The sequence below is a fragment of the Sus scrofa genome, unplaced genomic scaffold, assembly GCF_000003025.6.
Source record: "Sus scrofa isolate TJ Tabasco breed Duroc unplaced genomic scaffold, Sscrofa11.1 Contig2026, whole genome shotgun sequence".
Classification (NCBI taxonomy): Eukaryota; Metazoa; Chordata; class Mammalia; order Artiodactyla; family Suidae; genus Sus; species Sus scrofa.
The window spans coordinates 65,727-137,815 of record NW_018085004.1 but is presented as its reverse complement, the minus strand read 5'-3'; the positions used below and the strand labels follow the sequence as shown (position 1 = coordinate 137,815).

The window sequence follows — 72,089 nt, the reverse complement described above, 5'->3', positions numbered from 1 at the left end:
GGACACTGTCAATAATGTGAAAGCTGGAGAACACTGCTGATGAAAATGTAAGATGATGTTTAAGTTTTGAGTACGCAGTTGGTTTTCTACAAAATTTAAATATAGAGTTGTCAAAGAACCCAGAAATTCCCCTTATTGATAAATACCAAAAAGATCTGTAAACAGGTATTCACATAAATGTGTACAATTGTTTACAGCAGCACTATTCATGGCCACAATATAAGTCAAATGATTGATGAGTGAATAATGAGTTTGTGGTATATCCACAAAATAGACTATTAATTCACCTTAAAAATAATGACATAATAATGCATGCTACAATATAAATAAACTTTGAAAACATCCTAAGACAGAGAATATAGAAGACCATACATTATTTGGTTCTATGCATAGCAAATGCCCAGAATAAGAATGACCACAACAGAGAGAGACAAGATGGCAGAAGAGTAGGGGGATATGCTTGCCCTCTCCCACAAACACACAAAAAAAACCCACATCTACAGGATAAATGACTCACACAGAACAGTAACGAATCCCTGGCAGAAGAACCTAAACTCCAATAATGGCAAGAATTTTGTGACATTAATAGGCAAAACAAGAGAAAAGAGGAGAGTGAGAGAGGGGAATCTGAGCTGGAGTGGCGGTCCCGAAAGGAAACTGCAGAGGAGAAAGGCATCCCGCACCCTGGAAAGTCACCGACTAGAGGGAAAGATCAAATGAACTGGAGGAATCTCCAGATGCAGAGAAGAGTGTAGCAGAAAGTCGGAGTTCTGAAAAGCAGAGCAAGAACTGAACAGATCATTTGAACTATGGGCACAGTCACCAAAAAATTGAGACACCTGGGTGGGGGCTGGGCACTGAGACCTCGGCTCTGAGGGTTAGTCCCTGGGAATGGAATGGGGGGGCAGGGTAGAGGGGAGACAGCTTGGGAGGTCTAGAATCCAGTCTGTCAAGTTTGATGGGACAGGGACTACCTGGGAGACTAGAAAGCAGAGTGTTGCAGGGGGAGGGAGCAATACGCTAAGGGTGGGGATGTGGAAAGCCACATCAGAGGGAACCTGGGAGAAGAGCCAGGTCTGCACCAGTGTTGGGGAGGGGAGAGAAGAAGGGGTGGGCCCCCATAGAATACTCCCCATGCCACAGCAAGCTTACCAGCCCTCTAGCTATCAGAAAATTGTGCTTCCCAGTGCATACCAACCTGCCACTCATTATGTACATGTCAGACCTAGGGCTGCCTGCCATCTGGGAGGGCTGGCCTCAATAATTGCTGGAAGCCTACCACTGCAGGGGCTGTCCCTGCCCTGGCATGCTTGCCCTTTGGAGGGGCTACACTCATGTGGAGCAGCACCAAACACTGCCAGCCCCTGGGAAAAGTCCTGCAGCCCAGAAAAGCTAGAATAAGCTTGGCCAGGCCATGAAAAGATCTGCCTAATTCTTAAAAAGTCCTTGCAAGTTGGGCTGCCTTGGGGAATAGCCTCTTGGTTTTGCAGGAGCCCAGCTAGCCACTCTAGCTCTCAGGGGATGGCAGGGGAGAGCCACACCCCTGCAGAACAACTGCATAGGACTGCCAGCTCCTGGAAGGACCCCCCACAGCCCAGAAAAGCTACAAGCCTGGTAGGGCCACGAAAACATCTGCCTAATTATTGGAGAGTTCTTCTGAGTTGAGCTGCCCTGGAGAAAAGCCTCTTGGGTTAACAGCAGCCCAGCTAGCTGCTGCAGCCATCAGGGGGTGCCACACTCTGGCAGAACAGCTGCACAGGACTGCCAGCTCCCTGCAGGAGTCCCTGCAGCCCAGAAAAGCTACAACAAGCCTGGCTTGGATGTGAAAAGATCTGCCTAATTCTTGTACAATCCTTCGGAGTTGGGCTGCCCGGGGGAAGAGCCTCTTGGGTTCGCAGCAGCACAGATAGCCACTCCAGCTCTCAGGGGGGAGAGCCACACTCCCATGGAACAACTGCAGAGGACAGCCAGCTCCCTGCAGGACCCCCCACAGCCCAGAAAAGCTACAACAACCCTGGAAGGGCCATGAAAAGATCTGCCTAATTCTTGGACAGTCCTTTGGAGTTGGGCTGCCTTGGGGAAGAGCCTCATTTGTTTGCAGAAGCCCAGCTAGCTACTCCAGCTCTTGGGTGCTGCACTCCCGTGGAACAACTGCACAGGACAGCCAGATCCCTACAGGAGCCCCTGCACCACAGAAAATCTACAAGAAGCCAGCCGGGATGTGAAAAGATCTGCCTAATTCTCGGACAGTCCTTCTGGATCAGGCTGCCCCAGGGAAGAGCGTTTTGGGTTCTCAGTGACCCAGATAGCTGCTCCAGAATGTGGAGGGGGGTGCTGCACTCCTGTGCACTGTCAACCCCCTGCAAGAACCCAACAGCACAAAAACACAAAAGCAAGCTCTGCCCGGCTGAGTGAAAACTGCTCCCATCGTGGTGTGGATCTCCCAGTCCTGTCTGCCCTCAGGAAGTCATCTTTTGCATCAAAGAGACCCTGTTAGCCCATCAACACTCTAGAAAAGCCACACTGCCTCAAAAAAGACTGACCAACAACACCAGCTCTCAGGAAACATTCCATGGCAGTGACAAGACAAACACTGCCTGGCCACGGAGGGTACAACTCCACCAAGAAAATGAAATCAGCAAGCAAGATGAAGAAGCTGAGAAACCACCACCAGTCAAACCAACAGGAGAACTCACGTAAAGCAGTCAACAATGAAACAGATCTCTGCAGTCTGACAGACCTGGAGTTCAAAAGAGAAATAGTGAAAATACTGAAGGAATTAAGAGAAGATATGAACAGTAATGCAGACACCCTCAGAAAGGAACTACAAAATATAAGGAGGAGCCAAGACAATCTAGAAAATTCATTTGCAGAGATGCAAACTGAACTAAGGGCAGAAAAAAAAAAAAACAGAATGAATAATGCAGAAGAACGAATCAGTGATGTGGAAGTTAGAATAATGGAAATCACCCAATCAGGTCAGCAGACAGAAAACCAAATCAAAAAACAGGAAAGCAATATAAGAGACTCATGGGATAATATAAAGTGCTGCAATGAACATAGAGGAGCATGTGTCTCTTTTAAGCAGAGTTTTGTCTGGATATAGGCCCAAGAGTGGGACTGTGGGGTCGTATGGAAGTTCTATGTATAGATTTCTAAGGTATCTCCAAACTCTTCTCAATAGTGGCTGTTCCAGTTTACATTCCCACCAACAGTGCAGGAGGGTTCCCTTTTCTCCACTCCCCCTCCAGCACGTGTTATCTGTGGACTTCTTAATGATGGTCATTCTGACTGGTATGAGGTGGTATCTCATGGTAGTTTTTATTTGCATTTCTCTTATAATCAGTGATGTTGAGCATTTCTTCATGTGTTTGTTGGCCATCTTTATATCTTCCTTGGAGAAAAGTCTATTAAAATCTTTTGCCCATTTTTCCTTTGGGTGAGTGGTTTTTTTGCTGTTGAGTTGTATAAGTTGCTTATATATCCTAGAGATTAAGCCCTTGTCGGTTGCATCATTTGAAACTATTTTCTCCCATTCTGTAAGTTGTCTTTTTGTTTTCTTTTTGGTTTCCTTTGCTGTGCAAAATCTTATCAGTTTGATTAGGTCCCATGGGTTTATTTTTGCTCTTATTTCTATTGTTTTGGGTGACTGACCTGAGAAAATATTCATGATGTTGATGTCAGAGAGTGTTTTGCCTATGTTTTCTTCTAGGAGTTTGATGGTGTCCTGTCATATATTTAAGTCTTTCAGCCATTTTGAGTTTATTTTTTGTGCATTGTGTGAGGGTGTGTTCTAATTTCATTGCTTTGCATTCAGCTGTTCAGGTTTCCCAGCCATTCTGGCTGAATAAATTTTCTTTTCCCCACTTTATATTCTTGTCTCCAAAGATTAATTGAAGAGAGTTTTCTGGATTTACTTCTGGGTTCTCTATTCTGTTCCATTGGTCTGTCTGTCTGTTTTGATACCAGTATCACACGGTTTTGATGACTGTGGCTTTGTAATATTGCTTGAAGTCTGGAAGAGTTATGTCCCCTGCTTGGTTTTTGTTTCTCAGGAATGCTTTGGTGATTCTAGGTTTTTGTGGTTCCATATAAATTTTTGGATTGTTTGTTGTAGTTCTGTGAAAAATGTCATGGGTAATTTGATAGGGATTGCATTGAATCTGTAGATTGCTTTGGGTAGCATGGCCATTTTTACAACATGGAATATCTTTCCATTTCTTTACATATTCTTTGATTTCTTTGATTAAAGTTTTATTGTTCTTGGTAAATAAGTCCTTTACATCCTTGATCAGGTGTATTCCAAGGTATTTGATTTTGTGAGGTGCACTTTTAAAAGGTATCATATTTTTGTATTCCTTTTCTACTATTTCATTACTGGTATACAGAAATGTGACTTACTTTTGAATGTTAATCTTCTAGCCTGCTACTTTGCTGAATTTATTAATCAATTCAAGTAGTTTTGGGGTTGAGTCCTTAGGGTTTTCTATGTATAGTATCATGTCACCTGAACACAGTGACAGTTTTATCTCTTCTCTTCCTATATGGATGCCTTTTATTTCATTTCTTTGCCTGCTGGCTGTGGTTAGAACTTCCAAAACTATGTTGAGGAGCAGTGGTGAGAGTGGGCATCCCTGTCTTGTTCCAGATTTGAGTGAGAAGGCTTTCAGTTTTTCCCCATTGAGTATTATATTTGCTGTGGGTTTCTCATCAATGGCTTTGATTATGTACAGGAATGATCCCTCTATACCCACTTTGGTGAGAGTCTTCATCATGAATGGATGTTGGACTTTGTCTAATGCTATTTCTGCATCTATTGAGGTGATCATATGGTTTTTGACTTTCCTTTTTTTAATGCGGTGGATGACGTTGATTGATTTGCGTATGTTGAACCATCCTTGTGAAACTGGGATGAACCCTACCTGGTCGTGGTGTATGATCTTTTTGATATCTTATTAGATTCAGTTGGCTATGATTTTGTTGAGAATTTTTGCATCTCTACTCATCAACGATGTTGGCCTATAGTTTTCTTTTTTTGGTGTTATCTATGTCTGGTTTTGGAATTAGGGTGATGGTGGCATCATAGAATGTATTTGGGAGTATTCCTTCTTCTTCAACCTTTTGAAAGAGTTTAAGGAGGATGGGCACCAGTTCCTCTTTATATGTTTGGTAGAATTTGTCTGTGAAGCCATCTGGTCCTGGACTTTTATTTGTAGGGAGTGTTTTGATGACCTCTTCAATTTCATTTCTAGTGACTGGTCTGTTCAGTTGGTCTGTTTCTTCTTGATTCAGTTTTGGCATGCTGTAAGAGTCTAGAAAACTGTCATTTCTTCAAGATTGTCAAATTTGTTGGCATATAGTTGCTCATAGTATTCTCTTATGGTTTTTTTGTATATCTGCGGTATCCATTGTGATTTCTCCTTTTTCATTTATAATTTTGTTTATTTGGATTCTTTCTCTCCTCTTTTTAGTAAGTCTGGCCAGAGGTTTGTCAATTTTGTTTACGTTTTCAATGAAGCAGCTCTTGGTTTTTATTAATTTTCTCTGTTGTTTTTTGTCTCTATTTTATTGATTTCTTCTTTGATCTTTATAATTTCCTTCCTTCTGCTGACTTTAGGTCTTTTTTGTTCTTCTTTTTCTAATTTGTTTAGGTGGAGGGTTAAGTTGTCAATTTGGGATCTTTCTTCTTTTTTGAGGAAGGCCTGTATTGCTATAAATTTCCCTCTGAGCACTGCTTTCGCAGCATCCCTTAGATTTTGAGAGGTTGTGTCTTCATTATCATTTGTTTCAAGGTATTTTTTAATTTCCTTCTTGATTTCCTCATTGACCCATTGGTTTTTTAGTATCATGTTGTTTAGTCTCCGTGTAGTAGGTTTTTTCTCTTTCCTTTTCCCATGGTTGATTTCTAATTTCATGGCATTGTGGTCAGAGAAGATACTTGAGATAATTTCTATGCTCCTAAATTTATAGAGGTTAGCTTTGTGTCCCAATATGTGGCCGATTCTTGAGAATGTTCAATGTGCATTTGAGAAGAATGTGTATTCTGCTTTTTTTCGATGTAGTGTCCTGAAGATATATCAATTCAGTCTAACTTTTCTATTGTTTCCTTTAGGATGTCTGTTGCTTTATTGGTTTTCTGTCTAGAGGATCTGTCCATTGATGTGAGGGGGGTATTAAGGTCTACTACTATGATTGTATTCCCATCAATATCTCCCTTTATGTCTGTTAATATTTGTTGTATGTATCTGGGTGCTCCTGGATTTGGGGCATATATGTTGATGATAGTAACATCCTTTCCTTGGATGGATCCCTTAATCATTAAATAGTGTCCTTCTTTGTCTTTTTTTATGTCTTTTGTTTTAAAGTCTATTTTGTCTGATATGAGTGTTGCAACTCCTGCTTTCCTGTCATGTCTATTGGCATGAAATTTTTTTTTCCCACCCTTTCACTTTCAATCTATATGTATCCTTTGTCCTAAGGTGAGTTTCTTGGAGGCAGCATATTGAAGGTTTTTGCCTTTTTATCCACTCAGCCACTCTGTGTCTTTTGATTGGAGCATTCAGTCCATTGACATTTAAGGTGATAATTGATAGATGATTATTTATTGCCATTTGAACCTCGTGTTCCAGTTGATTCTATGGTTCTCCATTCTTCCTTTTTTTTTGTGGTTGAATGGTCTTTGGTTATTATCTGTTTTAGTGGGTTTTTTCCCATTTTTTTTTGCAAATGCAATGTTTGGTTTTCGCTTGTGGTTGCCCTGATTTTAAGTATGCTAACCTCTTCCTATAATTGTGTCTTTTAGCTTGATGGTCCTGTGTGTTCAAACAAGTCATTACTATATTAAAATTAAGAGAAACAAACAAACAAACAAACAAACAAAAAGGGCCTATTTATTTCCCAACATCCCTTGCTCACATTTTATGATTTTGATGACTCTTTCTTTTTCTTCTTAATTTTATTTTGTTTTGAAACATGTTCATGATTATATCTGTATGCTGGCTTATTTGAGGGACTGCTCTCTGATTGTGGTTTCCTCAGTCCTAGTTCTTCCTCTTTGTTTTTTTTTTTTTTTTTTTCCTTTTTCCTCCCTTTCATTCCTTCCTTTCTTTTTGGTTTAGAGAATTGCTTTCAGTATTTCTTTTAGCCTTGGTTTTGTATTGCTGTATCCATTTAACTTCTGCTTGTTGGAAAATCTTTTTATTTCTCCTATTTTAAATAAATTTTTTGCTGGATAGAGTATTCTAGGTTTCATATTTTTTCCTTTTAGCACTTTAAATAGCTCTTGCCATTCCCTCCTGGCCTGTAGAGTTTCTGTAGCAAAATCAGATGATAATCTTATGGGAGTTCCCTTGTAGGTAACATCCTGCTTTTCTCTTGCTGCCTTTAGGATCCTCTCTTTATCACTAACTTTTGCCATTTTTATTATAATGTGTCTTGGTGTGGGTCTATTTGGGTTCAACTTTTTTGGGGCTCACTGGGCTTCCTGTATCTTGAACTCAGTATCCTTTAGATTTGGAAGGTTTCCAGTGATAATTTCTTCAACTATATTTTCCACTCCCTTATCTTTTTCTACTCCTTCTGGAATTCCTATTATGCATAGATTGGCCCACTTTATATTATCCCATAGGTCTCTTATATTGCTTTCCAGTTTTTTGATTTGGTTTTCTGTCTGCTGACCTGATTGGGTGATTTCCATTATTCTAACTTCCACATCACTGATTCGTTCTTCTGCATTATTCATTCTGTTTTTTTTTTTTCTGCCCTTAGTTCAGTTTGCATCTCTGCAAATGAATTTTCTAGATTGTCTTGGCTCCTCCTTATATTTTGTAGTTCCTTTCTGAGGGTGTCTGCATTACTGTTCATATCTTCTCTTAATTCCTTCAGTATTTTCACTATTTCTCTTTTGAACTCCAGGTCTGTCAGACTGCAGAGATCTGTTTCATTGTTGACTGCTTTACGTGAGTTCTCCTGTTGGTTTGACTGGTGGTGGTTTCTCAGCTTCTTCATCTTGCTTGCTGATTTCATTTTCTTGGTGGAGTTGTCCTCGTGATGGCTGGGCAGTGTTTGTCTTGTCACTGCCATGGAATGTTTCCTGAGAGCTGGTGTTGTTGGTCAGTCTTTTTTGAGGCAGTGTAGCTTTTTGGAGTGTTGGCGGGGTTAACAGGGTCTCTCTGATGCAACGGAAGACTTCCTGAGGGCAGACAGGACTGGGAGATCCACACCACGATGGGAGAAAATTTCACTTGGATGGGCAGAGATTGCTCTGGTGTTTTTGTGCTGTGGGGCTCTTGCAGGGGGCTGGTGGTGCTGGGTAGCTGTTCTGCAGGAATGCAGCACCCCCCAGGTTTGATGCAGCTCTCTGGGTCACTGAGAACACAAGAGGCTCTTCCCCAGAGCAGCCTGACTCAGAATGACTGTCTGAGAGTTTAGGCAGCTCTTTACATGGCCTGGCCAAGCTTGTTGTAGTTTTCTGGGCTCCTTGGGCTCTTCTAGTGAGCTGGCTGTGCTGAGCAGCTCTTCCATAGGAGTGAAGTACCCCCCGAGGCCTGGAGAAGTTAGCTGGGCTGCTGAAAACCCAAGAGACTCTTCCCCAGGGCAGCCCAACTCAGAAGGACTGTCCGAGAATTAGGCAGATCCTATCACAGCCTGGCCAAGCTTCTTCTAGCTTTTCTAGGGTGTGGGGTTTCCTGCAGGAGCTGGCAGTCCTGAGGAGCTGTTCTGTAGGAATGTGGTACCCCACAAGTGATGGAGCAGCTAGCTGGGCTGCTGCGAATCCAAGAGGCTCTTCCCCAGGGCAGCCCAACTTGGAAGGACTGTCCGAGAATTAGGCAGACCTTTTCTGAGCCTGGCCAAGCTTGTTCTAGCTTTTCTGGGCTGCAGGCCTTTTCCCAGGGGCTGGCGGTGTTTGGTGCTGCTCCACAGGGGTGTAGTCCCTCCAAAGGGCAAGCATGCCAGGGCATGGACAGCCCCTGTGGTGGTAGGCTTCCAGCAATTATTGAGGCCAGCCCTCCCAGATGGCAGGCAGCCCCAGGTCCATCGTGTATGTAGGGGTGGTGGGGGGTGGGGGGATGCACTGGGAAGCACAACTTTCTGATAGCTAGTGGGCCAGTAAGCTTGCTGTGGCATGGGGAGTGTTCCTTGGGGCCCACCCCTTCTTCTCTCCCTTCCCCAACATTGACACAGACCCAGCTCTTCTCCCAGGTTCCCTCTGATGTGGCTTTCCACTTCTCCGCCCTTAGCATATTGCTCCCTCCCCCTGTGACACTCTGCTTTCTAGTCTCCCAGGCAGTCTCTGCCCTGTAAAACTTGATGGACTGGTTTCTAGACCTCCCAAGCAGTCTCTGCTCCACCCTGCCCCACCCAGCCCTTTCCCAGGGACTAACCTGAGGAGCTGAGGTCTCGGTGCCCAGCCCCCACCCAGGCGTCTCAATTTTTGGTCACTGTGCCCATAGATCAGATGATCTGTTTGGTTCTAGCTCTGCTTTTCAGAACTCCAACTTACTGCTACACTCCTCTGCATCTGGAGATTCCTCTGGTTTGGTTGATCTTTCCATTGAGTAGATGACTTTCCAGGGTACAGGATCCCTTTCTCCTCTGCAGTTCCCTTTTGGGAGCACCTGTCCAGCTCACATTCCCCTTCTCTCACTCTCTTTTCTCTTGTTTTACCTAGTAATGTCACAAAATTCTTGCCATTATTGGAGTTTAGGTTCTTCTGCCAGCAATTGGTTTCTGTTCTGTGTGAGTCGTTTATCCTGTAGATGTGTTTTTTTGGTTTGTGTTTGTGGAAGAGGTCCAGCGTGTCCCCCTATTCTTCTGCCATCTTGCCTCCTCCCCAAGTTTTAAATTAGAATCACTCACCCTGTGTCTGGCCTCACCGAGATTCAGGTTCTTCATGTCTCTGCAAAGAAGGAATTCGGTGAGAGACAAAGTGATATGCAAGAAATAGATTTATGAAGATAGGATGCTCATGAGAGATGCAAGTGGGCAGGTGCAGAAGCTCTGCTCTGAGGATCCAGTGGGCTACAGATTTTATCATTCAAGGAGAGTGGGGGTTGGAAAAGCCCACCTTTTCCTTTCTGGGAGTAGTAGCTCCTCCTTAATATCTGGCAAGGTGTATTCAAATCCACAGAAGGGTGGGCCTCATACTCTTGCCCTAGTTCTGAATATGAATGCAGGCCTAATCCCATCCCTCACCCAGTGACTTGAGGCAATTTGTAAGGCTCCACTAATGAAGCAAACTTGCCTTGTTCTGACGGCTTTTTTGAGCAATTTATTTACTTACAGAGATCTCTCAGTGAATGTCCCCTAAGTTTCCCTCTTTCAATATGGTCCTTTATCAGGACTTCTAAAACTACCTGTGTCTACTCCATCCCTAATCAAGAAGAGCCAAAAAAAAAAGCATATTATTAAACTTTTCTAAGCAAAACCCAGTATCAATAGATGTTTAGAGTCTAAATATCATGGCTATTAGACAAAAAAGTCATAATAATTTTAAATGTCATTCATATATAATATGGGGATATTTAAAACAAACTATTTAGAGGAAGATAACACATATTTAAAATATTTGAATAAGTTAATTGACAGTTTTAAATTAGGTAAGATTTTTAAGCATTTAACTCTTAAAAGGGAATTCATACTTTTGCACTTTATTTTAAATATTTAGGAGTTACCTTCATGGCTCAGTGGAAATGAATCTGACTAGTATCCATGAGGATGCAGGTTTGATCCCTGGCCTCTCTCAGTAGGTTAAGGATCTGGCTTTGCCATGAGCTGTGATGTAGGACACAGAGATAGGTTGGATCCTATGTTGCTGTGGCTGTGGCTGTAGCCAGCATCTGTAGCTCTGATTTGATTTCTAGCCTAGGAACCTCCATATGCTACAGGCATGGACCTAAAAAGACAAAAAAAAAAAAAATTAAATGTCTTTTTGGAAAATAATCAAATACAATTTTGCAAAGAAAACTGCAAATTTCAAAAAATAAAAAAATTATAATTATTGCTTGAAAAAAAAAAAAAAACTAGTTACAGGGAGTTCCAGTCATGACGCTGCAGAAACAAATCCAACTAGTAACCAGGAGGATGTGGGTTTGATCCGTGGCCTTGATCAGTGGGTTAAGGATACAACATTGCTCATGAGCTGTGGTGTAGGTCACAGAAGTAGCTAGGATCTGGCATTGCTGTGGCTCTGGTATAGGCCAGCAACAACAGCTCTGATTATACCATTAGCCTGGAAACCTCCATATGCTATGGGTGCAGCCCTAAAAAAGACAAAAGAAAAAAGAAAAAAAAAGTTACAAAAGTTTAAGACATACCAAAATAGTGGGGAAAAGGAAACATATGTTCTTATATAGCATGTAAATAGCAGAGTAAATAGAAAGTGCAATTTTAGACTATGTAGAAGAAAATATTTAGGGAGTTTCCTTGGATACAGTGAGTTAAGGATGCAGCCTTGTCACTGTAAAGGCTCAGGTGGCTGCTGTGGCACAAGTTTGATCCCAGGCCCAGGAGCTTCCACATGGCTCAAGCATGGCAAAATGAATGAATGAATGAATGAAGAAATAAATAAATAAAATAAAGGAAATTTTAGTACCCAATCTGACTAAAATGTATGAGTTGCTGCAAAATCTGAATTCATTGTAAATTTGTAGCTTTATAATTTGTCTCTGTTAAAAAAAAAAGTAGGACAAGTAAGTCAAGCATTTAATTCAACCATTTATTTTAATGGTTATAAAAGCCTATAGAATGCAACAGACAGGCTATGATTTTTTTAAAATACACAAATTTTTAACAAAGGAGCACTTTACTGAATCTTGTTGACACATCACAGAAAAGTAAGGAGGCCACCAAGGAGATAGAACTGCATGCAAATTTTTAACTTGATGAATTTACAAACATTTCAGGTCCAAAGCATTTCAAAATGAGTCATGAGGTTTTCCCATGTACCAAGAACACATTCACCTTAGGTTTAATTAACAAAAGAATAAAAAAATATTAAATTTATAAGTTTATATGGAAAGCTATAAAAAAGTACATATGAAATGACAAAAACATTGCTTATGTATATAATATGTATGCATTTACAAATAACTATTAATCTAGAACACATACAAAGCTGTTAATTATCATTAGGGCCTTTCTACTAACTTAAATATTTCAATGTTTTCCAAATTTTCTCCAATGTTAATATATAGCACTCCAACTCTAAAACTATGAAGTGCTGACTTGTTCCTTAGCTGCTTGTGTGCTTCCCTTTTAATTCAATCAAAAGTAATTTATAAGAAAAAAGTGAATATTCTTTAAGAAAAAGTCATGGAACATTAAAAATAATGTAGTAATGTGAATGTTCTAATGATAATGTCCAGTCTTTATTAGTACTACGTTAAATGCCCAAAAGTCATTATCTGATTTTATTTTATAAGTCTATGGACCTTGAATTATTATTTCTTTCTTGCAGTTGAAGAATCCTGAGGCTAAAATTTTCAGTGAGTTATCAAGGGTTATACAGCTAAAAGGGTACAAGATCTAGACTATAAATTCTGGAATGTTTAGTTCCAAAGCAAATTTTCATAATCACTCACTATATTGCTTCTCCATAAAATAAATGAAATAATTCCTATCATTACTCCTCAAATGGAGTTCTTTGCCATAATAAAATTCTCTGAAATTCAAGGATACATGGGAATTTGTATGCTATAGCTTTAAAAATGACAATCATATTTTTTGATTTTCAAATCAGTTATCCTCAAAAACATGTAAGTTTTGACCATAGCATTAATATATTTCATAGTTTCCAATATATTATCAATTTCTGCAGTCAAATGCTCAACCACTGAGCTATACCCCCTACATGGATTTCTAAAGGCATCTTCCTGGAAATGAAAAGACCATATTTGGCCAAACAGAAAACAAATACATAAAGGATTCCAGCATTTCTGGAAAAAGACCAAGGGAATACACTATAGGGAAGAGGGAAAAAAATCTATTCAGTTTAGCTTCACTCTCACTTTAATTGCCAGGTACCCACGGTTTTCTGTAAGACTTTAATGAAAGCATTTTTTACTTCTTTGTTTCTAAGACTGTGAATGAGTGGATTCAGTGTGGGGATGACAATAGTATAAAAAACAGAACCACTTGATTTCTTTCCCAAGGAGGACTTACTTGGTTTTAAATAAGTAAAAACCATAGTGTCGTAAATGATGGTGACTCCCAGGATGTGGGAGGCACAAGTACAGAAGGCTATTTCTTTCCTGTGGTAGAAGTAATTTTCAGGATAGTAGAAAGGATAGACACATAGGACACAAGTATTGTGATAAGAGATGCCATTAGAGTGAGCCAGCTACAAAGAATACCATTATTTCCATGTCTTATATGTCAGTACAAGACAAGGCTAAAATTAGGTATGTGTCACATAAAAAGTGATGGATTATATTGGAGTTGCAAAAATCCAGTATGCTCATGAAAAGCACATTGACAAAGGAGTCCATGAAACCAATCAAATAAGATCCAAAAACTAAGGAGCAGCAGCATCATGTGTACACAACAACGTGATACTGCAGAGGAGTGCAAGTAGCTACACAGCAGTCAAATGCTGTGGAGGAGAGAAGAACATTCAGTGACCCCCAAGAAGACAAAGAAATACAACTGGGTGAAGCCATTCATGTATGGAATGTACTTGGTGGGAATCAGTAAGTTCTCTAAAGTTTTAGGTGTGATGACTTTTGAGTAACTGAGATCAAGTAATGACAAGTGGCTGAGGAAAAAAAATACTTGGGGATATGAAGCTGGAGACTCAGGTGGATTATCCATATCATTCCTGCATTGCCCAGCACAGTAACCAGGTATATCAGGAGAAATAGCATAAATAGCATCCTCTGGATTGCTTCAGAATCTGTCGGTCCCATAAGGATGAAGTCATTCACATGTGTGTTATGTTTTCCACCCATAGTATTCAAATGCTCTAAACTGTTGAGAAATTGAAGTTGATGTTTAGCAGGCATGGCTTCAGAAAGTTGTGTTTAAATGAAAGACAGGACATATTTTTACTACTTTAGTTTTTCTGTAATGTGATATTAAGAAAGGTTTACAGAGTATATTTGATTGCCAAATATAGAAATAGGTATAAATTAGCATTTGGATATAATGTAAGCTAATATATTGGATATTTAAAATATGCATGACACTGTTCTGAATGCTTCCCTTTATTAGAGCATTATGTTTCCATGGATTATTACACCATACGTAATACTACTAGCCACATATTTTAGAGGAGAAAAATGGCACAGAGAATTTTGGTAACTTATCCAAAATCAGTACTATTATATGTTGGGTCTGCAATTTTCCCAAAATAGATTGACAGCAGACAGCAGACTTATGATGCTCTATTCCCATTTATAAACTTCAGCAAACCTCAGGAAGAAAATGCTATATATATAATAAACAATGACAGAATAATAGTTTTAATCCACCATGTGCTCTTTTAACTTCCAATATTATTTAATATAAATGATAAATATATTTAACCTAGTGGATATTAGTAGGGTGCATTAAAATGATAGACCACAGGTTCATATTAGCTTCCAAAAGTTATGATGAATAATTTCCTAATTTGACCATTCAAAATCAAAATTCTTCCAAAATTATATTTCTAAAATATGCATGTTTCTTGTAGTCCCTGATTATGTCATCTCTGTATTTCTAGTTCCACATGCCCTGGCATTACTTAGGGTGTTGTCAAAGTACTATCTACATGTATATTCTTCTGATAATGTCAACGCTTTATCTGAGCCTAAGGAAAACCTTCTAATTTTCAAAATAATACTTCCCAGGAGTCAAATTTGATGTAAAACCACTGTCTTCCTGTATTATCTTTTTAGCCATATGTCAACCTCAAAATTTATTCACAAATAAGACATGAAGACTATTTAAGTAGAAAATTTCTGTAATATATTTGTTTTCTAAGAGATATGTTCTCTTTAAATCTTAGTGCATTCACTTCCCAGAGGGAAAAAAAATAAACCTAGAAATTGTGGTCAGCTCCTGATCAAAGGTAAAATTTTCCAGAAAGCTATGTTTAAAACAAATAGGTATATAAACAGAGAAACCTAGGTCTTGCCACTCATCCTGTTAATTCTAGGTTACCTCATATACTGTGGATTGGTGATAATGAAAAATTTGGTCATCCCTGTGGGCCAATTTACATGGGATTTTACTCAAAATGCTTCCAAAGACAAAAGTTCAAGGACTCCATGCAGCTCTGCCAAGTTTTGAAATGCTACTTATCTTTTCCCTTACTACCCACACAATGAAGAGCCTAATGGTTTGGTTTTCTTTTGTGATGTCCAAATTGATGCCTGGAGTGGTAGAGAAGCACTTTCTAGGGAAATACTTAATTACTCTAGGTCTGAAACCATCAGGGACAGAAGGATACATTTTCCTCAATGATACTTTTATATTTAAGTGTGTGATACTATATGAGTAATATGTTCATTAGAAACCAAATACAAAGAACAGTCTGAAAACAATTCAAAACTGTTGAAATGTTTTGATAATTTTTCTCAATTATTTTTTTCATAAAATGATTATTTATATGCCTCTAGATTTGCATAATTTTTGTGGTACCATATATTCAATATTCATCCTCAATTCACCTAAAATTTCATAATATACTATAAACAGTGTTACATTAGACTTTCATAAAACCCATAATTTGTAGGTTTTTTCATTAATTCATGATAATTAGATCAATGGTTGTATAGATTTAAAAGGGAATCTTACAGAAAAGTCCACTCATACATCATGGTTTTAGGAAGTAATATATTGTTGTAGCCAAGGGAGCACATTTTATTTGTACTATATCTTTGATGAAGGGCAGTTCTATTTATTAGAAGTCAGTGCTGCTGAAACAGGCTTATTTGGAGGTTAAAAAGTGAATATAAATCTATTTGACAGTAGATAACTGAGAGTTAAATCAAATGAGAGACATGGTAATTTTCTATGTAAATGCTACCTCCAAAGCCCTGTTGTTTGCAAAATTACTGGGAGCAAGTGCTTCTTCCTCAATATTTTCCCTACATATGTCATGTTTAGTGATGCTTATGACTTTAAGCTATTCTCCCTTTTTTTTTTTTTTTTTTTTTGGCCATGCCCACAGCATGCAAATTTCCAGGGACAGTGATGATTGAACCTGCTCCAGAGCTGGGACCCAAACCACACCAGTGAAAACCCCAAATCCTTAATTCACTGAGCCAAATGGAAAAAAACAAAGTCTGATCAGAGATTTTAAATATCTTTTGATTTAATGATGATATACACTAGCTCACTACAGTTTTAACTATTCATTCATGCAGTTAAATGTTTCTTCATTCAATGGTTTTTCTTTTATTTTATTCTAGTTACTATTTCTTTCTTTAAATCTTACAAGACTGTTGTTGTTTTTTTTCAGATAGATGCTATTTTTTTGCTTTCAAATCCATTAATTGTTATCTAGATTTTATCATTCTTCCCCTACTTTACTAGGATTATGAAGAAAAACAAACAATTTTTCCTATATTCTCATTTTTTGAATAAGACCCACCCACTGTAATGAAGGACAGAATAATAGGAGAAAAATAAGCAGAAATTTAATGATATTTATATCCTGTATACATGGGTGATACCAGGAAAACTGAGTGACTCCTTCAAACGGCCCAAGCCTCCCCCTTAAACATCATGTCAAGCTAAACACAAAGGATAATGGGGGGAGGGAGGATGGGAGGCAGGAATAAGAATATAGTAAACAATGGTATGTTTGTCAGTGCAGGTTCAAGTCCAAGCCTTCTTCATTGATAAGTTTCTAGATATTTAGTTTTCTTCCTCTTCTTGGTACAGAGAGAGAGAGACATCCTTGTACATGAAGATTTCCATTTTAAATGTAAATGCCTCTTACAAAAGGTAACATCTATTCAGTTTTCGGAATATATCCTGTGTCTGCTCTTTCTTAAAAATAACCAGCTTGGAGTTCCTGTCATGGCACAGTGGAAACAAATCAGACTAGGAACCATGAGGTTGCAGGTTCAATCCCTGGCCTTTCTCAGTAGATTAATGATCCAGCTTTGCCATGAGCTGTGGTGTAGATCACACACTTGGCTTGGATCTGATGTTGCTGTGGCTCTGGCATAGACCAGCAGCTACAGCTCTGATTAGACACCTAGCCTGGGAACCTCCATATGTGTGGGTACGGCCCTAAAATGACAAAAGACAAAAAAATAAAAATAAAAATAACCAGCTCAAGGTAATCCTTATGCCAAAGAAGCATACTGTGGCATAGAAATGCTTTTCCCCATTAGGTTCAATTCATTTTTTTTTCTATATTACCTAGTAATAGCTGTTTATTTACTTTTTGTAATCTGTTTGATAATATATGAATTTAATATATGCATTACTCATCTGAGTGTTGCTTTAAATTTGACCTGTATATAGTGGTAATAATTACTTTTATTGTGGCATAGTAAATAGATAATCTAAAGTTAAAATTTTAAATTTCCTATTGTTTAAGAATAATTCAAGATTTAAAAAAAATAGGTCAAGCTAAAAGAATATATATTTATTTACTTTTTTGTCTTTTTAGAGCCAAACCCACAGCATATGTGAGTTCCCAGGCTAGGGGTCAAATTATAGCTTTAGCCACCAGCCTTTGCCACAGCCACAGCAATAGCAGATCTTAGACATGACTGTGAACTACATTGCAGCTCAAAGCAACACTGGATCTTTAACCCACTGGGAGACGCCAGGGAGCCAACCCACATCCTCATGGATACTTGTAGGGTTTGTTACTTATAAGCCAGTACAGGAACTCTCCACTTTTTTTCCTTTAGGTATCAATTTTATATTATACTACATTGCAGACAGAAAATGAATGTGACTCTTTAATTTAAATGTGGTAAATTTATTGAAATTTATGGATTAATCAATTTATCAATTACTTTATGGACTAATAAATTTAAAGTCACGGATTTCAATTTATGATTACTCAACTAGTATAATTAACTCAGATTCTGGGAAAGAAAGAGTCAAATGTTGATATGCATGTCTGGTCTTATCAATTATAGTATTAAAGATTATAAATTCACAGCTGGGGTAAATAGGAAAAAATACATAAAAAGTAATATAACGTGTTAGAAGGTGAAAACTGCTATAAAAATAAAAAGTGAAACAGCTCAGAGGAGGGAGTTCTGGAATAGGGGCATGAGGAAGCAATCAGAAATTGTGTGGTCAAGGTAAGCTTAATACGATGTTGGATTGTGAGCAAATATTTGAAGGAGGGAAGTGTTAGTCATGCAGGTACATGGGAGGGGAGTGGTTCAGAAAGGGGAACGTCAGTGCAGAGGTCCATGCAGTGGATAGGTCATGCACCCTGAGGGGCAGAGAGTAATATGTAGTAAGAGTGTTATTTTATGTTGGGAGAGAGGAGAAGGAGAAGCAATAATGAAGAATCTGTGTGTCTATGGTGGTAAGTGCTTTGGAGAAAAACTAAGAGTAGGGACTGCATGGAGACAATTGGACCTCTTCTATTAAAAACAAATTTTAGGGTTCCTACTGTGTTGCAGTGCATTAAGAAACCAAGGGCAGTGTGCAGTGGCTCTGGTCACTGCAGAAGTGCAAGTTGGATTCCTGGCACAGTGCATTGGGTTAAGGGTCCAGCATTACTGTGTTTGTGGCTCCTATTCAAATTCCATATGCTATGAGGGTAGCCATAGTATTTTAAAATTTTTTTTCTCAAGGAAATTTCTTCAGAGTCTTCAGTGATATGGTCACACTGAAAGAAGAGAAGTATAAAATATTAAATATATATATATATATATATATGGAAGAGGTGAGAATCAGGCAAATGGCATAGTAAAAATGGTGTTCTATAAAAATAGTTATTCTATTATAATATTTTGCATCACTATTTTGTTAAAAAATGTGTGAAAAATACAATATACTGTATTTAGACTCACTTTGATAATCATTGTCTTTTTAGAAGAATTTGTTATACTGAATAAATATAAAATTACTTTTTTTTCCAATATGTTCATGTTTTGTAACACCAATTGTTCTATATTTTTTCTAAAATGTATTTTTACTCTTTCATTTCTTTAGCTATTTTTAGATTCTCAGACCATTTCCCTTTCCCATATTTTGAAAGCAAATATCCTATGTAAAAATCTTACATAAAAATCTTAACTTACTTTACAGTACTTTTTCCAATTCAGACAATATCTGGAATTCATTTCTGAACTGATCTCTAATCTTTGTGTAGGGGCAAGAGAGTGAGTCTGACTCTGCCTGCTATCAAAAAGTCACTTTCATTGAGTAATTTAGTTCCTCAGGAATTTCTAGTCTTTCTTGAAGTAAAAGAAATTAAGGAGGTCTCCTGTGGTGCAGCTGGTTAAGGATTCAGCATTGTCACTGCAGTGACTTGGGTTGCTGCTGGGTGTGAGTCTGAACCCTGGACCCCTAGCCTGGGACCTTCTGCATGCTGTGAGCACAACCAAAAAAAAAAAAAAAGGAAATGTGAAACATAATTTTATTTTTTCTTTACATTGATAGAAAAGATGTTTTAAAGCTGTGAAATAGAACACAAACTAGAGAAACACAAATGTTAACAGGTGTATTTTAAGGGCACTGCAGTATAAATACATGGAAAAAATACTCAGTATTTTTATTTTGAAGCCTGATGAGGTAAACATTTTAAACAGATTGTCTTTTATTCCAGCCTAATGAAAAAAAGAAAAAAAATATCTGGGTCATTTTACAAACTGTGATCACTGTGGGGACATTGTTCTAAACATTATTAAGTTGATCATCTGGCCTGGTCAAGTGCTAGAGTCTGGAGAGAAGGAAAGACTAGAGAAAATGCAAAGATATATAAGGCTCATTCTGGACATGTGTATCACAGATTCTAGAGGGAAGGAATATAAAGAGCATCGAGAAGAGAGAAAGATGGAAGTTTTACACATAAATAAATATGAAGAGAATATTGAAACTATATAAGGAAATTTAATCATAACTTTGGTCAAATAAATTATATTTTTGCTTGTGATTAGTGAGAAAAATATGGCACTTTTTTCTCTTAGAAACAAGCAAGGAAACATAAAAGCATAAAAATAACAATTAGGTACATAATTTTATTGATACCAAAATGATAAAATCTTAGAATTATCTACATATGATTAATACATATGCAAAAACAAGTGAAAATTGATACATACAATTAGACCAAGGGTAAATATAAATACAGTTCAGCAGTCTTGATGTTACAGATATTTACAAAAAATTGAGCAATGTGGTTATAATTCATGAGAGAAAATCTTTGAAATGAAAGGAAAATATACTGAGGTTAATAGGTCTCCATGATGATGATGAAAAAATATTGAGAGCAACCAATCTGAATTACACTCTGCTTCAGAGGAAAAAGAAATTCATGTAGACTTGACAAAAGAAATGACTGATAAGACAGAAGCCTCAATATATCCCTAGAGTAATGCATAGTATGTTTCAAGTTGTCACTTATAATGGTTCATAGCATAGTATTTTACATTATAAAATGAACCTTGCAGGAGTCAGAAGACATTTGTAGATCAGAGAAGAAAATTAAAATTTTAAAACCAAGTAAATATGTGTGCACAAACAGAGCCTTTCACATGAATTATCTTTAGCTACTTATTTCCAAGACTGAGGCTGATTTTTTATAGGAGATTTGTCTGTGGTACAGGATATGTGAGAAGGCTTAACCAGAGATTTATACATTTCTATATGATTGTAAATCCTATAAATCTCTGTATACTCATTTCTATATCTTAACCATAAGGAAAAATCAGGTGAAAAGAAATATGTTAATTACTATGCCATTTTATCATATAAATAAGATGTTTTTGCAGGAATTATAGAAATAGAAGTTTCAACTAAATTAATGTGTTTTTGAATGCCAAAATGCACACATTCCAAATACCAAAGAAAGAGATCAACATGACTAAGGTAGAATCCCTGCCCTTGATGCATGAATCCCTATGCTTCCACAAGCAAATAAAATGCAAAGAAAGTATTTAATTACATATTGTGTATGTGATACATTAGCAATGTGTTGTGGATAGGAAAAATATAACATAGCAAACTCTTCTGTCAGAGAGCTTGCATACTTGGAAAGAAAAATATCATAAACACACATTTTATTTTTAAAGCACCTCATCAAATTCCTTTTAAAATATATTTTAAATGTGATGTCCCAAATCCTTTAGTTACTACTCAATGATTCATGCTCAGTAAAGGTGGTAATGAGGGTTACATCTTCTCCAGTGATCATTTTGTAACAGTGCCTGGGAGAGTTCATTAATTGAGGTTTACCTTAAATCTCCTTTCAAGGAAAATAATAAGGAAACAGTTTCCCCTTTTAATACTACATACTTAGTGAAGGTTTTTCTGCCTGCTTTAGAGAAATGAGAATCTCTACAGATTCCTTCTAAAATGCCTAGGGAATTATGCTACTGCTAGTACTTCATTCATCTACACAAACACTCACATAGACACATTCACATTTAAATGTTTATCAAATCTTTGAACTTAGGGAGGAAGATCAAGGTGATGAAGAAATTAAACTGCTCTTTTTGATGGAGAATGAACTCCACTTCATAAATGCATTGCTTTTGAAATAAATGATCAAAATTATAATTGTTATAGTGAAATGAATCTACATGGCCAAGAGATGTCTCTGTATTACCCTGTGTCTCTTGTTCTCATTGATCACCACTGGAATAACTTCAAAAACCCACCCCTTCAACCCTGGACTTACATTTGTTAATGCTGCACATTTTTTTTTTTTTTTTTTTTTTTTGCTCTGTGGCTCTCAGCCATAATTGGAGTCATTATCTCTTCATTTTCTAGTTTACTATTACTCTCAATTTGTTGATGATTGAGAAAACAATATCAAACAATATGAAAAGTCAATAGAATAATTGTCTAACATGTTTTACTGTGATAATATGCTCACTCAAGGATAGTCAGGGAAAGATTCAGTTACTGGTCAGTTGCTTTCTTATTTGTGCATGTGTGTGTCTGAATAGTGTAATGAAATGAACTCAAAATGATTATTTGGTATCCCATACATATTAAATAATAATTTGTCTCTCACATTTTAAGATTCTATTATCAGTTATTTTGTGTTATGCTTTTTTGAGTTATTCTAGTAGTTTCCTAATTGTTGGAGCAATGGAGTGCTTGAAACCAGACAGGTGTGCTTTTCTTGCAGCACGAAGAGATTTGTCATGCAAAATGTTTTCTTTGTATGACTCTCAGGAGAGGACCTTTTTCATCTTTATTCTTCAAACTATAGATGAGTGGATTCAGCATTGGAATGACAGTGGTATAGAATACAGATGCCACCTGTGCTTGGGTCAAGGATGGTGTGTTATCAGGCTGCAAATATGTGAAAATCAGGGACCCATAGAAGATAGTCACACCCATGATGTGGGACACACAGGTAGAAAAGGCTTTTTTTCTGCCTGATGCAGACTTGGTCCTCAGGACGGCTGAGATAATGACAATATAGGTGATAATGATTATAAGAGAGAATTAAGAATGGTGAGCCCAGCCAAAACAAAGATCTCCATTTCTGTGCTGAATGCATGCACACAGTACAGGGGCAAAAGAGCTATGGTGTCACAGAAAATGTGATTGATGCTGGAATCACAGAATGCCAAACTGCTGATCACACAGATGGATATCAGAGAATTGGTAAAGCCTACTGTATGTAGCATTGTTCCCAGCCAGTTACACCCTTTCTGAGACATAATCACTGAATACAGTAAGGGATTTCAGGTTGTGACATAGTGGTCATAGGCCACTGATCCTAGAAGAAAACACTCACTACTAACCAAATCCAAAAAAAAAAAAAATACATTTGAACAAAGCAGCCAATGAAGGAGATGGTTTTCTGTTTTGACTGGGAATTCCCCATGCCTTGGGTGTTATAGTAGAGGAATAAAATATGTCAATGAATGGTAAATTGCTAAGAAAAAGGACATAGGTGTGTGAAGCTGAGAGTCAATTCTGCTTAACATAATCAGTCCAAGTTTCCCCAAAACAGTGAACAGATAAAAAGAAACACCAAGAAAAGGCTGACCCATAGCTCAGGGTGATTTGCAAATCCAGAGAGGATAAAGAAAGTCACCTTGGTGAAATTTTTCCCAGTTGTGTCTATCAGCTCAGGCCTTTGGCTTACCTGCCAAATAACAATAATGGAAGTTAGAGAAGGATGCAAATCTGAAGACTTGCTTATCATGATATATTTAACCTCCCACAATGGGATAGTGACCAATGAGATATGAATGTTAATGACATCAAGTTAATTGATAACATATGTATTATTTTTACTCTTTAAAGAGCTGATACAAGATTAAAAATTTTCAAAATCATACTTGTGTGGAATTGGTTGCACTCAAAAATAAATTTATCTGGAATGATTTTTGAAGATTTTCCTTCTAAGATTTAACAGCCTCTAACCTAGTATCACCGGTCACACACTTTGAAATTTACCTGCTGGAATAAATTATACTGTATTAGAAAATGTAAATGTTATTTAGGAAAGTAGGATCTGTAATTTGTGAATGTAATAATACTTTTGTGTGGCAGTCTTAAAATTTCAGCATTTAACAGCTACTTTAAAGGATTGATTTTGGAATGGATAAGCAAAGAGTTCCTGCTGTTTAGCACAGAGAACTGTACATAGTTACTTATGATGGAGCATGATAATATGAGAAAAAAAGTGTATATATTTATGTGTGACTGGGTCACCTTGCTGTATAGTAGAAAATTGACAGAACACTATAAACCAGCTACAATGGAAAAAATTAAAATCCTTATTAGTAAATAAATAAATACATAAATAAAGGATTGCTTTAAGAGCTTAATAAGATCTTAGATGGGCACATTTAATAGTTACTTGGAATCAATAAAATTTGCAAAATTTTGTAAAATATGTATATATACACATATTTATGTATTATATTAATATATAATATACACTATAAATTTATAAATTATATAAAACATATATAAAAATGAAGTAAGAAACACTGTATTTATTTTCCATGTTAATGCTAAAATTCCCTAGTTTTTTTCTATCACCTACCCTTTCTTCCAATTGGTGAGATATGACCAAATGAGGAACTTAATCTATATCATAGCCAAATAGTTTTGTATTTGTGCTTAGTAACCATGTGTGTTTCCAACATGAAATGCATGATTATCTATGATCTCAGGGGATAACTAATTCATTGCAATATGGTACTTTCCAAGTCAATGATAAAACACCTACAAACAGTGAAATAAATACAACTTGTTATATTTAAAACCAAAAATAATATGTAAGCTGATTACACTAGAAATTAGAGAACTCGCTTAGTTATACTGATATAAGTGGGTGATAAATAGTCAGAACTGAAACTAGAACTGCTTTTTTTTTTCTCTCTCAGGTTAAGGCAATTTAACCTCTGGCATTTTGCTAGAAATAGGTAACTGTTGCCTCTGCATCCCCACAACCACTTTCCCCCAACCCCCAGATCAGCTGGGGGTGATCCAAGGCCTTCATTGGCAACTCAGCACCCAGATCTCTCCCTTCCCAGGACAGGAGCCCAGGGCCTTGGATTGGTGTTGCCTGGATGGGTTGGGGGACTTTGGCTGCCTCCAGCAACCAACAGGCAGAGCCACACAGGGCCCCCCCCAGCCTGTCTTTCCTGCCAGGCCCCTCACCTCAGCTTCACCTTGCAGGGAAGCCAGGTAGTGATGCCTCTGGGGAGTGACCCTGGCCCCTGGACCCCAGCAGAGTAGTGCCCCCCATCCTGCCCATATTCTTAGCCATCCTGCCAGTGTGCACCTCCAAGTTAGCAATCCTTGGCCCTGGACTGCACAATGCTGACAAGGCCAAGGCCAGTCCTTCAGGTCTCCATAGAGGAGTGGTGAGCACGGGTGCTGGGGGCCCTGGTGGAGTGTACTGCCCAGGGAGCATCTGACTACTGGAGTTTAAGTGCACAGTGCAGCCCAGCTTTCTACTGGTATGCACTGCACACTGGTAGAGCATGCACAGGACCCACCCAGAGCCAGCCAGAGCCCCTGCCACTGTAAGTTGATGTGAGCATTTGGGAGCAGCCCCTGGTGATGCAGATGCAGGATAATGCATAGCCCAGCAGGGTGCCTAGACTGTGCTCCACCAGGCTCAAGGTCTGGGATCCTCAGGCATCACTCACCATGCTGTTGAAATGCAAGCTTATTTCAGACATTTAGCACTCTACTGTAGTAACCCAAAAGGACTTGATGTAATATTAAATATATTTAATCACTTAGTATCTCTCATGTTCACAGTGTTCCTCTTTGTCCATTATTTCCTTTAACTAGTATTTAGTCAATGGCAGCATTTTTGCCTTGCCTGTCATTAAAGGCACTTTTCTGAAAACTTACTGGAATATACAGGCTTTTGTAAAAAGAAAAAGTTTCTCAATATTAGAAACATACATGCACACACACAATAATGAAGAGGATGTTAAAATTAGACTTACCTGGGATTTAGTCTACAAAAGGAAATTTCTTTCCCTTTCAGACCTCTGCCAGCTATTTTCAGGGATATGTTCAGATTACAAGAAGCAAAAACATTGTGTAATATTTGTGAAATTCACCATATATTTTTGGCCTTAACTATATTGGCCTCAACAATTCTGAATCCTGTGAATTCCCAATAGAATAGCTTGAATCTGATATTATTTCTGTTGCTATTGTAAAAACAGAACTCTATCTTTTATATAATGGACACCTGAAGATATTAGGAATTTGATGGAAAAATCATTGGTGGTTTTGATGACAGTTCTGGATAATACCTATACTACATTCCATTGATAGAATAAAATTAAAAGCCAAATTAACAAAGTATTTATTTTGTGTGCCTTCTCAAAATTAAAATATATTTTTTAGCTCAAATTTATATTTATATTCAGGATTACTTTTTTTTTGTAGTGTATTTCTAAAACAGTCCCATAACAAAGGATTCTTTTCTGAAATTAGAGTTAAGCAATCTTTGCATACAAGCATCTCTTTTAAACTCATAAAATTAAATCATAAAGGAATTGGTCAATTAGCATCTTTGATCTCTTGAGATTTGTATTTTAATTGCACCCCAAGGTTTAATTTTAATTTGCCCGGGATACATCTACAATAGAAATGTTTGGAAATAAATATTATTTACTTTTTTGTACTTCAGTGTAAATGTCCATAGATATAGTAAAAACTGCAGTTAACATACTTTTAGAAATTTATATTTATTTTGATATTTCATATGTTATACACCAATACACACATATATAACACATTTTCTAAAATGTTATGAAATGTAAATGAGATACATGGTATTAGAAGATATCAGATAACCACTGCCTCTGCCTAGCTGCCAAGATAAACTCTCCCAGCAAAGAGAAGTGAGCTTTCCTATATGATTTAATGGTATTAATATACATTGAAGTTATATTACCACCTATGTCAATAAATCATATATGTATTTAATTTTAATGCAGGTGTTGAATTTTTATTTGACTGTGCCTAATGTTACACACAAAAAAATGATTGGCTGAAGAAAAGTATACCATCTATGAAAATAAAAAATCTTAAGTGCAATTGTCCTATTTGTAGCTCATGACAAACACCTCAATCAAAATTCTCTGTCATGTGATTCCCCAAAATCACTCAGGTAGATGCAAATATACAGCATGATCCCAAATTTATTTGAAAGTCTGGCTCACCCTTGAGAGGTTCTCTATGGTGTCCTTGACTTATATTTTTAATGAGAAAAATACAATTTTCTTGAAGACTCTACTGGAAAATACTTTGGAAGAAGTTTTGATACCCTAATATTATAGGCTATGACAATTTATTTTAATCAAAGTTGTGTTTTGGAAATAATTTTCAAGAATCTTATTTAAATCAAAGAAGACCTCAGTCAATAAATCTAAAAAGAATAACTATGTTCTTGTGAGTTGTTCAACTAAGTGTAATACTTTTATTCTGATATGGGAAACTATGAAATACTTTTGGAGAGAGACACCTTTGCAAATCCAGTAGCAGTACAATAGTGTACATTTAATTCAGTTAAGAAGAAGGAATTACTCAAATCTATTTCTTACATTTTAAAAATTGTTGGAATGCATTTGTCTTTTAATGTTCCTTCTGTAATTTACTTGATGAATATTCAAGTAATATTACCTGTTCTCAATTTCAAAATATATTTTAGGAAAATAGTAAGAAGAAACCCATAAAACTGTAGGGAAATATACCAGAATTTGCATTAGAATTTTGAGTTTAAAACCAGTTAGGTGGAAGCAAGTTTGAGCAGTAATATAACTTCATTTTATGGATTAATCACCAACATTGTCTGGAAGAGTTTTGCCAGGAATTTGATATTAAAAAATTGTGATGCTTAAAATCTGATGGAGTAGAGGACAAGGTGGTCAATGTGATGAAGACATGATGTTATAAAAATGTGTTTTATGCAAAAATGATCAAAATTACTGCTGTGAGTTAAACAAAAGGAGTATCAGTTAAAGAGTCTGGGTGATATAGTGACATTAGGGATTATAGAAATTCAGAAAGAAGGGTTAAGATTTTGAGTAATTTGTAAGGAGGTAATTTTGAAAATGTCTACAAATCTAAATCCAAGCACAAATCTAAAATAAAATTTAATGAAAGATAGTCCTGAAGTGTGGTCATATAGGCAGGCTAAATAAAGATGATTGTTACCTAGGTAAGTAGATGGTGGTAGCTAGGGATAAAGATGGGAGCACTTTTTGAAGAATACTTTCACTTAGTCCTAACTGCCTTTCTCAAAACCTGAAATTGAGAAGAAAAGCAAATCATAGAAATCAAGAAAAAGGGAAGAGAATTGGAGAAAAGAAAGCTTATGCATGGATGGTTTGAGATGATAGTAGAGATGTGTATCCAAGAAGAAAGAATTAAAATGAACTAGGAAAGACAGCTATTTCCTCTATGTCTCTGCAGTATTTTTCTATGTCATATTCTCTATTTGTGCCACTTCATATCTCTAAAGTTATAACTGGTACTGCATTCTAAGGTATTTTATAGTCATATATTTGAAATTCAAAATATACCTATTTAAAAACAGAATTAGAAGCACAGGAAGAGAATAAATTAAATTTGAGGTGACATTTACTACATGTGCAATTAATCTTAGATGTTTACAAAATAGCTATCTTAAATTATGATATATAAAATTGTACAATAAAAATAAAAATAAATGCTTACACTATTATCATTTCTCTATAGATAAGGGAATATGTTACAGAAAGATTAAACAACTTGTCAGGGACACATATCAATAGGTGGCTGAGGCCAAATTTGAACCCAGGTTGACCATATTACAAAGCCCAAGATCTTTACAAGATGTCATTCTTATTCTCTAGAAGATGCAAATGACCTATTAACAAGGTTAAGTCAGTTGATGAAATCATTACAAGGATGTTAAACTAGGGCTTGTCTGATGGCTGGAGAGGAAAAGTGACAAGAAAAACAGAAAAGTGAGGAAAAGTGAGAGCAATGTGAAGAAATCTTGGCCAATTGAAATGGCCAGAGCAAACATAGGAATTTGTATCCATAGTCAAAAATTTTAACTAAATGGGTCTATTTAAAGAAACATTTATGTGAAGGGAAATGGGAAAGAGCTAAGATGAGCAATTTCAAAGAGATCCATTCCCTGAGCCACCCCTGATGCTCAGATCATTCTAGTCCATGCTAGACCTCACCCTCCATCAGGACACAAACTTACTCCCTCACAAACACCCGGAGACACACCATGCAGGCTTCAGGCTCCACTAGATTTGTAACATTTGGTTGCTCAGGAAGGACTCTCTGATTTTCTCCGGCAGGAACCATAGTGATGGAAAAGGGAAATCAGAGTGTTGGAATCACCTTCATTCTCCTGGACTTCTCTGAATAACCACACCTCCAGGTGCCCCTCTTCTTGGTCTTCTTGGCCATTTATGCAGTCTCCGTAGTGGGGAATGTGGGTATGATTGTGATCATCACAATGAATCCCAAGCTCCACACCCCCATGTACTTTTTTCTCAGCCATCTCTCCTTTCTTGATTTTTGCTAATATTCTGTAACTATACCCAAACTCTTAGAGATCTTGTTTGTGGACATAAGGACTATCTCTTACATGGGTTGCATGATGCAGTTTTCCTTTGGCTGCACATTCATGATTATGGAAATATTCATGTTAGCCTTGATGGCTTATGACCAGTTTGTGGCTATTTGTAACCCCCTTCTCTACATGGTTTCTATGTCTCCTAAGCTCTATACCCTCCTGATAGCCTCAACTTGCTCATGGGGTGGGTTATGTTCCTTGACACTCACATATTCTCTTTTGGAACTCTCTTCCTGTGGTTCTAACATTATAAACCATGTTTGCTGTGAGTATTCTGCCATCATCTCTGCCTCCTGCTCTGACACGTATTTCAACCTGATGCTGAGTTTTATCATTTCCACAGTCAATGAGGCTTGTAGCCTTCCAATTAACCTCTATTCGTTTCTTTTCATCATTGTCACAATTATCAAGATGTCATTTACTGGTGGGCTCTGAAAAGCCTTCTCCAACTGTGCCTCCTACCTGACTGTCATCACCATCTTACATGGGAACTTCCTTCTTTTTAATGTGTGACCAGCTCCAAAAGATCATTTCTGTTCATGAGAATAGCCACTGTGTTTTACACAGTGGTGATCCACATGCTAAACCCCATGATGTATAGCCTTAGAAATAATGATATGTAAGTATTGATCAGAAAGTTAATCAATGCCGAACAACTGTTTTCTCACTAAATGTAATTTTGATGAGAGAGGACTTATTTTCTTAAATGTTTTTATACATTTTAATTTTTATTAAATTTTTTCTTCTAGTAATGGTATCATAATTTATTGAGTAAATAACGTAATATATGTATATATATATGATCATTAAATCTTACTGTGCTTTAAAAAATCATCTTCAGTTCATAAGAAAAAAAAGAAAATTCTATTTATGTATCACTCCCAGAATATGAGGCTTAAAAACATTCCTCTAAAGACATCCACATTCTAATTTCAAGAAGCATGTAAATTATTACCCTTCCCTGTTTTCTTCCCTTATTTTCTGCTGCCTTGCCTTTTCTCTTCCTCTCTCTCTTACATTAGGAAATATGAAAAACAAGCAGAAAACATTCTGAATAAAAATTCTGTAGGTTACTTTCTCCAAGAAATTAAAGATAAAACACTGTCAGCACTTTGCAACATTTCCATACACATTCTCTAGTTATGGTGCCTAACACCACCAGGAGCAAACTGCTTCAAGGACTGTGTCATATTTAGAACTTTTCCTTTTCAGTTACAACCCCTGATAATAGGTTATGAGAGTCTCAAAGTTACCTTTTTGTCTCCTTTTGAAATGCATATAAAATTTTAGTGTGTATATGCCCTCATATCTGGCATTGCTGCAAGCTGCTTTGTTGGATGCATATGTAGCTGGGATCTGGCATTCCTATGGCTGTGTTGTCAGTTGAAAGCTGCAGCTCTGATCAGACCCCTAGCCCGGGAACTTCCAATGCTGTGGGTACAGCCTGATAAAAAAAAAAAAATTATTACAAGACCATAGCTATAATTCCCATGCTATACAATATACCCTTGTTTCTTAGCTACCGCATACGGAGTATTTTGTGTATTTTAATTCAATATCCCTAAATTGCCCCATCTCCATTCCTTCTACAAAGTCTACAAAATACCAGTGTTGGAGAGAATGTGGAGAAAAGAGAACCCTTGTACACCATTGGTGAGAATGTAAATTGGTGCAGGAAATTACATACCATATGGAAAATATCATGGAGGTATTTATCCCAAAATTTAAAATTGAACTACTATATGATCCAGCAATTTCTCTCCTGGATATTTCCTTTTCCGCATTTAATGGAAATGTTGCTATGAACATTTTTAACACAAAGATGCACTACATTGCACATAAGCTGTCATTCTGTGAGTAAAGTCCTCTGTTGAATGTTCTGGATCAAAGGGAATTTGTTTCTTTTCTTTTACTAGACACCATCATACAACTTCCCAAGTAGTTGTATTAGTTTGCACTCTACACATCTTGCAGCTGAATTCTAATTATTGCCCATTCTTGCCAACATTAAATATTGCCATGGGATATTTCTTATTTTCAAGTTGGTAGGTGAGTAGTAATACCTTATTTTAGTTTATAGTTTCATCTCCTCATTATTGATGAAGCCATTACAAAAATACCCTAAAATTGCTATGTTTGGAGTATGTCCTAAGGCTGCTGTGATTTTGTAGTTTCTCTTTCATGAAGAGGATGTTATTCACTTTTTATGGCTGTATCCATGGCATATAGAAGTTCCCAGGCTAGGAGTTGAATCAGAGCTGCAGCTACTGGGCTGCACCATAGCCACAGCAACACCAGATTTGAGCTACATCTGTGACCTACACTGCAGCTCACAGAAATGCTGAATCCTTAACTCACTTAGCAAGGCCAGAGATCAAATCTGCATCCTCATGAATACTAGTCAGGTTCTTAGCCCACTGAGCCACAACAGAAACTTCTGCATCACTACCTTTTAATATCAAGTTCCTGGCAAAACAAAAACAAAAACAAAAAACAAACTTCCAGAAAACACTGGTGATTAATCCAGAACTCAAAGATACTTTACGGCTCCAACTTTCTTCCACTACGGTTTTAAACTAAAATTTTCCTTCAAGGTCTGGCATATCTCTACAGTTCTACAGGTTTCTTTTTAACAGCCATGACAGGAACTCCGAGGATGATATATGAAGCCAGATTTCTTCACATACCAATTCTGTGGTCTAGGGAATTAGAATTATTGTGTCTTGTTTGTGAAATGTGTGTATTATCAGGAAATAATATGTAAGTTTGGATTCACTAAATTAGTTCTTATTTAGTTATAGGAGTGCAAAAATATTACTTACTATCCCCAAACCTCCACCCTTCAACTTAGTCCCAACACACTCACAGCCGAAGACATTAAACACAAAATCTGACAAGGGGGGTAGCAAAGTTATTCAAAGTTGGGGGGAAGTGGAGGCTGAGAAGTTGCTAATTATGATTACACTATTTCAGTTCAGAGGGAATGGTGTGTTGGCCTAAAGTAGAACTGGTTGTGTTATTAGAGATGCAAATAAAATGGGACTATTAAATGATAGATTTTTAGTAATAAATTTTACAATTTTTAATAATTTTTGATTTACAAAATAAGGTTCAAGGATATTTCAGAGAGTTTTCATCACACTTTACATTGTTAGTATTAAAGAAGATGTTGTAACTGCTGTGGAAAACAGTATGGAGGTACTTTACAAATTAAAAATTGAGTTAAACATGATCCAGTTATACTATTTCTGGATACTTATAAAAAATTCTAATCAAGTTTTCAAGGAGATATTAGGCTTGCCATGTTCATTGTAGAACCATTCACAACAGCCAAGATTTGGAGACAACCTAAATATCTGTGGACATTTTGATTTAAAAAAAAATGTATTATGTATAAACAATAGAATGCAATTTGGCTTTAAAAAGGATGGAAATTCTGTAACATGTGACCACATGGATGAACACTGAAAACATTTTGCTCAGTGCCAGAGAAAGAAAAATACTATATGATTCCATTTACAGGACATATGTAATGTAATAAAATTCATAAACTTAAAGAGGGGAATATTAGTTGCCAGAGGCTAGTGGAGGGGAAAATGGGAAGTTTCAAATCAATGGGCACAAAGCTTAAGTAAAATAAGATTAAGATCTAGAGATGTGTTGTACAAAATTATATCTGTAGTCAACAATGCTGTGATGTACTCTACACTTGAATATATCTTAAGGAATTCCTGCTATGACACAATGGGATCTTCAGCATCTCTGCAGTGCCAGCACACAGGTTTGATCCCCAGCCCTGTCAACTGAGTTAAAGAAGCTGTGTTGCCACAGTAGGTGGCAACTGTGGCTTAGATCTAATATCTGGTCTGGGAAATCCATAAAAAGAAAAAGACAAAAATACCTTAGAGTAGATATCATGTTAAGTGTTTTACCCAGTGTAAAATAAAATTTTTTAAAAAAGAAATAATATTACATTATGTTGTCTAAAATATAAATTTTATTGGGATTCTATCAGTTTTTTCCATTATTGTCCTTTTTCTGGAGTTTCCATCATGGTGCAGTGGTTAACGAATCTGACTAGGAGCCATGGGGTTGTGGGTTCAATCCCTGGCCTTGCTCAGTGGGTTAAGGGTCCAGTGTTGCTGTGAGCTGTGGTGTATGTTGTAGACCCAGCTTGGATCCCACATTTCTGTGGCTCTGGAATAGGTCAGTTGCTACAGCTCCAATTAGATCCCTAGTGTGGGAACCTCCATATGCCGTGAGAGCAACCATAGAAAAGGCAAAAAAAGACAAAATTAATGTCCTTTTTTTCTTTTCTGGGATCCAGTCCAGGAGACCACATTGCATTAAGTTGGCATGTCTCCCAAATCACCTCTGTCTGTGATGGGTTTTCACTCTTTCCTTGTTTTTCTCAGCTTTGAGGATTCTAAGGAGTACTGCTGGGATATCCTGTAGGATTCTTCCAAATATGGGTTTGTCTAATGATTTATCTCATATTAAACTGGGACTATGGGTTTGGGGAAAGAATATTACAGAGGTATATCTTCTGTTCTCACATCACATCAGGGGTAAATCATAAGCACATATTCCCATTGGTAAAGGTCAAATCCATCCTTTGCTTCAGGTCATGTTGGCCAATTTTCTCTACTATACTTCTGAATATAGGATTTGAAATTCAGTTGAATTTGTAACAATTACATCTAGATTGTTCTTTTTTCCTTATTTAAAATCCTACAGTTAATGTTTACTTCTTTGACTATGTATTATTTCAATAATTCAAAATCTAAAAGTAAGTAATGATGTCTTGTCTTACATTTAAGTCTTTAAGCCATTTTGAGTTTATTTTGGTGCATGGTGGGAGGGTGTGTTCTAGTTTCATGGATTTACATGCAGCTGACCAGGTTTCCCAGCAATACTTGTGGAAAAGACTGTCTTTTTGCCATTTCATGTTTTTGCCTCCTTTGTCAAAAATTAATGGACCAAAGGTGTCTGGGTTTATTTCTGGGTTCTCTATACTATTCCATTGGTCAGGATGTCTGTTTTGGTACCAGTACCACATTCTCTTCATGACTGTGGCTTACTGCCTGAAGTCTGGGAGAGTTATGCATTCTGTATGGTTTTTGTTCCTTTGGATTGCTTTGGCAACTCTGGGTATTTTGTGGTTCCATATGATTTTTTGGATTGTTTGTTCTACTTCTGTGAAAAATATCATGGGTAATTTAATAGGGATTGCATTGAATCTGTAGATTGCTTTGGATAGTATGGGCATTTTTGCAATATTAATTTTTCCAAACCAGGAGCATGGAATATCTTTCCATTTTTTACATCTTCTTTAATTTATTTGATCAATGTTTTATAGTTCTTGGCATATAAGTACTTTACATCCTTGGTCAGGTGTTTTCCCAGGTACTTGATATTTGGGGGTGCAATTTTAAAAGGTATTGTATTTTTGTATTCATTTTCTAATATTTAATTGTAAGTATACATAAATGTGACTGATTTCTGAATGTTAATCATATCCTGCTACTTTGCACTATTTGTTGATCAGTTCAAGTAGTTTTGTGTTGAGTCTTTGGGGTTTTCTATACAGAGATCATGTCATCTGCATATAGTGACAGTTTTACCTCTTCTCTTCCTATTTGGATGCCTTTTATTTCTTTTGTTTGTCTGATTGCTGTGGCTAGGACTTCCAATACTATGTTGAATAACAGTATGAGAGTGGACATCCTTGTCTTGTTCCAGATTTTAGTGGGAAGGCTTTCAATTTTTCTCCTTTGAGTATAATATTTGCTGTGGGTTTGTCATAAATGGCTTTGATTATGTTAAGGAATGTTCCCTCTATATCCAATTTGGTAAGTTTTTATCACAAAGGTATGTTGTACTGTGTCAAATGCTTTTCCTGCATCTATTGAGATGATCATGTGGTTTTTGACTTCTTTTTTTAATGTGGTGTATGATGTTGATTGATTTACATATGTTGAACCCATCCTTGGAAAACTGGGATGAATCCCAACTGGTCATGGTGTACCCTCTTTTTGATATGTTGTTGGATTCAGTTGGCTAAAATTTTGTTGAGAATTTTTGTGTCTATATTTATCAAAGACATTGGCCAATAATTTCTTTTTTTGGTGGTATCTTTGTCTGGTTTTGGAATTAGGGTAATGGCGGCATCACAGGACGTCTTTCTGAGTGTTCTTATTTCATCAAACTTTTGAAGAAGCTTAAGGAGGATGGGTATAAATTCCTCTTTGTATGTTTAGTAGAAATCACCTGTGAATTCATCTGGTCCTAGACTTTTATTTGTAGAAAGTGTTTTTATGACATATTCAATTTCATTTCTAGTAATCGGTCTGTTCAGTTGATCTATTTCTTCTTGATTCAGTTTTGGAAGGCTGTAAGTCACTAGAAAGTTGTCAATTTCCTCTAGGTTGTTGAATTTGTTGGCATATAATTGTTGATAGTATTTTCATTTTTTTTTTTTGTATTTTTGTAGTATCTGTGTGACTTCTCCTTTTTCATTTCTTATTTTGCTTATTGGGTTTTTTCTTTCCTCTTCTTGGTGAGTCTAGCCAGAGATTTGTCAATTTTGTTTACATTTTCAAAGAACCAGCTCATGGTTTGGCTGATTTTGTCTATTATTTTTTTAATCTCCATTTTAGTGATTTCCTCATTGGTCTTTATGATTTCCTTCCTTCTGCTGACTTTAGGCTTTGCTTGTTCTTCTTTTTGTAATTCATTTAGGTGGTGGGTTAAGTTGTCAATTTGAGATTTTTTTTCTTTTTGAGGAAGGCCTGTATTGCTATGAACTTCCCTCTGAGCACTGATTTTGCAGCATCCCATAGAGAAGACACCATTAAACTCCTGGAAGAGAACATAGGGAAAACATTCTCTGACATCAACTTTACAAATGTTTTATCAGGTCAGTCTCCCAAATCAACAGAACTATGAGCAAAAATAAACCAAGTAGACCTAATCAAACTCACAAGCTTTTTCACAGCAAAGGAAATAAAAAAAAAAAAGGCAACTTACAGAATGGGAGAAAATAGTGTCAAATGATGCAATGGACAAGGGCTCAATCTCTAGGATATGCAAGCAACTTATACAACTTAACAGCAAAAAAGCCAACAACCCAATTAAACAATGGGCAAAAGGCCTGAATAGATATTTCTCCAAGGAAATACGATGGCCAACAACACATTCAAAATTGCTCAACATCACTGATTATTAAAGAAATGCAAATCAAAACCACCATGAGCTACCACCACCTCAAACCAGTCAGAATGGTCATCATTAATAAGTACACAAATAACAAATGCTGGAGAAGGTGTGGAGAAAAGGGAAACCTCCTGTACTTTTGGTGGGAATGTAAGCTGGTACAGCCACTATGGAGAACAGTATGGAGGTACATTATAAATCTATACATAGAACAACCATATCATCCAGCAGTCCCACTCTTGGGCATATATCCTGATGAAACTCTCCTTAAAAAAACACATGCACCCTCATGTCCCTTGCAGCACTATTCACAATTGCCAAGACATGGAAGCAACCCAAATGTCCATTGAAAAATGATTGGATTAGAAAGATGTGGTGTATATATACAAAATGGAGTACTACTCAGCCATAAAAAAGAACAAAATAATGTCATTTGAAATGACATGGATGGAACTAGAGACTCATCCTGAGTGAAATAAGTCAGAAAGAGAAAAACAAATGATATCACTTATATCTAGAATATAATATATGGCACAAAGGAACCTTTCCACAGAAAAGAAAATCATGGACTTGGAGAATAGACTTGTGGTTGCCAAGGGGGAAGGGGAGGGAATGGGAGGGACTGGGATCTTGGCATAAAGAGATACAGAATGTTGCCTTTGGGATGGATTAGCAATGGCATCCTGCTCTGTAACACTGGGAACTCTGTCTAGTCACTTACAATGGAACATGTATTGTGAGAAAAAAGATTTTATACCTGTAAGTGTATCTGGGTCACCATGCTATTCAGTAGAAAAATATATATGTATAAATAAAAGATAAAAATATGAAATAAAAGTAAGTAATGAAATATATTTAGAAATCTTAATCATAGATTTGCAATGGCTGTGGCATAACTACAGTTCTAAGTTGACTCTAGCCTCATAACTTCCATATGCTATATGTCAGGCCTTAAAAAGAAAAACAAAATGTCTCTGACCATATAAAAGGGCTATCTATATTTTTTAGAGTAAGCTATATGAGCTGGTGCTCCATATTTTTTGTCTAAATGATTTAGAAGAAAATATATCGGAGTTCCCATTGTGGCGCAGTGGTTAACGAATCCGACTAGGAACCATGAGGTTGCGGGTTTGGTCCCTGCCCTTGCTCAGTGGGTTAGCGATCCAGCGTTGCCGTGAGCTGTGGTGTAGGTTGCAGACGCGGCTCGGAACCCGCGTTGCTGTGGCTCTGGCGTAGGCCAGTGGTTACAGCTCCGATTTGACCCCTAGCCTGGGAACCTCCATATGCCGTGGGAGCGGCCCAAGAAATAGCAACAACAACAACAATAACAACAAAAAGACAAAAAAAAAAAAAAGAAAAAAAAAAGAAAATATATCTACCATAGTGACCCAAGAGACAGTGCTTCATATAATTATATGATTTTGTGGTCCACTGAGTAATACTCCAATTATAATTCTCTGTAGGAGATATGTTCATTGTCACAGAGGCAAATATAAGACCCACAGTTTAGCAAAGTTTAGAAAGGCAATTGAGCTTTTATTTTTTTCTTTGTATTCATTATTATGTCCTGCAAATAAAATGACATTTCTACTTGCAGTCTCATTGAAATATACTGCCAGATTTTTTACAAACTTAAGCCTGTTGATATCTTAAAAAGTGTCTGATTACTGAGCATGCAAGTTCCTGAGTTTCATCAGTCATACAAAGGCCTCCTTCATAAATTGATCTCTGTCTTCTGGTTTCATGTCAGTTCATGTCTCTTTCGGTATCTTTCAATTTAGATAAAAAAAAATGGAGCTCCAGTTCATATACCTTACTCTAAAAATTATAGATAGCCCTTTTATATGGTCAGAGACATTTTGTTTTTTTTTCTTTTTAAGGCCAGACATATAGCATATGGAAGTTATGAGGCTACAGTCAACTTAGAACTGTAGCTATGCCACAGCCACGGCAATACCAGGTCCAAGCCACATCTGCAAACTACATCACAGCTTGTGGCAATGCTAGATACTTAGTCCAATGATCAAGGCCTGGGATTGAACCCACATCCTCAAGGACATGATATCAGGTTGTTACCTCACTGAGATGCCATGGGAACTCCTGGTTAGAGACATTTTAATTTTCACTAAGACAGCCTGAAGTGTTTCTGACAATTAAGTTCTATATTGCAGAAACAGGCAGTGGTAACCAATGGAGAAGCTGCAAAAATTTTATAGGCTATTTAATGATTTTTAAATCTCATGGGCCTAGTTTCAATTTGAGAATAAACCTAATAAACTTAATTCTTATCCAGATATTTTTGCCAAAATCATTTGAAAGTGCTAGGGTTTAATACCAACTCCTTTTCTGAGTATATATTGTTATTAATGTAATGTGTCCAATAAATCAGAAAAGTAGTATCAATCTCCCTAATATACCAGGGTTTTGCTAATATTTTCAGATGTTGAAGGAGACTCATTGTCACTGCAGCTGTGGCACAGGCTGCAGCTGCAATGCTGGTTGGATCCCTGGCCCAGGAACTTCCATTTATCAGCAGGTGCAGCTGGACAAATAAATAAATACATAAATATATAAATAAACCTGAATAATAATGGATATTTGGAACTTATCTGCCCAGTAAATTTTGCTATTGGGAAGAATATTCTGAAGGCATGTGCTTTATGTCTGGGGTTGTTTATAGTGCATGTCAAGTAGGCATTCATGGAGCTATGTCTGGAGCCCAACACTTGATCCAGACAAAACTAAGTAGATAGAACAAAATCATCCATATGTTTTTGTGGCAGTTTTATGTCTATATCTTGAAGTCATTTATTCTATGGCATTACTGCTTTCACCTCCTTATCTTCCTAAAGTTTGCCTCATCATAAAGAGGGCTTATTTCTCATTGAAACTTAGGACATATTTTGTATGAAACTATTGTTGTTGAACTAATACATGCCTGTTCTTCTATTTATGTTATATATATTTTATATTGTACATATTTATAATCTTTAAATGTATATCAGAATAGATGACCTAAAAGCATATTAATATATAATAAATGCAATTTAATTAACTTTAATTAACAAATAAAAATGCTAAATAAGATCTCAATAAAAGAGCCATAAAATTTCATCAGGAGGCATTGCACCATTAATGAAGGTTTTGGTGGTGGCTACATCAACATTTCGTGTGTAAGGTTCTGTAATCAATTTTTAAGAACCAGAAAGAAGGCATGGGACTAGATACAATTTTTTATTTACTCCAACTCACACATTCTGTGGGTATTTAATTCTTTATAATGTCTGAAACAAACAAAAACAAAAAAATTTACACTGAGATTTATCTGACACCCATTCTTTTTTTTTTTTTTTTTTTGGTCTTTTTTAGCACTGCACCTGTAGCCTATGGAATTTCCCAGGATAGGGGGTTTGAATAGGAACTATAGCTGATGGTCTGGGCCATAGCAATGCAGGATTCAAGCCACAACTCATGGCAATGTTTGATCCTTAACCCAGGGAACAAGGCCAGGAATTGAGCCTGCATCCTTATGGATACTAGTCAGGTTCATTACCACTGAGCAACAATGGGACCTCTGTTAGTATCATTCTTAGAACCATAACAAGGTACTTTTTTCTCCTGTCTTACCTCTCTTGCTGTTGTTTTCTATCATTTATTTTTGGTCTAAATTTATACTTCAGTTCTGTAATATATTAATATTAATTCACCAATTCAGTAATGAAGGCTAAATTTTAGACAGTAGCATGATTATTATATATATTTTAGTTATTCTTATAATTTATCATTCATCAATATTACCTGGAGGGCTGGTTAAAACATAAATTGCAGGCTCCATTCTGGAGTCTTTGATTCTGGAATTTAGTGATGATACTGGAGACTTTGCATCCCTAAAAAATTCTCAGCTGCTCTCACTGCTGCTGGTTTGAGGACCATACTTCAAGAAACAGTCTTCTCTTTCTTTCTTTTTTTTTTGTCTTTTTATTGCCTCACCTGCACCATATGGAAGTTCCCAGGCTATGGGTTGAAAAGGAGCTGCAGCTGCCAGCTTATGCCACAGCACTGCAGGATCCAAGCTGTGTCTGAGACATATTCTGAAGCTTGTGGCAACACCATGTCCTTAACCCACAGAGCAAGGCCAGGGATAGAACTGCATTCTCATGGGTACTAGTCAGATTCTTAACCCACTATGAGCCATGATGGGAACTCCAAGAATCACTGTTCTGTATCAACTTCAATGAGACCTATGAAATTTCCTCCTTCTCTGTTTCTCTTTTCTGTTAATGTCTACTTTTCAGGAATAACTTTTGGTTCTTTATTCAATAGAGGTCATGATGTTATCAAAAGGAAATCAGAATATCATACCCACATTTATTCTTCTGTGTTTTTTAGAATATCCAGAACCCCAGGTTCCAATATTCCTGGTTTTCTTGTCTATCTACACAGTCACTGTGTTGGGGAGTCTGGGCATGGTAGTCATCATCAAGATCAATTCAAAACTCCACATGATCATGTGCTTTTTCCTTAGTCACTTGTCCTTTGGAGATTTCCATTATTCTATCATAGTTACACCTAAGTTTTTAGAGAACTTGATTGTGGAGACAGAACCATCTCCTTTTCCGGGTCCATTGTGCAATTTTGTTTTGCTCACATATTTGGAGTAACAGAAACTATCATGTTAGAAGTGATGGCCTATGATAGTTTTGTGGCCATTTGTAACCCCTTGCTCTATATCACTGCTATATCTCAGAAGCTTTGTGTTCTGCTGGTGGCTGAGTCTTGCTCAAGGGGGATAGTGTGTTCCCTGACATTTAAATATTTTCTTCTTGCATTATCTTATCATAAGTCTAACATCATAAATAATTTTATCTGTGACCATTCTGTACTGGTTTATCTTTCCTGATCAAACCCCTATATCAGTCAGATGCTATGTTTTATTATTGCCATATTCAATGAATCAAGCAACCTGATAATTCTGACATCCTATATACTCATTTGTATCACTGTTATGAGGATGCCTACTGCAAGTGAACATGAGAAAACCTTCTCTACCTGTGCCTCCAACCTGACAGCTATCACCATATTCCATGGAACCATCCTTTTCCTTTACTGTAACCCTAACCCTGAAAAGTCTTTGCCCACAGTTAAAGTGCCTTCTGCATTTTACACAGTAGTGATTTCCATGCTGAACCCCTTGATCTATAGCCTTGAAAATAAAGATGTGAAAACATTTTCAGAAAATTAGTTGTCACAAATTTGCATAGTCACTTGATATAGTACTGTGAGATTCATTACAGTATTTCTGAAGATAATGTGATTTCCTATGCTACAGATTGTTCAACTCTTGTAGTACAACAAGTTACTCAAGTTCAAATCTTTTAAAAAACAGAGTTTTAGTTAATATATCTATATTAGGACATTTTATTGATTATTGATTTTTTATTGTTGCACACAGGAATGTTTAGAGGAATAGCCATAAACTACATGTAAACCCAAGTAGAAAAAAATGAAATTATTTGATGTTATTTGTAGTATTTATAAATTATTTTTAAACATTTTAACATGTACAATATAATTGCATATCTGTTTCCAAAGTAAAATTGATTCCCAGCTCATCAGATAAGGGAAGGTCTAAGATGATTTTCTAGAATCATAACTAGGAAACTCATACTCCAGACATGGCTTTGACAAATGTTTCAGCCTACTGTACTTTAATGGATCCTTTACTATATATTGTATAAAAATGATGAAAGTTAATTTTAACTCAATGAATTTTATTACATTTATAAATGTACAATGATCAACACAACTAAATTTTATAGAATTTCCATCCCAAATCCCAGCACCACAAATTGTCTCCTTTGGAAACCATAAGTTCTTCAAAGTCTGTGAGTCACTATCTGTTCTGCAAAGAAGTTCATTGTGTCCTTTTTTAAGATTTCACATGTAAGTGATAGCATATGATGTTGGTGTCTCACTGTTTGACTAACTTCACTTAGTATGATAATTTCTATGTCTGTCCACATTGCAGCAAATGCCATTATATCTTTCCTTGTAATGGTCAAAAAATATTCCATTTTGTATATGCATAACATCTTCCTTATCTAGTCCTCTACTGATGGATGTTTAGGTTGTTTCCATGTTTTGGCTACTGTATATAATACTGCAATGGACATTGTACTACATGTATATTTTGAGTCATGTTTTTCTCTGGATAGATGCCCAGGATTGGGGTTTCTGGATCAAATGTTAATTCTATTTTTAGTTATCTGATAAATCTCCATAGAGTTTTCCACAGTGGTTGTAGCAATTTACTTTCCCACTACAGTGTGATAGGCTTCCCTTTTCTCCATACCCTCTTCCCCATTTATTGTTTGTATATTTTTTTATTACAGCCATTCTGGCCAGTATAAGGTGGTTCCTCATAGTAGTTTTGTTTTGTATTTCTCTAATAATTAGTGATGAACATCTTCTTATATGTTTTTTGGCATTCATATATCCTCTTTGGAGAATTGCCTTTTTAGATCTTCCCATTTTTTTTTTTGGATTTGGTTTTTTATTAACTTTTTTTATATTGAGCTGAAGGAGGTGTTTATAAATTTTGGAGATGAATCCCTTGTCAGTGGCTTCATTTGCAAATATTTTCTACCATTCTGTGGGTTGTCTTTTCATTTTGGTTAGGGTTCCCTTTGCTGTGCAGAAAATTTTAAGTTTAATTAGGTCCCAATTTTTTATTTTTGTTTTTAGTGTCATTACTCTAGGAGGTGGATCTAAGATATTGCTGTGATTTGTGTTGGAGAGTGTTTGGCCTATGTTTTCCTATAAGAATTTTATGGTGTCCAGTCTTATATTTAGGTCTTTAATCTATTTTGGGTTTATTTTGGTGTGCAGTGTTTAGGAGTGTTCTAATTTCATTCTTTTATATGTAGCTGTCCAGTTTTCACAGCATCACTTATTAAAGGGACTGTCTTTTCTCCATTGTATATTCTGGCCTCCTTTTTCATAGATTAGTAGACAGTATGTACATAGATTTAATTCTGGGCTCTCTATCCTTTTCCACACATCTAAATTTCTGTTTTTGTGCCAGTACCATATGGTTTTGATGACTGTATCTTTGTAGTATAGTCTTAAGTCAGAGAGCCTGACTTCTCCTGCTCCATTTTTCTTTCTCAGGATGGCTTTGACTATTCCAGTTCTTTTGTGCTTCCAAACAAACTTAAAGATATTTTGTTTTAGTTCTGCAGAAAATGTGCTTGGTAATTTGATAGGGCTTGCAATATTGCCTTGGGCAGTAAGTCATTTTGATAATATAGATTCAATAAAATTGTATTTATGCAAAATGAAAAATTGTAGAATAAACCTCTTACTATCAGAAACCAGAGTCTTCTATTTCATCCAGAGGTGGCCACTATAGTCTGTTTCTAAGAGTCTTTAAGTAATAATCTTTGCAAAAACAAGTATATTTGCATATATGTGTTTGCCTTTATGACTATTTTTTTGCACTTTACTACTCAGCCTCCTGAAAATCTTTACATGCCAGTCTGTGTAGCTGTAACACATTCTGTTTCCTCACCTTTGTAACTATTGTACAAAGACATATTAAAATTGGTGTATCCAGTCCTCTTTACAATGTCCTCAGTCTTTTTCTATAAGAAATAATTTTGCAAGTATATTTTTTTGAAAAATTTTTAGTGTGAGATCCTGCAAGTGAAATTGCTGCATCAATTGATATATGTATTGAAATTCCTCATATTCATAGCATTGCCAAAATACCATTCATGACCTTTACCAAACTTAGTACTCCCTTCAGTCTTGAAAATACCTTTTTGACCACATTCTGAAAAAAAACATTCTTATTGTACTTTTATGATATATTAAATTTTGACTAAATAATCTCATTTGTATGTTTTAATTACAAATAAATATAGTTTAAATTTGGCATCTACTTAAATGCTTAAAGTGATGTGTATTCCTTTTTCATAGATTATCTATTAATGATTTTATGTATTTTATTTGATGGCTGATCTTTTTCCATACTAATTTTTATGCTTTAATTTTATAATAAATAAATTACACACAGTCTGAGTGGCGATGGCTGTGGTGGCAGCAGCAGAAGGAGCTGCAGTGGTCAGGGCTCTGGGCAGGGGCAGTGACATCATCTTGTGCCCAGGGTTGGTGGAGAGGTCAGGAAGGGGGCCCTGGGGTTCAGGGAACTATAGGATATGCTTATAGTCTGAGGAGCTAGAGCCAGAGGGGCTGCTGTAGGAACCTAAGACAGAGCCCAAGCCCAATGAGGAGATGCCCTGGCCTCATGCCCCCACCTATCTCCTTCCCAGGGCCTGGCTCCAGAGTCCTCAGCAGCCAGGAGGAGGAGGAAGAGGAGCTGGGACTGGTGAAGGGTGACCTGGGGAATGGCACCATTGAGTAACTGGAGTTGGAAGTGATCAATTCTTGAGTATGGGAGGTGGAAGAAGAAGCTGAGAAGCTAAAGGAGCTACAGAACATGGAAGAGAAGCATGTGAATATGATCTAACCTTCAGAAAATGCTGGCCCAGTTATCATGTCCATTGAGGAGAAGATGAAAGCTGATTCCAGATATATTTTGGCAATGTGGACTATAGTGAAAGAGCAGAACAGCTGAAAGCACACTTTCATGGCTGTGGTTCCATCAACCATGTTACTATGTGACAAATTTGGTGGCCATCCTAAAGGTTTTGCATACATAGAGTTCTCAGAGAGTCAGTGAGGACTTCCCTGGCCTTAGATGAGTCCCTATTTAGAAGAATACAAATCAAGGTGATCCCAAAAGGAACCAACAGACCAGGCATCAGCACAATAGACAGGGATTTTCCATGAGACAGATACCATGTTTGGATAAAGTGGTTTTAACAGCAGGCCCCTAGGTTGTGTCTACAGGGGCCAGGCTAGAGAGACATCATGGTATTCCCCTTACTAAAAAAAGGTGTGTATTAGGAGGAGAGATGGGAAAAGAGGGGGTGGTGAGGAATTAAAAAAAGAAACAGAAGAGGACTTTGATGGAAAAAAAAAAAACTATTAAAAAATAGAAAGATATACTGTGGAAGCAGGGAGAATCCCCTAACTAACTGATGAGGAGGGACCTGTTTTGTGAAGTAGGGGAAGGTATGGGGATGCTCATTCACTCTGGGGATTCACTATGGACATGTCTCAACTGCTCAAGCTGATCCTCCATTTTCCCTGTCCCCCTTCAACTTTAGGGGTCTCATCAAGTGTAGTGGGCATGAGGGTTGGGAGGATTTTTTGTTTTTTTTTTTTTAAACCCAGGGCTCTGTAAGGACACCAAACTATTGTGCCTGTTTCCTTCCCACCATCTTCTCCCTAACTTTCACATTCCACTCCAGCCTACACCTATCCTGCCAGATATGCCACCCACTCCACCCCTCTTTTTTGGCTCCCTGCTCTCATGAGATATGTTTCTACAATATTTTCTTAGCCTCTTTGCTAAAATCTACATCTTGTCCTTCTTTACTTTATCCAATCTTCCTGCTTGGAAAAACAGTCACAGTGCTGGTAAATGACTTAAGCTTAAGAACAAAGACTGTTATGTGCCTAAAGATCAGAGTAAAAGCTTAATCTTTTATCAGCTAAATGCCTCTTAAAATAGTAAAATAACTTCTAAAATAGTAAACAAATCCTATATCCTCCACCCATAGCCCCTCCTCACTTGATCTCATCTAAAGAGCACAATAAAAGTGGTGTGGTTTCTTGAGGAAGAGCTCTTGAATCCTGAGACCTTGAGTCCCCCAGTTCCCACCTTACTGTCCCTGAACAAAATCATCATAGAGAATATTTGGCTCCTGAGTCTTCAGCTCCAATTTTTTATTCTGATATTCCTCAATTGCCTACTATTAGGAGTGAGGTGATGAGGACTCATCAAGCCTCTACTTCTAGGGTTGTAAAGAAAATGGACATTATCCATGAATACCACCTATCATCCATTCAACAGGGAATATTACAGGCTCAAAGGGAAGTTAGCCTTTCCAGTAACTGTCAGGGAGACAGTGGCTCCAGGCATTGATCCTGCCAACCCTGATGGAGTTTATGAGCTCATTCATGAGCCCTTTCCTTTTAAAATTCTTAAAGAATTAAAGCAGGCCATTCAAAACCATGGTGTTAATTCTCCCTTTACAAAAGGAATCATGCAGGGAGTAGCTGAAGGAAATAATATGATTCCTGCTGATTGGCATAACTTAACCCATGCTGTGCTATTGCCCAGTGAATATTTACAATTTAAGTTCTTGCTGGTAAGCTCATGCCCAAATTACTGCTAATCTTAATCAGTCTGAAATCTTCTGATTACAATGGAACAATTGTTAGGGATTGGTCCTTGGAGTAATATTCAAGATCAAATGAGAATGAATGATTTGGCTATTGAACTGATTAGACAATGTTGCTTAACAGCATGGGATAAACTTGAATCTAAGGGTTAAATAAATACTTCTTTTCAAAAGATCCTACAAAGCCCTAAGGAACCTTATACTGAATATATAGCTCATTTACAAGAGGCATTAAAATGACAAATTACTAACTCTGAGGTGTCTGATATTATTTTTCAATTGTTAGCATATGAAAATGCAAATATTGATTGCAAAAAGGCCATATAATTTTTAAAAGAAAAAGATAACATTGTTGAATATATTAAAGCCTGTCAGGGAGTGGGGATGGGGTCCTTTAAGACCTCAATTATAGCCCAAGCAATGGCTAAATTAAAGGTGAAAGACAAATTTTCAGAAAAATGTTTTAATTGTGGCAAGACAGGAAATACTAAAAAGCAATGTCATGCTCCTCCATGAGCCCGACCTTCCTTTCACAGAGATTCAGCACCTTCTAATAACAATAATAAACAGCCCAGTCTATGTCCAAGATGTAATAAAGGAAGTCACTGGGCTAAATAGTGCTGGTCTCTCTTTCATAAAGATGGAACCCCATTGTTGGGAAACTCTCCTTGGGGCAAGCTTCCAGCCCCATCAACCAAGTAAGCTTTTCCTATTGAGAACAAGACCCAAACTCTCAACCAATGTGAGATTCCCTGGGACTATGCTCTGCATGAGCATTCAATATCAAAGTAGATCTCCCTAGTTTACAGGATTCAATTCTCCTTCCTAGTGAAACTCCTACTTCTATTACAACCAAATTAGAAAAACCATTACCTACAGATATAGTAGGATGAAATAGGAAGGTTGGGGCTAACAGAACAAGGAGTTTGAGTTCATACTGGGATATTGGATAATATAAGGGATGATAAAGTACAAGTGATGGTTTCCACTGTGATTCCTTGGAAATTTAAAAAAGGGGATTGGATTGCTCAAATCTTAATTTTACCTAGAGTACAGAAGAAAAAAGAGAGGAATAATTTTAGACAGAAGAGATTCAATACCACAGGAGGGGCAGGAATGTTTTTATCAGAAAAGGTCCTAGAAGAATGACCCACTTGTCAAGTTATCATAAATGGGAAGTCTTTTAGAGGATTGATTGATACTGGGGCTGATGTTTCAATCATTAGCCATTTACACTGGCCAGACACCTGGCCTCTTCAGCCAGCCAATATTGAAGTCTCTGGGTTAGGAAAAGCAGAGGGTCTCAAAAAGAGTGCCCAATGGCTTAATTCTGAAGGACTGATGGGAAGCCAGCTAGATTGAAACCTTATGTTGCTCAACACCCTATCAATCTATGGGGAGAGATTTATTACAACAGGGGCATGCAGAAATTTACTTATCACCAGTAGATCAATATGGTCATAAAAGCCAAAAAATGCTACATAAAGAGGGTTACATTCACAGACTGGAGTTAGGTCAACTTCATCATGGGAGAGTGCAAACTGTTGCATCTGAGATTAAAATGGATAAATCTGGTTTGGGACATTGGCTTTTTCATTAGTGGCCACTGCTTGTAAAAATAATTATGCTTCTCCTGAAACTATTCAATTAAAATGGACTACAGAAAAACCAGTTTGGGTTGAGCAGTGACTTCTTTCTTCAGAAAAAATTAAAGGTATTAAATGATCTTGTCCAAGAACAATTAAAGAAGGGCCATATAGAAGAATCCTTTAGTCCTTGGAATTCACCAGTGTTTGTTATACAGAAAAAATCAGGAAAATGGAGATTGTCAGCAGATTTAAGAGGAGTAAATGCTGTAATTCAGCCTATGGATGCCCTTCAACAAGGCCTCCCATCTCCTAATATGATACCAGCTGACTGGCTGTTAATTATCCTGGACTTAAAATACTGCTTTTTCACAATTCCTTTATATGCAGAAGATAGGGAAAAATTTGCTTTTTCAGTGTCAGTGATAAACAATATAGCCCCTAGAAAGCATTATCAATGGAAGGTCCTGCCTCAAGGTATGTTAAACAGCCCTACCTCGTGTCAGTATTATGTGGCTTAAGTTGTTGAGCCAGTCCTACAACAATTTCCTAAATGTTGTATTGTTCATTATATGGATGATATACTTTGTGCTGTACCCTCTCAGGAGCAGCTGACTGAGGTTTTTCAATGTTTACAATACTGTCTAAAAGAAGCAGGATTGATTATTGCTCCTGAAAAGATTCAAATAAAAAGTCCATATCAATATCTGGGAACTGTAGTTGAATGTACCACTGTTTACCCTCAAAAGGTAGAATTACGAAGAGATCAAATTTCTACATTAAATGATTTACAAAAACTGTTAGGAGATATTAATTTGCTCCGACCTTGTTTGGGGATTCCTACATAGGAACTGCCAAATCTTTTCTCCTTACTTAGGAGAGATTCTAAATTAAACAGCCCCCACTTTCTAATTGCAGAAGCAGAGGAGAACTACAAAAGATTGAAAGTAAAACACAAAACTCCCAACTAAGTCGGGTCAATGTAAAACAGCCCATTCAGCTAGTAATTATACCTTCTCCTCATTCTCCCATGGGAATATTGATGCAATTAGGAAATATTCTCTAGTGGCTTTTTCTTACCAATAATGTCACAAAATCTTTGTCTCCGTACCTGGACCTGATGGCACAACTTATTCTAAAATGTTGTATTCACTGTGTGCAAATGTCTGGAAAAGATTTGAATCATGTAATTGTTAGTTTAACTGTTAAGGAAATCCAAAATTGTTTTAAAAACCACATAGGTTGGCAAATTTTCTTTGCAGATTATGTAGGATCAATAGATAATCATTATCCAAAAAACCCTATTTTACAATTTATAAATCAACTCAATGGATTCTTCCAAAAAAGATGAAGGATTCACCCATCATTGAAGCCCCTGTGATCTTTACTGATGGGACTTGTAAAGGGAAGGCCAGATATGTGGCTAGTCATTCTAAAATTAGAGAAACACCTGGTCTTTCTGCCCAAGGCTGAACTAACTGCTGTAATCCATGCCTTGAGGGACTATCCTGAACCAATCAATATTATTTCTGATTCAGCATATGTAGCTCATACTGCCAAAATGATTGAAACCACTACCATTAAATAAAATTTACCTATCTTGTTATTTGACTTGTTTACAGAATTACAAACTGTTGTAAGGGAAAGAAGATATCCATTTTATATTACTCATATCAGAGCACATAGTAACTTACCTGGGCCTCTAGTTGCAGGAAATAAAGAAATTGACTGCTTGGTGACACTAGGTCAAGAAGCTCAACATTTTCATGATTTAACACATGTAAATGTTCAGAGGTCTTAAAAAGAGACTTGGAATAATATGGGCTAAAGCTAGGGTGATTGCCCATCAATGTCCTGCATGTCAAATTATTAACAATCCTTCTCAATCTGAGCCTGGAGTTAACCCTAGGGGACTTGAACCAAATGCTCTCTGGCAAATGGATGTTACTCATTATTCATCTCTTGGAAAATTGTCATTTATTCATGTATATATTGACACTTGCTCTAAATTCATTTGGGCTACAGCTCAATCTGGTGAATCTGCTAAACATGTTATTCATAATTTATATGCCTGTTTTGCAGTCATGGGCCTGCCACAAACAATTAAAACTGATAATGGTCCAGCTTATATCAGTTATCAACTTAAAATATTCCTGGATACATGGCATATTGCTCACTTCACTGGTCTCCCTTACAACCCCCAAAGACAGGCTATTGTGGAATGAGCCAATTTATATGTAAAACAGGCTCTTCAAAAACAAAAAGGGGGAGACACAGAAATAGTTAAGTCACAACAAACACTTTTAAATAAAACCTTATTCACTCTAAATATTTTAAATTTGGCCTCTGATGAAAAAATGGCTGCAGAGAGACATTTTAGTACAGAACAAAATAAGATTAACTTTCCTCAGGCTGTACAGCCCTTGATTTGTTGGCAGGATCCATTAACAAACTTCTGGTCTCCAGGAAAACTTTTTACATGGGGTAGGAGATATGCTTGTATTTCACTACGTCATGGATTACAACCTGTTTGGAATCCATCAAGAAGAATCAAACCATATCACGAGCAAGCCTGTGAAGCATCCCTCGACTTCGAACCCCAGAAAAAGAATGATGGATGAGAACATACTGAAGAGACCCAGATTCATGATTTGGGATCCAGAGCTGCCCACCATGGATACAGCAGTGATGTCTGTGACACCAACTCATGTGTCGCTGCCACAGACCTGAAGGGCTCATCTTCCCACTTGGGGTCAGATTAAACATCTAACCCAAGAAGCCAAAAATCTACTAAGAAGAGAAGGAAAGCCTATCACTCCAAATAATTTGGTCCTGTCTTTACTTTTATTTCTATCACAGTGAGTATTCCCTTAGCAGCAATGGGAGAAACCAATTATACCTACTGGGCCTATATCCCCAATCCTCCTTTATTGAGACCTGTGGAATGGGGTGAGGCTCCAGTGCATATATATTTATCTATTAATGATTCCTCCTGGGCCCCTGATCTGGAGGATGACAAACAGCACTGTTTTAAAAAAGGAAGAAGGGATGCCTTTTAATCAAATTTTAGGGTTTAAAAATTGGCAAATTTGTATTGGAAAAGAAAACATATGTTTAACTCCTGAAACTCAAATGTGGTTTTCAGAAAATTTAGATATGCCCACTAGTGAAGATGGACATTTAGTTACAGGCTGGAGTTTCACTTACTGCCAGGTGAAACCAGTTAATATGTGGATGCCAGATAGGACTTTATGTCCCTTAAAAAGGACAGATACCTTCAAGAGAATGAAAAATCAAATTCATTGGAATATATGCAGGGAAAAAGAGGGGGTCATACTTCTTAATGGTTCCTATGGAACTGTATGGGATTGGCCCCCTAAGGGGAAGACAATTCCTGTATGTATGGGCCATCAACCTCTGTTCTGTTAAAGAATTACTCTCTTGGACAGTCTCCAGCTGATCAGGCCAACAAAAAATAATAACTAAAGCCCAAAGCCCCATAAGTTGGAAAGATTCAGGCCTTGTGCCTCCCTATCCTGAATTTGATAATAGCAAGCCTCAAATTGATTTGTGGAAAATTCCTGTTAACTTTAAATATATTCAAATCTGGGATGGAAATTATACTTATGAAGAATCAAAAAAGGAATCAATTAATCTTTTACTTTGTATTGTGTTACTCCCTATGAGAACAATTCTAGAGTAACATCATGGGAAGAAATTAAGAGACATTTGTGAGATCATTGTCTTTCAGGGTCTCATGCAGTCCTTTGAGTTAGCCTGAAAGGACATTGTGTTATTACTGAAAAAAAAAAAAGAAAAAAAAAAAACACATAAAGTCTTTGAAACTGCTCAAAGCTGGGGAAGATGAATGGAACTAGATAGAACAAGATTCCCCACAGGGTGTCAGGCAGTTCCTGTGAGTATCCCAGTTGATCTGCTGATGAGGGAGAGAAACACAATTGGCATAGAAATCATTTTATTATATGTATAGTTGAGGGATTAAAAGCCTCATAAGTAAAGCCCATTAAAAACTATCAGAGTTTTACTAGGGGAACAAGAGAGTCCATCAGCTTTCTTAGAAAGACTCAGAAAGGCATTGAGAAAACATACACCAAGGAACCCAGAAACAATGGAGGGCTGAATAATTCTTAAGGATAAATTCATAGCTCAATTGGTGCCAGATACATGGCAAAAGCTAGAAAAGTTTACTTTTGGCCCTGATCAGAACCTGGAGCACCTCCTCAGACAAGCAACTCAAATGTTATAATCAGGGCCAGGAAGAATCAAAGGAGAACAAGAAGAGAGACAGAGAAAAGGCTGAGGCTCTTGTTATGGCACTACAGGGAGTCAACCTTGGAGTTTCCAAGGTGAGAGGACTAGGGCAGAGACCTATGCCCAGAGCCTGTTTCCTCTGTGGAAAAGAGGGACCCTTTAAATAGGAATGCCCTAAGACTCAAACTACAACACCTAGGCTGTGCCCCATATGTTGGGGAGATCACTGGAAGAGGGACTGCCCCTGAAGATGAAGGTCTCTGTGGTTGACCCCTCAGGCCTAGGATCAAAACTGATGGGACATTTCCATAATGGCTGCTGTCCTTATCACCACTCAGGAGCTCTGGGTGACCCTAAATGTAGGAAGACAGCCTATTGGCTTCCTTCTGAATATGGGAGCCACTTTTCAGTCCTCCTCTCCAATCATGGGCCCCTCCCACATGAATCTGCCACATTCATATTTCTAGAAATCTGGTTACAAAATTTTTTACACAACCTTTGAGTTGTGACTGGGAATCCATTTTTTTCTCTCAATGCCTTATTTTTCCAGAGAGTGTGACTCCTCTTTCAGAAAGAGAGGCTGGTGGCTTCAGCTATGATTGAACCTCTAGCCTGAAAAAAAAAGAGAAAAAGAAAAGGGGGGGCACATGCCAATGGAGCCTAATCAAGGTTTATGCCTGCCTTCGATGGACTAGATTTAAAAGATGCCTTTTTTTCAGCATTTCCTTGCTAATTCCCTGCTAGATCTTCAACAGTAGATTCATGAGCTGTCCTATCCAGCTCTAGTTTTTGGAGCTGCCCTGTGGAACCATCTGACCTCCTCCTCCTTGTGAAAATATTTCTTCACCATACTCATTGTCATCTTGATCCTTTTATTCAGACCCTCTATAATTAATTGTATTTCTGTCTTCATTACATCCTGATTAAATGCTATCAATGTTCAAATGTTGATAGAAGGGATATCCAAAGCAATGTATCAAAGCCCACTTAACTATCCATGAATGGAGATCTAACTGCTTTCCCTAATGTTGCCCTTTTTCAGCAGGAAAGAAGTCAGAGTGGTCATCGCCCCTTTTCCCCACAGTTGGAGTCTCCAACTCGGGGGAGTGGGAGGAATTGAGGCAGAATACTAACTCAGGTAGTCAGTGTAGGGATATGGGCTTTGATACATTCTTTGATGTGGTTAATCTCTTTTATAGAGAATCCCTGGTATTGTAAGTAATCTCTTTCTGTTGTTCCCCCACTTGGGAGTATGTGTCTTGACTCTATTGCCTCCTGCTACCTGTTTTGTAGTAGTTCCTCATTTACACTTCTGCTGTATAGGAACTTTTTTTTGCTAGACTTCAGGTCATTCTCCTCAGTAGCTGCTCTGCATTTTGGTGTCCCTATGGGAAGAAGTGAGCTCAGGGTTTTCTACTTTGGCACATAGGGCACGACTTCCTATATACCTACCTTTACACCCAAACCATAATGCTGAGGTGCCCATAGTTTTGTAGTATGTTTTAGAATCAGGAATAGGAAACCCCCAACTTTGTTCTTTCTCTAGATTGTTTTGGCTGAGTTCCCCTGATATTTCATATGAATTTTATGATGGATTTTTTCTTTTTCTTTTTTTTTAGTCTTTTGTCCTTTTTAGGGCTGCACCCATTGCATATGGAGGTTCCCATGCTAGGGGTCTAATCAGAGCTATAGCTACTGGCATACACCAGAGCCACAGCAATGCCAGATCCATGCTGCATCTGTGACCTACACCACAGCTCATGGCAACACCATATCCTTAACCCACTGAGCAGGGCCAGGGATTGAACCTGCCACCTCCTGGTTCCTAGTTGGATTAATTTCCAATGCACCACTATGGGAAATTCCAGATTTTTTTTTTAATGTCATACTTGTGGCATATGAAAGTTCCCAGGCTAGGAGTCTAATCAGAGCTGAAGGTGATGACCTATGCCATAGCCACAGCAACTAAGGATACAATCCCCAGTTGTGACCTACACCACAACACATGGCCCATTAGATACTTAACCCAATGAGCAAGACCAAGGATGGAACCCACACCATCATAGATACTTGTGAAATTTGTTTCCATTGAACTACAATGGGAACTCCTAGGATGACTTTTTCAATTTTTGCAAAAACGTTGGTGCTTTGATAGGTAATGATTTATTACATAGATCATTTTAGATAGTGTGGACATCTTAATAACCTTAAGTATTCTAACTCATGAAAGTCATTTTTTACATGTGTCTTTTGTAACATCTTTCAGCAACATTTCATACTTTCATTGTAGAAAATGTGTGCCTCTGCCTTAAATTTGATCTTATTTTATTTAAAATTTTTATTGAAGCATTATTGATTTACATTGTTTTGATATTTTTCTTTTTGATGCTGTTATAAATGCATTTTTTCTTAATTTCCTCTTCATGTTCCTTGATAATATGGAAATTCATCATTCTTTAATGACAAAAACTCCCAAAATTGGGTACAGAAAGAATGTACCTGAACATAATGAAGGCCATACATGAGTGTTCTATAGTGCACCGTAGACTAAATTTTTTTTTTAGGGTCACACCCATGGCATATGGAAGTTCCCAGGCTAGGGATTGAAACAGAGCTGCAGCTGCCAGCCTACACCACAGCCACATCAATGCAGGATCTGAGCTCTGTCTGTGAACTACACCCCAGCTCATGGCAATGCTGGATCCTAAACCCACTGAGAGAGGCCAGGGATTGAACCTGTATCCTCAAGGATACTGGTTGGGTTAGTTACTGCTAAGTCACAACAATAACTCTAAGACCCAACATTTAAAGGTGGAAATCTTTTATATTAATAATCAGGGACAAGAGTGCACATGCTCACTACATTTTTTGTAAACATCATTGAAAACATCCCTTTGAATTTTTGGAATTTACTAATATAGATGATATCATATCTGAAGTTAGATAACTTTAATTAGATTTTACTTTCTTTTACTGCCTGTAGTAATGCTTCCAATGATAGCTATTTCCTATCCTTTGAGTCTCAGCCTAATCATCACATTTTAAGAAAGGCCTTCTTTTCCATAGAATTTTCCCTCTAATTTCTTAATAGTGCTCTATTTCTTACCTTATTAGCAGCGAATAAGTCTATACTGACCTTATTAGTTTTTTTTTTTCCATTATTGCTTTACCATGTTTTAGGAATATGAGATCCATGCAGGAAGGAACATTTCATGATTCCTCACCCCCACGTTTTAGTAATTGTTGTATTCTCATTCATAACACAGTTTCTGGCTTAAATAGGTACCTTAAATTAAAATTAACAATTTAATAGATAAAAACTAATTATTACATCCAAATTGGTGATAGTCTTTTTTTTTTTTTTTTAATGTCAAGCCACACTTCAAGGCAGAATAAATTTAGTATCAAAGGGAAGGAAAGAAAATATTTCTGTGGAAGGTTGGGGAATCTCTGATTAATTAATCTACCTGGAACTAAATGACTGAGCTGCCATTTTATTCTTGACTGACAATGGTCTCAGCATGTTTCTTTTTTTTTTTTTCTGTCTTTTGTCTTTTTGTTGTTGTTGTTGTTGTTGTTGCTATTTCTTGGGCCACTCCCACGGCATATGGAGATTCCCAGGCTAGGGGTTGAATCAGAGCTGTAGCCACCGGCCTACGCCAGAGCCACAGCAACGCGGGATCCGAGCCGCGTCTGCAACCTACACCACAGCTCACAGCAACGCCGGATCATTAACACACTGAGCAAGGGCAGGGACGGAACCCGCAACCTTATGGTTCCTAGTCGGATTCGTTAACCACTGCGCCACGACAGGAACTCCTCAGCATGTTTCTGAAGCTATTTTTTTCTCCATGTTACATCTACCTTGCCCTTATTATATGATTTAACTTATTAAAATTTAACACGTACTTAAAATTTTTTGTTATAGTTGATTTGCAATGTTCGGTCAACTCTTCAACAAAGTGATTATACACACACACACACACACACACACACACACACACACACAATTTTTTCCTCATACACTCCATCATGTTCTATCACATGCAACTTGACGTATTTCCCTGGGCTATACAGCAGGACCTCATTGCTTATGCACTCCAAAAGCAATAGTTTACATCTAACAACCATCCCACTCTAGGCCATCCTCCTCCTTTCATTTCCCCTTGACACCCATAAGCCTGTTCTCATGTACATGAGTTTGTTTCTCTTATGTAGGTAGGTTCATTTGTGCCATATTTTAGATTTGATATATGTGATATCATATGGTATTCATCTTTCTCTTTCTGAAGTACTTCACTTAGTATGAGAATCTCTAGTCTCATTCATGTTACTGTAAATGACATTATTTTGTGTCTTTTTATAGCTGAGTAGTACTGTTAAAATTTTCAGGAACAACCCAGTGAATTTAACTAAGCTTAACTCAGTCTTGGACACTTTCTAAGACTCAATGATAAATATTGTTAGAAGGGACAAACGGTCCAGTGATCTTTGTCAATGTCAGAAAAAAAATGATATCCTTTGAAGGAATGATATAAAATTTTCAGAAAGTCATTTTTTAAGTTTAAAATATAGCATGGAGAAAAGAAAATCACAAGAATTTCTCTCAAAATCTCAAGTCAACTATTCTGGCTCCACCAACATGAGAGAATAAGGATTTCACAGTTGAATGGTATTTTTCTTTTTTGAAGTTAGTAGGAAAATATATACTAAAGACAAATTTTCCTGGGAAATGACTATTTGCACTATATCTATGTAAACATAAGATTTGCTTGTCTTTTTGATAAATTATCCTATAATATATTTTTTCTGTCTTTTTTTGTGAGCACCACAAAATTTCATTTAAGTAATTTATAGGGCAAAAAAACCCCACAATCTTCTGAGTAATCAAAAAAATCCATGGAGGAAATGAGCAGATATTCAAATGAAATAAATTATTTCCTCAAGTAAAAATGCAGCCTTTGGCCCTCTGGTGTTAAACTGGATGAAAGAAGAATTCCACATCCCTTTGACTGAGTTAAAAACTCATTCTTCAGATTATTAACAAGCCTCCACAGGCAAGACTAAGAGTAAATAATGGGAATCATGCATCAAATTATGTGACAATATTTTGTAAGACATTATTTTACTTTGAAATAAGTTAACTTTAGATTCAATTCTAGTTTTACCACTTAAAATGCATGACCTTGGGAAAATTAATGAGATGTTCTGTGCATCAATTTATTCAACTATGAAATAGGGAGTAGAGTTTTTATTATGGTAAATTTCAAGGTGATATGTTAAATTGTGAGTGCATGGTTGCTATACACTGAGGGAGACTTAAGAAGTGAAGAGCTAAAAACCAGAACATGATTTAAAGAGAGTCATCTGGGCTGCTTCAAAAGAAGACATTATTGGAGGCCAGAATAGAAGTGAAGAGACATGGAAAGATGCTATCACAAATGGCTACGAAGGAAATACAGGACTGGGGGGTGATCAAATTTATGATATACATTGAGATTTGAGACAAGATGATGAAACAAATCTATCAATAAGTAGTATGAGAAAAATAGCGAGTGAAAGATGTGGGGTGGGTTTTTTTTTGTGGTAACATTTAATGACATGGGAAACTATCTTTTTATTACGGAAAACTGAAAATTTATTTTTACATATACTAAATTTATATCCAATCATAGATGGCCAAGTTGGAGATGTTGCCTATACAAGGTTGAAGTAAGTGGAAAGATAGGTGCTGAGACACAAATTGCAAGTGCTTCAGCAATTATTGTTTGGGAAAAGGAGGAATAAGCAACATAAGACCCTATGAAAGTAGTCTCAATGTGGTTTCAGACAATCCAGGACAGTGCTATTCTATTCATAGTTTGACTGACTCACACAGGATATGTAAATTGACTTGTATGGGTTTTAAGTATTACACATTTTTTCCCTTACAAATGGAATTCCCTTATCATTTTTCTTGTTCTTCCCTTTTTCTTTAAAACACAGTTATGCATGTTTTCTTCTGGAAGCATTTTCGGATTCCTGTTTGAGAGGTATATTCCTACAGTCTGAATCTTAGCATTGTATGTATGTTCTGATGTTCTTACAGCTTCACTTATTCTGTGGATCTGAAACTGTCTGGTCCCTTGTCATGTATCATATCACTGATCAGAAAACTATGATATATTCAGCTTGGCAATCACAGTGTGTATGATATATTGGACAGAAATAGATACTCCATACATATTCTTATAATTGAATGGAAAAGATGAAATTTATAACACATAAAATTTCCCACACTGTTTTGTAGGTAAACCACTTCTAATATGTGATGTCAGCTCCTGTACAGACTACATGGAACCAAGGAACAATGAGACTTACTTTTGTCTTCCTGGGCCTCACACAAACTCCAAAGAAGCAGAAGATTCTTTTTGTTCTATTCTTGCTCTTCTACATTTTGACCATTGTGGGCAACCTGCTCATTGTCATGGCTGTCAGTAAGACCCTAAACTCACCTATGTACTTCTTTCTTGCTAGCTTATTATTTATACACCTAATTTATTTATTTTTTCTATTTCCCCCAACTTGATTTCAGACTTGTTCTTTGTGGAAAATACTATATCCTTAATTCTCCATGACACAGCTCCTTACTGATCACCTTTTTGGTTGATTAGAGATCATGCTTCTGTTGTTGATGTCCTATGAATGCTATGTGGCCATCTGTATGCCCTTGCATTATTTGGTTATCATGAGGCAAATGGTATGTGTTGTCCTGCTAATGGTGTCCTGGCTTGGACATTTTCTGTACTCAGTAATTCAACTTAGCACTATTTATGAGCTCCCATTCTGTGGCCCCAATGTCCTTAATCACTTTATGTGTGACATGTTCTCATTATTGAAACTCATCTGCACTGACCACTATGTCATTGACATCTTAGTGGTGGCCAATGGAAGGTTGATCTATTCTATGTCATTTTTACACTTACTCATCTTCAATGGAGTCATCTTGCACTCTCTACAGAACCTGAATCAAGAAGGGAGACAGAATGCCCTCCAGACCTGTGCTTTGCATATCAATGTGGTTGTCTCTTTCTTTATTCCCCTGTATTTTCATGTATGTAAGACCTGTTAAGATCTTCTTCATTGACAAATCATTGAATATGTTTTGTACAGTCATGTCCCTGATATTGAACTACATAATCTAAAGTCTAAGAAATTCTGATTGACTAATGCTAGGAAAAAGCTCTGGAGAAAAATAAAAGTCATATGACATAATGTGGTAAATTAGTATATCATCCTGCATGCAGAAAGAAATTTTGCATTTGGTTTAATCTTCTTGAAATTTAAAGGTATTCACAAATCTGATGCAAATTTTCCTTTTCTCTAAAGGATTTATGATGAGTATAGTTAAAATATAAGCATATGTTTGTGCTATTTTAACAGTTTCCCTCATAGCATAGAAACACTATAATATCTAGTTTAACACTATACTAGAAAATTGTATGCATTTACATTAGGCAGTAAGTAAATTGCTATCAATGACTTATTCAATTATTTATAAAGTTAAAATAATTTTTACTTTATGCATTCATTTTTATATTTTTCTTATTTTTAGTTTTTCTCAGTCATCCATCTCTCTTCATTCTTTGTATTGTACTGGATAAAATATTTAAAAATACATAGACTATCTTCTTAATTCAATGTTATTTATGTCACATATGACATTTTAGTGTAATGGGTTTACTTTAAAATGAGAAACTGAAAATGTAATGGATAATAAATATTAAAAATAGAATTTGTGCAAAATGGAATATGTAGAATAATCCTCCTCCCACTTCAAAAGCAGATATTCCCATTATGTTGGACTCAGTCACTGTGTTCCTACGATTTTTCAAGTAATAATGTTTGCAAAAATAACCATATTCTTATATGTGCATTTTTAATTATGTCTCCATGTGTACAGTGTGCATGTTATTCCTTGGCGTCCTGAAGATCTATACATGTCAGTCTATATAGACCTAATTCATTCTGTTTCCTTAAGCCATGTAACTTCTATATGAAGATAAAATATAACTGATGTATATTCTTCTGTTCATTTTTTTCCAAATATTTTTCTGTGGCAAATAATTCTGCAAAGAAGTCTGTCTGATATTTGCTAAATATGACTACTAGAACTGTAATTGTTCAGTCAATTGATATATGGATTTATTTTTTTATTTATTAATGATTTTAATTTTTCCATTATAGATGGTTTACAGTGTTCTGTCAATTTTCTACTGTACAAAAAAGTGACTCAGTCACACATACATATATAGATTCTTCTTCTCACATTATCCTCTGTCATGTTCCATCATAAGTGACTAGAGATAGTTCACTGTTCTATACAGCAAGATGTCATTGCTTATCCACTCCAAATGCAATATTTTGCATCTATTGCCCACAAGCTCCCAGTCCGTCCCACTCCCTCCCACAGTCCCTTAGCAAGTACAAGTCTGTTCTCAAAGTCCATGAGTTACTTTTTTGTGGAAAGTTTCATATGTGCTGTATGTTAAATTCCAGATATGTGTGATATCATATGGTATTTTATTTCTCCTTCTGACTTAATTCAGTTAGTATGAGAGTCTCTACTTCCATCAGTTCAGCTGCAAATGACATTAGTTTTTTTATGGCTGAGTAGTATTCCATTGCAAATACATACCACATCATCTTAATCCATTCAATTGTCAATGGACATTTAGGTTGTTTCCATTTCTTGGCTATTGTGAATAGTGCTGCAATGAACATGCAGGTGCATGTGTCTTTTTTAAGGAAAGTTTTATCAGGATATATGCCCAAGAGTGGTATTGCTGGGTCATATGGCAGTTCTATGTACAGTTTTCTAAGGTACCTCCATACTGTTCTCCATAGTGATTGTACCAGCCTACATTTCCAACAAAAGTGCAGGATGATTCCCTTTTCTCCACACCCTTCCAGCATTTGTTATTTGTGGACCTATTAATGATGGCCAGTTTGAGTGGTATGAGGTGGTACCTCATAGTAATTCTGTTTAGCATTTCTCTAATCATCAGTGATGTTGAGCATTTATTCATGTGCTTGTTGGCCATCTGCATATCTTTGGAGAAACACCTATTCAACTCTTTTTCCCATTTTTCAATTGGGTTGTTGGTTTTTTGCTGTTGAGTTGTATAAATTGTATATTTTTGAGATTAGCCCTTCCGTTCCATCATTTGAAACTATTTTCTTTCATTCTATACATTGTCTGTTTGTGTTTTCTTTTTTTTTTTTAATGGTTTCCATTGCTGTGCATCAGTTGTCAGTTTGATTAGGTCCCATTGGGTTATTTTTGTTTTGATTTCTGTTGCCTTGGGAGACTGACCTAAGAAAAGATCTGTAAGGTCAATGTCAGAGAATGTTTTTCCTATGTTCTCTTCCAGGTGTTTGATGGTGACTTATCTTACATTTAATTGTTTAAGCCATTTTGAGGTTATTTTTCTGCATAGTGTAAGGGTTTTTTCCAGTTTCATTGATGTACATGCAGCTGTCCAGTTTTCCCAGCACCACTTGCTGAAAAGGCATTATTTTTCCCTTTTTATATGCATGCCTCCCCAAAGATAAATTGACAATAGGTCTTTGGGTTTATTTCTGGGTTCTCTATTCTGTTCCAGTGGTCTGCATGTCTGTTTTGGAATCAGTATCACACTCTCTTGATTATGGTAGCTTTGTAATATTGTCTGAAGTCTGAGAGAGTTATGCCTCCTGCTTGGTTTTTGTCCCACAATATTGCTTTGGCAATTCTGGGTCTTTTGCAGCTCCATGTAAATTATTGGATTGCTTGTTCTAGTTCTGTTAAAAATGTCATGGGTAATTTGATAGGGATTGCATTGAATCTGTAGTTTGCTTTGGGTAGTATAGCCATTTTTTATGATATTAATTTTTCACACCCAGGAGCATGGAATTTCTTTATATTTCATTTAATCCTCTTTAATTTCCTTGATTAATATCTTATAGTTGTGAGCATATAAGTCTTTCACATCCTTGGTCAGGTTTATTCCCATGTATTTGATTTTCTGCATGTGATTTTAAAAGGTATTTTATTGTTGCATTTCTTTGCTGATATTTCATTGTTATTATACAGAAATGCAACTTATTTCTGAATGTTAATCTCTTATCCTGCCACTTGTTCTATTCATTGATCAGTTTGAGTAGTTTTTGTGTTGATTCCCTAGGGATTTCTATATATAGTATCATGTCATCTGCATTCAGTGACAGTTTTACCTCTTTAATTCCAATTCAAATAACTTTTATTTCTTTTGTTTGTCTGATTGCTGTGGCTAGGACTTCCAATACTATGTTGAATAAAATTGGTGAGAGTGGGCATCCTTGTTTCCTTTCAAATTTTAGTTGGAGGAATTTCAGCTTTTCTCCATTGAATATTATATATGCTGTGGGTTTGTCATAAATGGCTTTTATTATGTTAAGTTTCTTATCTCTATACCCACTTTGTCAAGAGATTTTATCATGAAAAGATTTTGGACTTCTTAAAGTAGTTTTTCTGCATCTATTGAGATGATCATGTGGTTTCTGACTTTTCTTTTGATCATGTGGTTTCTGACTTTTCTTTTGTTAGTGTGGTTGATTTACATATGTTGAGCCATCCTTGTGCATCTGGGCTGAATCCCACCTGGTAGTGGTGTATGATCTTTTCTATATTTTGTTGGACTCAGTTGGCTAAAATTTTGTTGAGAATTTTAGAGTCTATATTCACCAAAGATATTCACCTATAGTTTTCTTTTTTGGTGGTATCTTTGTCTGGTTTTGGTACTAGGGTGATGTTGGATTCATAAAATGTCTTTGAGAGTGTTCCTTCTTCTTCAACCTTTTTGAAAACCCTAGGAAGTTTGGGTATAATTTCCTCTTTGTCTGTTTGGTGGAATTCTCCCATGAAGCCATCTGGTCCTGGATTTTATTTTTAGGGAATGTTTTTGTTACATTCAATTTCATTTCTAGTGATTGGTTTCTTCAAATGATCTATTTATTCTTGATTCAGTTTTGGCAGACTGTATTTCTCCAGAAAGTTGTCCATGTCTTCTAGGTTGTCAAGTTTGTTGGCATACAATTTGTCATAGTATTCTCCTGTTTATGTTTTTGTTTTTTTTTTTTTCTATTTCTGCAGTATCGAGATTTCTCCTTTTTCATTTCTTATTTTGTTTATTTGGATTTCTTCTCTCCTCTTTTTGGTGTGTCTGACCAGAGGCTTGTCATTTTGTTTACCTTTTCAAAGAACCAGCTCTTGGTTTTATTGACTTTCTTCTATTTTTTCATGAATCTCTATTTTATTGATTTCCTCTCTGATTTTTATGATTTACTTCCTTCAGCTAACATTAGGTTTTGTTTATTCTTCTTTTTCTAATTCATTAAGGTCTTGGGTTTAGTTGTCGACTTAAGATTTTTCTTCTTTTTTTTGAGGAAGGCCTGTATTGCTGTGAATTTTCCTCTAAGCACTGCTTTTTTGGCACCCCATTGATTTTTTTTTTTTTGGTATCAATTGGCAAAACTTTTTTTTTTTTACAAACAATAGGTATTAGATCAAATGATTACTATAATCCAGAGGAAGTATTTTATAACCAGAGCAAATGCCATTATACATATTGCCAATACAAACTTAATAGACAATACTCATCTGTACAAGAGTTATTTATTTTTCTTTAACCCCAAAACTATTTTAATAAAACAAAAAGCCATATTAAGATTTTTCCATTAGAAAACAATATTATTTATAAAACATTGGATGGAAATATATATGTAAAATATCACTTAATCATTTGGTGGAATATCCACCACTCCAATACCATGCAATGTGTTTTAAGCAATGATTAAAATCAAATAAATGTAATAATTAATAAATTCCAGCTATTAAAAGAGGAAACCTAGTAATGTAGATGGCTACACAATATTTTTGACTACTCAGGTGTAATTTTTTATTTTATTAATATTTATTTACTTATTTATTTTTGCTTCTTAGGGCCACATATGCAACCTATGGAGGTTCCCAGGCTAGGGGTGAAATTGGAGCTACAGGTTCTGGCTTATGCCACAGCCACAGCAACACCAGATTCAAGCAGCATCTGTGATCTACACCACAGCTCACAGCAACTTTGGATCCTTAACTCAGTGAATGAGGCCAGGGATAGAAGCCACAACCTTATGGCTCCCAGTCTGATTCACTTCTGCTGAACCACAACGGGAACTTCAGAATTACTTTTTTACGTCTATTTGTTTTTTCTGAGTCCTACCACATACCAGGTGCTGTACTTGTCCCTGTAGATATTTAAGAGAAAGTTGGTAAGGAGGAAGACCCCATAAAGCACTCCTTTGGTTACCAGATTTAGATAATGAAACCCCAACTAAAATGACAGAGTCTTCCAAATTTTATTTGATTTTATTAGTGAGGAGGTTGTTTGGTAAAGAGAAGTCATGGAATATTATTTATAATTCATTATTCCAATTGAAAGAGCATGCCAAAAGATAATTTGTTGTTTTTTAATGAGTTTAAGATTTGGCAGTATATTGTTACATATGTGGTTCACTGATTCATTGTGAATCCTACAAGGCACACTGCTTAAACATTTTCTTTGTAGGCACACTGAGTAAACATTTTCTTTGTATTTAGTGAAGTAATGGTATTAGATACACACTTTTGTCTTAAAATTCAATTCAGTTTAGGGTCCTGTGAAGAAAGTAAATCAAGTTATGGGGTGGAAAGGCAAATAAGGTAGACTAATAAGGATTATTACTATATAAAGAAGTTTTATTTTCTTTTACTTTGAATAACAAGATGCTAACACTACTTTTATTAAAACAAGCAAACAAACAAGAGATTGCAACTACTGAATTGAATCAAGTACTAAAGACCCATAAACTGACAATGCCATCCATTCATTACTATTTCTTCTTCACAAGACTGTTTTTCTTAAACACAATGTATAATCTAAGCTATAATTTGAAAATTAGCCAAGCATAACAATTACATTTGCAGTTACACTATTAGTTTTTGAAATATATTCAGTCATTTTTCATGATCCATCTGCAGTTAGGATGAAATAAGTAAAATTTTGTTTCTCGACCTGCAAGATGAAAAATGCGTATATAACATTTTTGCATATGTAGAAAATTGACAGATATAATGGAAAAATAAAAATCATTAAAAATAAAAACAAACATTCATCATATAAATGGAAAAAAATTAAATAATATTTTCACATAAGACATTTAAATAGTCTTCAGGTCATACCATTTTGGTACTTAAGGTGATTCATCCTGACATGCTACATAACCACAATAGCTGTTCAACTTTTAAAGTAAAAATAAATTCAGATGAATTGTAACAGATTTGGCATGGAATGTAAGTTATTTCATCAGTAATCTGATTTTACTGATTATAAATTTCTGAGTTTGAAAACCTCAGAACAAAAACTGCAAGTAATTCTTGATGGCATGTGAGATCTTCCTCAAAATGAATCTAGGACCTCACAATCTCAGTGTTTTATTAGAACATAAAGAAACACAACAAATTTGTACATTTTATTCCCATTTATTTTTCACCTTCAGTGTGCTCACAGAAAATTTTACCACCTTAAGCAGGAGTTTAATAGCAGTTTTTGTAAGCAAAGTTACATCCCATCTCTAAGTCAAATTGGTCAAAGCTTCTCCAGTATTTACAAAACATGATAGACAAAATGCTACACAAAACCAGTGATTCTGAAGATTTTATTCCTTAATCTCAAAGACAACTGGAAAAGAAAGCATTGTCTGCTGTAATCAAATACATACCACAGTATAAACTGTAAGCATTCCCCTTATTATAGCTTGGATGAGTTTAAAAATTGTGTTTAAAAGGTCTAAGATGATTTCAGTTTTACAAAAATGGCAGGGTAGAATGGAAAGCACAAACTTCATGTGCTTCTTGATATCAAGATTTTTTTTTTTTTTTGCAATGGTCACAGTTAAAAACACCTGGCTAGTAATACATAATTACACTTTATTAAGGTCATAAACAAACAATAAACAATAAAACCTATACAACTTGTAATTCTACAGCAGGATGGGGCTGAAGAATGGGTGCTATGGAACTTAAGGGAAAAAAAGTTAACATAAAACAAGACACAGAGACATTTATCTTAAGTAAAGGTGAAAACCAGGGGACTCAAGGTCTCAGGGACCAAGAGCCCTGCCTCAAGAAACCACACTGCTTTTATTGTGCTCTTGAGGATTAAGTCAAGCAAAAAGGGGGTTGTAGGTGCAGGATATAGTTTTTTTTTATTATTTTAAAAGTCACTTAGCTGGTAAATGGTTAAAATTTTTACTCTAAACTATAGGTATTTAAGAATCACTAGCATTTGAGTTAGCTATCTATGCATAGCATTTCAGAGAATCCTCACTGTGCTTCTGCAAATGGCATGCCTATTTGTGGCAACCCTGTGTTTGTTTGCACCTTGGTTCTCTTTTCTAATGTATATTCTGTTAATGACCACTCACAAACCACTTGGTCATGAGGTTCCTCTTTCTCTTATTCTTTAGAGGACCTATCATGCTTGTGCAAATGGCATGCCAATCTGCACAGGTCCTGCATGCCTAGACCACTATATTATGTCCTCATTCAGCTGACCCCATGAATAAGCCATGCCCTTAGGTCTTTGTTCTTCAGCTTAAGTCATTTACCTTCACCGTGACTGTTTCTCAAGCAGGAAGATGGGACTAAGTATGGAAGGACAAGATCGAGCTTTAAGCAAAGAAGCTAAGAAAATATTATGAAAACATGTCTCACAACAAATCACTGATTGGTACAGCTAACATGAGTTAAGTAAAGAGTTCCTATGGTTTAAACAAATTCCTAAGATTATGATCTTTTTAAAAATATGGGTATTGGTAGGTTTTGTTTTTTATTACAGTTTTTGTTTTTTCCTTTCTTTCCTTCTTAGTCAAGACTTGTAGTGTTTTAAACCAGTCTCACAAAATACACTGTAATAAATTTTCTTAAAAAAAAAAAAAAAAAGGCTAAGCCTTTACACGGTTTCTAGTGATACGCTATCTTGGCAATATTATGTACCACTTAAATTTCCCCATTATGACTTCTATCAATTCATCTGATATCCTTTTTTGACCAACTCATCTCCTTCATATATGGGCATGTCATCCATAGACTGACAAAGACAGTTTACATTTTTGAATAAAGATGCAAAGTATACAAAAATCATTAATAATGATGTAAAAACTAAAAATAAAAGAGAAGCAAGGCTGAGGAAATTAAGCTCTCCTCAACCTGTTGGAATGGTGGTAACAGGATGATCTGAGATGGGATCTGTGGGGAGGGGAGAAATAAAATTTACTGCTTAAAAAAAAGTAAAACAACAAAAAGACATCTTTAAAATCAACCCCCAGTCATAGACAAGCTCTCCACAACCAGTATGTATCACGTACCCCCACTCCAACAAACAAGCTGGGGGGAGAAACATTCTTTGATTACTTCACAAAAATCTAGCCCTTTTACTCTGCTGCCTCTGCTGGGGGGCTTCTAGACTGCACTCAGGCTCTGCCTCCTGTGAGGGGGCTGCACAGGCTGACACAGCCGCTGTGGCTGCCTCCTTCACGGGGGCCACCTCCTGCTCCATTGGGGGCACCAGATCTGTGGCAGAGGGCGCCTTGCTGGTCTTGGGTTCCTCAGCCTTGCTGGGCTCCTCTGTGGCCTTGGCCTCCTTGCTGGCAGGCCCTTCCTCCAGTGCTGGATGGCAGCCTCCTGGGGATTGGCCTCCTGCAAGTCACCCCGCCCCCACCCCACCTCGCCTCCTTGCCAGTATCTGCTGTCTGCATCCTGGAGGCTGCACCTGTGCTGCTGGTAGCTGTGGCAACCGCAGGGCAGCCTTGTCCTTGCTGCCTTTGGCAGAAGTGCTGGCTGTGCCCTCAGCCTCAAGGGCCTTTTCTGCTTTCTTCTTCTTGAAGGAAAACCTGCTCAACTTGAAAGATTTCTTGAAGGAAATGTTTCAGGATTCTAGTACAGAGAGACAGGACACCAAGGCTTTTTGCCAAGAAGCAGTGTTTATTCATGTCAGCACTGGCTCAGTGGATTCATATCCAGAGGCTGAACCCCAAACACAATGGGACAGTGTCTTATATGCCCTCCATTATTTTTTCCTTTACACTTTGTTCCCTTTGTTCCCCTTATAAGGTAGCATACACTCTATAAATTCTGGTTGGATGGTCTATGCTACAAAGTTGCACAGGGATACTGATTATGTCATACTGCAGCAAAGCTGTGCATGCCTGCACAGATGCTGGTTGTGCAAGTTGTCTTCCCACATTTTTATGGGATTGTGGTAGGGTCCCTACCACAATCCCATAAAAATAATGAGATTCAAAGTGACCATAGGAAGGGATTTTTGTTTCCATTTGGACAAGAAAACAATACGTATGTGAGGAATTGACAGGACAAAAGAGTTTAGGGTCAGAGTAGTAATTAGTAAAGAAGTAACAAGGTTTGTTACTTGGTGCTACAATCTCTGCTTCTGTTAAAATGATTATCTTCTACCCTCATGACACAGAGAGGAAAATTTTATATTTTTATTTTTATTTTTTTATCTTTTTAGAGCCACACCTATGGCATATGGAAAATTCCAGGCTAGGGGTTGAACCTGAGCTACAGTTGCTGACCTCCACCACATCCACAGCAATGCCAAATCCAAGCCATATCTGTGAACTACACCACAGCTCACAGCAACACCAGATCCTTAAATCACTGAGTAAGGCCAGGGATCAAAATCAAATCCTCATGGACATGAGTCGGGTTTATTACCACTGAGCCACAATGGGAACCCCTATAAAAATAATTTTTAATTATGGTTTGTATATTTTTTAAACACAGTTCTATTGCATACTTAATAATTTACAGTGTAGTGTAAATCTAAGATTCACATGCACTGGGAACCAAAAAAAAAATGTATAGCTCCTTTTATTGAAATATTTACCTTACTGTGGTGGTCTGGTACTGAACCCTCAAGATGTCTGAGGTATGCCTAAATGTGTCTTTGTACTTTCCTACAATTCTTAGTATAAGATTTCCACAAGTAATGACTCATTAAATGTGTGTTATTAAACATTTCCCTGTTGTCAGGCTGCTGAATGTTCTCTATCTCTGTTGATATAAGTCTGGTAGATGTTCAGCAAAATAAGAAGTAAATAGCATTTGAAGGCTCTATCTACTAATATAGTTCATATGAACAAAGGCCATCTCTTTAAAAATGTGATGGGAAAACACTTTCCAAAAAGATAGCCAATTTGCTTCCAAAATAGCTACATTTTGTACATAGAAACACAGTAGAAAATGGTGAAAACCAGGAGCTGGTGGTGGGAGAATTGAGGAGATGTCGGTTAAAGGGTTCAAACTCTCAGTTATGAGATAAATAGCATTGTGATTAAATTTACAGTACTGAATTACATACTTTAAATTTGCTAAGAGACTAGCTGTTAAATGTTCTCACCACTAAAAATAAACAGTAATTATATAACCAACTGGCACAGGTGTTACCTAAAGATATGGTAGTAATTGTATTCCAATGTATAAATGTATCAAATAAATACTGTACTGCACAATTCCAGGGAGCCAGAAAAATAAATAAAATGTTGCCCCTGAAGTTGTGCAACATGGCAGCCTTAGGTGATACTTTACTTCTTGGGCATGTTTTGAGTGATAATTTATAATGTACAAGTCATTTCAGGCTGCCAACAAGGACACATTTCTATGTATTAATTAAAATCTACTGCTGAATATAACAGAAAATAATATTTTACTACTGTGTGTTCTGCCTTATTGTAATAGATGTATTTCTTCACCTTGAAACAGGCAAATGAAAGATTTGTGTGTGTGTGCAAAGTAATTTATGAAGTGATAAGTGTAAGCCAATGTACATCTACAAAAACTCCAGGGGTTTTGTTTCTTTTGAAACTTCACTGGGTACTAGATAGAAACCTATATATTTTTTTCAGGGTCTTATAATGTTAGAAGACATTGTAGGCTAACATCATTAAAATAAGATATTAAAATATTTTCTGAAAATCATGGTGAATTCATTTTTATAATTTCAAATCCATGTATTTCTACACCTAATTACATTGACTATTATCTGTAGTTAAATGAATTACTACTGACAGTGGGCATTTTGGCATTGAAACTGACCTCTTGTGTATGTGTCTTTTTGATCTTTTTATGGCCTCACCCAAGGCATATGGAAGTTCCCATGCAAGGGGTCATATCAGAGCTGTAGATTTCAGCCTATGCCACAGCAATGCATGATCCAAACCATGTCTGCAGCCTACACTGCAGATCACCACAACACTGAATTCTTAACCCACTATGTGTGGCCAGGGATCAAACCCAAATCCTCATGGATGCTAGTCAAGTTTCTTAACCACTGTGCCATGAGAGGAACTCTGTTTTGCAGCTGACCTTAAAGCAAAATTTTCAACAATTCAGCATTCAACATATTGTTTGCTAATTCTTTTGTAGATACCCATATATACAGCTTGTATGTTTATTTTTTTATTCCTAGTCTGGTACAAATATTCAACACTTTTTTTGATGTGCATCTGTTGAGATGATTATATAGTTTTTCTTCCTTTACTGTATTTATGTTGTAGTTCATCTTATTTTCAAAAGTTGAACTAATTTGTATTTTTAGTATAGACATGTGTCCACAACAAACTCTGGAGAGTATTTCATTCAATTTGCTAATAACATTTTGTTTAGAAATGTGTTATATTGATGACTAACCTTTATTTTTCATATATTTATCCAATATTACTATTATTTTTATTGTATTAATACTGTGAGCATAAATGTCTGAATAATCTTAGCAATATGGGTTCCTTGAATAAATACTATAATTTCCTGATAAAACACAGTGGTTTGTGTTTTCTTTATATATAAAATACTATTACTTCCAGAGTTCCCATTATGGCTCAATGGGTTATGAACCCAACCAGTAGTATCCATAAGGATGTGGGTTTGATCCCTGACCTCACTTACTGGGTTAAGGATCCAGCTTTACCATGAGCTGTGGTGTAGGTTGCAGATGCGGCACAGATCCTGTGTTACTATGGCTTTGGCATAGGCGTATAGTCACAGCTCTGATTCCACCCCTAGCCTGAGAACTTCCATTCACTTCAGGTGTGGCTCTAAAAATAAAAAGCAAAAAAAAAAAAAAAAAAAAAAAAAAAAACTATTATTTCAATTTATTTGTTATAGACTATTTAGACTTTCTATTCTGCCCTGTATCTATATTTTTATTATTATTATTAGGAATTTGGATATTGCACTCCTTGTGTAATGCTGTTTGCAACATTATATTATCTTTGCAACAATTAGGCCATGATGTTTTCTTTTTCATTCCTAACTTTTCTTATTGTTCTTTCTTTATACTTGTCTAATTGCTTGAACTTTGTAAATCTTATTAGTCT

General features: G+C 36.6%; 6 pseudogenes; 4 read left to right on the top strand and 2 right to left on the bottom strand.

Moving 5' to 3' along the window:
• Positions 1 to 13,003: 13,003 nt before the first annotated feature.
• Positions 13,004 to 13,946, bottom strand: LOC110258415 (annotated as a pseudogene).
• Positions 13,947 to 22,281: 8,335 nt separating this feature from the next.
• On the bottom strand, positions 22,282 to 25,195 carry LOC110258414 (annotated as a pseudogene).
• A 3,753-nt stretch (positions 25,196 to 28,948) lies between these two features.
• Positions 28,949 to 29,841, top strand: LOC110258413 (annotated as a pseudogene).
• A 10,920-nt stretch (positions 29,842 to 40,761) lies between these two features.
• LOC100621052 lies at positions 40,762 to 41,707 on the top strand (annotated as a pseudogene).
• A 285-nt stretch (positions 41,708 to 41,992) lies between these two features.
• LOC110258412 lies at positions 41,993 to 45,386 on the top strand (annotated as a pseudogene).
• A 5,460-nt stretch (positions 45,387 to 50,846) lies between these two features.
• LOC110258411 lies at positions 50,847 to 59,788 on the top strand (annotated as a pseudogene).
• Positions 59,789 to 72,089: the final 12,301 nt, after the last annotated feature.